Source organism: Dromiciops gliroides, chromosome 3 (genome assembly GCF_019393635.1).
Source record: "Dromiciops gliroides isolate mDroGli1 chromosome 3, mDroGli1.pri, whole genome shotgun sequence".
Classification (NCBI taxonomy): Eukaryota; Metazoa; Chordata; class Mammalia; order Microbiotheria; family Microbiotheriidae; genus Dromiciops; species Dromiciops gliroides.
The window spans coordinates 656,404,434-656,475,434 of NC_057863.1; the positions used below are offsets into that span (position 1 = coordinate 656,404,434).

At 43.4% G+C, this 71,001-nt stretch overlaps 3 protein-coding genes across 7 annotated transcripts; all 3 read left to right on the forward strand.

Annotated features, from left to right (window-relative positions):
• Positions 1-6,464: 6,464 nt before the first annotated feature.
• LOC122748338 (collagen alpha-1(I) chain-like) lies at positions 6,465-10,307 on the forward strand. The gene is made up of 5 exons (XM_043993995.1): positions 6,465-6,486; positions 7,165-8,065; positions 8,837-8,943; positions 9,554-9,703; positions 10,216-10,307. Exons 1-5 carry the CDS (start codon positions 6,465-6,467, stop codon positions 10,305-10,307), a joined length of 1,272 nt encoding a protein of 423 aa, XP_043849930.1.
• A 2,560-nt stretch (positions 10,308-12,867) lies between these two features.
• Positions 12,868-22,044, forward strand: LOC122748339 (zinc finger protein 202-like). Its single transcript, XM_043993996.1, has 6 exons — positions 12,868-13,792; positions 14,578-14,666; positions 14,973-15,041; positions 16,146-16,272; positions 16,909-17,004; positions 21,915-22,044. The coding sequence occupies exons 1-6, from the start codon at positions 12,868-12,870 to the stop codon at positions 21,977-21,979; spliced, it is 1,371 nt and encodes a 456-aa protein (XP_043849931.1). The 3' UTR covers positions 21,980-22,044.
• Positions 22,045-36,977: 14,933 nt separating this feature from the next.
• LOC122750819 (zinc finger protein 883-like) lies at positions 36,978-50,440 on the forward strand. 5 transcript variants are annotated; one of them, XM_043997639.1, is made up of 7 exons: positions 37,076-37,194; positions 37,604-37,716; positions 40,748-40,921; positions 46,050-46,176; positions 47,051-47,146; positions 48,546-48,720; positions 49,150-50,440. In XM_043997639.1, exons 3-7 carry the CDS (start codon positions 40,907-40,909, stop codon positions 50,381-50,383), a joined length of 1,647 nt encoding a protein of 548 aa, XP_043853574.1. In that variant the 5' UTR covers positions 37,076-37,194; positions 37,604-37,716; positions 40,748-40,906; the 3' UTR covers positions 50,384-50,440. The 5 variants fall into 5 exon arrangements, with proteins under 5 accessions (XP_043853575.1, XP_043853573.1, XP_043853576.1 ...); XM_043997640.1 differs by lacking the exons at positions 37,076-37,194; positions 37,604-37,716 and adding an exon at positions 36,978-37,072; XM_043997638.1 differs by lacking the exon at positions 37,604-37,716 and having other exon boundaries at positions 37,015-37,106.
• Positions 50,441-71,001: the final 20,561 nt, after the last annotated feature.

Genomic DNA, 71,001 nt, shown 5'->3' on the forward strand with positions numbered 1-71,001 from the left:
CTTTCTCTCCAGTCTGCTGTAAGGATGAATATGAAAGGACTCCCCAGTGATGTGTTACTGTTTTTGTTTACAACTTGAGGATGATATATTTATTCATGGAGGTGACTCAAGTCAAGTCTAAGTGTAGGGTAGATATGAGAAGGATATATAAAATTTAAATTTATTTTTAGGGGGCAGCTACATGGTGCAGTGGCTGAAGCAATGGCCCTGGATTCAGCAGGACCTGAGTTCAAATGCGGTCTCAGACATTTGACACTTACTAGCTGTGTGACCCTGGGCAAGTCACTTAACCCTCATTGCCCCACACACAAAAAAAAAGAATAAATTTATTTTTAGATGGAGAGACTAGCTCAGAAAGCAAGGAGTCACCTGTCAAGTGTGACATTTCTATGGAGACATTTTCTCAGGAGAATCTTATATAGGGCCAGCCACTGATCTACAGCATGAGAAAAACCTGGGAATGTGTTGCCAGTTTGGGCAGACAGCAGAACAAAGAAAAAGAACATTCTCAGCAAGTGAAAGGAAAACTCCCAATAAACTGAGAGGCCATGGGAGTAATAAAAATGGCAAAACCTTGAGTCTAGGCCTGGTCCTTTTCCATAGCAGAGGGGATCTACAGGAAAGAGTTTCCATAAATGGGACAGAGCGAACATTAGTCTTTTATCACACCAAAATGATGAATGGACATCTATGCAAAGAAAATATTTTCTAAGTATAATGTTTGTAGGAAATTCTTCAGTTCTAGATTGGACCTCATTAAATATGACAGAATGTATTCTGAAGAGGATTCAAATGAACATAATGACTATAGGAAAACCTTCAAGCATCACTCTCCCATGAATTCCCATCTGGTAATAGATATTGGAGAGAAATCCCAGGAAAGGAACCAGTGTCTGGAGGTTTTCCCCAAACTCTACTGTTCATTTGAGGATTCTTACTGGCAAGAAAGTTTGTGGCCATAATGTGTGTGGGAAGGTTTTCAATGACCATCTATTCTTCCCTTCTCATGATAGGATTCACATCAGGGAAAACTCTTCTGCATGTCTTGACTGTGGGAAAGGCTTCAAAGAAAGCACAGAATTTACAGAGCATCAGAAAGTTCATACCGGAAAGAGACCCTGTGGATAGCACAGAGATGGAAAGGAATATCTGAGGGTAATTCTTCCTCCTGTGGTAAAATAATGGAATGTGGCAGACTGATTGGGATGAGCCACACCTGGCCTGGCCTGAGTGCCATGTGCTGCTGATGTCAGCAGGAGAAACCACTCTCCGATGGAGTTTGAAGGACCTCCCCTTTTGGGGGAGGGAGAGTAAACACTCGCTGAGGGGAGCGCACTTATTTTCCGGTTGTGTGAGTTGCGGGGAGTGGACGGGAGAGAGATTTTTTCTTGGAAGTTTGTCCTGTGGGCCCTGGCTGCATGGCTGTTTCCCATTGAAGCTACAGACCCCAGGTGGTGAGTTAACAAACGAGCCCTGCTCTTTTGAAATGAGCTGAACTGGAAGCAAGTTTGGAGATTGTATAGACTTAGGTTAGATTTAGGGGGATTATCCATTTTTCTTTTTCCCTATTCCCTTGTCTTTGATTCTATTAATTTCACCTTTGCTGTGTATTTTATTCCCACTAATAAAATCTGATTCATTTGTGGAAAAGAGGCTGTGAGGCTCCTTTCTTATTGGCCTGGGAGAAATATGTAAAGGCAGTTCTGAGGGGAGGGAGCTTTGAACCTAGAGGTCCCTCATCATTTTGGGGATCCCAATATTTCAGCGAGTCACCCAATTAACTCTCCCCATATTAAATTTTGCCCTAACACTCCACACATGAGAAAACAAGTGGGAAGAAATGTTTTGAATGCCTTGAATGATGGAAGGATTTCTGCAACAAAAGAGATCTAACTGAATATCAGACTATCCATACTGGGAAGAAACCTTATCAGTGTAATGAATGTGAGAAAGCTTTCCACAGGAAGCACCTCATTACTGGACACAAGAAGAGTCATACTGGAGAGAAACCTTTTAATTGTAGTGAATGTGGGAGGGCCTTAGTAAGAAGTCTTACCCAGCATGTGAAAATTGATCCAGGAGAGCATCCTTATGAATGTCCTGAATTTGGGAAGGTCTTCTACCATAAAACAAGTCTTTGCCAGCCTGTGAGAGAGTTCAATACTGGAGGAGAAACTTTTTTTGGGAGGGGAGGGTGAGGCAATGAAGGTTAAGTGACTTGCCCAGGGTCACACAGCTATTAAATGTCAAGTGTCTGAGGTTAAATTTGAACTCAGGTCCTCCTGAATCCTGAGCTGATGTTTTATCTACTGCACCACCTAGCTGTCCCTGGAGAGAAACCTTTTAATTGTAATGAATGTGGAAAGGTGTTTTGGAAGAAATCAGGTCTTACTGAACATAAAAAAATTCATGCTGGAGAGAGACTTTATGAATGTCATGAATGTTGGAAAACCTTCAGAATGAAGTCAGTTTTATCTCGCCATGTGAAAATTCACACTGGAGAGAAACCTTTTAAATGCAGTGAATGTGGGAAGTCCTTTTATTCAGGGATAAACTTCCTGGGTATCAGAGAATTCATACTGGAGAATTATCAGTGTGAGAAGTCCTTCTGTGTGAAATTCTCTCTGACTCAACATCAGAGAGAGAACACATTCTGTGTAGAAAACTTCAGAATGACTTCTTACAACCGGCCAGATTGAGGACTAGACACTTTGTCGGATCCACATAACCTCTAAAACATCTCCAAAATAGCAGTTAGGAGGAGAAAAAGCTGTTTGCACTGTTTCTGTGAGGTAGGATACCAAGAACCCTTGGGTGAACATTGGTGTGTTATGCATCTGTCCCCTAGAGTATCTCAGGACAATCATTTTAGTCTTGTTTATTTTCTTCTTCATCAGCTGAAGGTCAATATTGGTCTCTTTGTAGGAAAGAGTTCAAGCTACCACATGGTATTATAAGTGTAAGGGATTATATTAGATTTCCACTGAAGGTGGACAATAAATCACCTTCCCAATCTAGGGAAAAATATGATTGTTTAAGGACAACTGTGACTACACCGTGGTGTTCTTCATTTAAAATAAAGGCTTTTCTCATATAATATCAGGAGCTTGCACAGGTGTTGAAATCCTTTTATGCACATGTGAGAAGACATTTGAATCTAGCTTGAAATTAGTATCAGGAACAGAGTGGTGACAAAATGAGAATTGGTAGATCCCCTTAAGATAGAAAACAGTCTCCCTAAAACCTGGAATTTGGGTTTTTCTGTCCTATGTGTCGTGAATATGAGAAAGCCTTCCATCAACTTATACAATTTACTGGACCTGAGAGAGTCCACAGTTTTTGACTAGTCATGGTGGGCCACATGTTGACTTAGAAAACCACAAATTAACATTACCTCTGTTTTATTGTATTTTTATTTGTTTTGTTAATTATTTTCCCAATTCATTTAGTCCTTGCTTTGAGACAGCCAGTGACAGGAAACCTAATGGCCTTCCACCACTGCCCCTCCATTTCACTTTTGGCTAACCATTAGAAAGGGCTTTAGCAAAAATTTATCAGTCTGGGGGGCAGCTAGGTGGCCCAATGGATAAAGCACTGGCCCTGGATTCAGGAGAACCTGAGTTCAAATCTGACCTCAGACCCTTGTATGGAACAAACTGCCTCAGTTTACCCAAATAACTCGAGGAGACCACCGAGTCAAGCAGAGACAGATTTATTACATCCTCATGAGGACGGGCAAAACCCAATTACACATTGAAGTCTTGCAAAGATATGCCCAATCCTCTAGGTTTTTATAGTAATCTTGAAAAGGACTGTCCCCACGTACACCTAGAGTGGATGAGCTCACAATCTAACATCCAATCCTGTCTCACCCAGGGTGCATGTTCAGCTCGTGATCAATGTATGGAGACATGCATACGTGTTCCAGGAACAAGGGGGAAAAGGGGAGGGGGAACAAGGTCAAACCAAAGGAAGAGGAAACAGGGGAGTGACAGTCAGATGTTTCAGATCTCACAGTTCCCAATGACTCCCCTCTCCAGGCCCCTGTCTCTAAAGATATTCAACCTGAATAACAGGAAGAGTCACTCAGGTGCTTCAGCATTGTTAAGGATGACAGGGTTAAAATTTATCTTCGGTTATGTTGGGAAGTCAAAGAAATAGAATAAAGAATAAAAGAATAACACATTGTTGGGACCCTAGGGTCAAGGGGACTCCGCTCTGAGAAAAAGAGACAATGTCACTTAACATCTGGTCTCAACTCAATGGCTGCATCCTGTGCCGAGCCCCGTCCTTTCTTCTTGAGTCCCGAGTATTGAATTGGTGGGCTAACTCCCTGACCCACTGACTGGGGTTCTGACACATGATGGATTGCAGACAAAACTAATATGTAGCTGACAAGTGGGGAGACTGAGCAGAAGTAAAAATACTGTTAATTGGCAATAAAACTTAAAGGAGACAGTGAGAATTTGACAAGCAATAAACTTATAAACAAACTATACTGGGGCAGGGCTGGGTACCTTCCAAACCCCATCCTCAGAGTTTAATCTGACTCAAATCCATAATCATATCATACACCCTTGACACTTACTAGCTATGTGACCCTGGGCAAGTCACTTAACCTCCATTGCCCTGCAAAAAAAAAAAAAATTCATCAGTCTGAAATTTGAAACTTCAAGTTTTCACCCATTGCTTATTTTCCACTATTCTACTTTGCCAAGCAGAAAGAACTTAATTCTTGTCTTTACAGCTCTGGTAGTAGCTGAAGACAAAGATTTTTCTCAACTGACCACCATTCCCCTTATCTTGAATCCATTCATTTTGTTTATGCAAAAGTTCTTCTTTCTTCTGTAATCAAAAGTAGCCATTCTGTTGTCTTAATTGACTCTATCCTGCATTTGGTTACTAACTCACTCCCTAATTATGACTACACAGGTTGATAATCCACTGATTTTTTTTAATGAGAAGTCTTTAATGATCAGGTCACATCCCCAGTTGGAATTCATTTGGAGGTTTGATGCATAAGATTTTTGTCTAAAGCTCATTTACTTTTTTTTTTTTTCCAGTTTTCCCAGCAGTTCTGACCTCTTTTCCATGGTAATTTGTGTTTGGGGGTTTCTTAAACACTGAATTATTAAGTTCGCCTAATAAGCCTATGTAGTCAGTGCATCTGGTCTTTTCCATTTAAAACCAATACCAGATGTCAGTGATGATTGCCGATTTGTAGTGTAGTTTATGGTCTAGAAGGAGTATCGGACCTTTGTTGTTGTACAATTGTTTCCATCCCGTCTGACTCTTTTGACCCCATTTGGGATTTTCTTGCTGAAGATACTGGTGGTTTGCCATTTCCTTCCCCAGCCCATTCTACAGATCAGGTAATGGGGCAAACAGAGTTAAGGGACCTGCCTAGGATGGGACAGCTAGGAAGTGTCCGAGACTGAACTTGGGCCTGATTGCAGGCCCAGAGCTCTACCCACTGCCCTACTTAGCTGCCCATTATCCCTGAATTCCTGCCCTTTTTTGCATGCCAGGACCAGAATGTCACCTCCTTCTCCCTGGAGGGGCCTTTGCATGCTACAGTACAGTCTTTCATACAGATGGAGCAGGTGAGGGAAATATTGGGGGTCTGTTTTACCAATGATTGAGAAAGCGCCTCATATTCTCCTGGTGATGAAGGCAGGGAGATGTGGGCTAGAAGATCAAAAAGTGGGATGGCCCCAGGGATCTGTGCTTGTCCTTGAGCCCAGGGACATTTTGGGGTCAAGGCAGATGGAGGGCACCAGATTTACAGGTATCCCCAAGCTTGGAGGGAAAACTAACACATCGGATAAGAGTCAGGGTGCCAAAGGATCCAGACACCTGAGAACATTGGGCTCTATCTAATAAGGTAAAAGTCCACAGGGAATGGGGGCAGCTAGGGGGTACAGTGGATAAAGCACCAGCCCTGGATTCAGGAGGACCTGAGTTCAAATCCGGTCTTAGACACTTGGCACTTACTAGCTGTGTGACCCTGGGCAAGTCACTTAACCCTCATGGCTCCACCAAAAAGAAAAAAGGCCACATGGAAAATATGAAGCCTTGCACTTAGGTCCAGAAAATCAACTTCGCAAGAAAGTGATGGAGAGGCCTTGGTTAGACAGCAAAGGTCCTGGAAAAAGATTTGTGGATTTCAGTGGACCACATGCTCAGCTCAGTGTAGGATGTGGCAGTCCCCAAAGCTAACACTCCCACTTCTGCCCTATGCTTTCCAAACTCCTAGGCATCATTGCCAGCAGAGTCCCTCCCCTGCCCCCACTTCCATCTTAGCCCTGTGTCTGGCATATATTCAGTGCTTAATAAATACTAGTTGACAGAATGACGAACCAACAATCCATGGTGCTTCAGAGTTGTGAGAGAGGGAAACTCCCTGGTTATTCCAAAGTACTTGTGCAAGACCTTCACTGCTGACTGTGCTCTGTCCGGAAACGATGGGCTACAAAGGGCTGACCTGTGGGAGGCTATCTTAATGTGGACCTGCGCTGAGAACCCGGCAGCTTTCCTGTTTACAAGACAGCCCCAAAGAACGGAGGGAGGCCTGTTAGTACCATTAAGTCCCCAAATCACCTGTTCCCTGCAGGAGAGTGGGCTGGATTTTGTAATGGAGGCACAGAGACATGCTGGGTCTCACTGGATCCTGACAACAACCTTACAAGTGTAGGTGCTATGATGACGTCCATTTTGCAGAGGAGCAAACTGAGGCTGACAAGTGGACAAGTGACTTGTTCAGGATCTCACAACTAAGGCTCTGGGGTAGCATTTGAATCGAAGATTTCCTGACTCCAGTGGCAGCAACAGTCTCTACCCCTGGGCCAAGAGGTAGCCAGGAAGATACATTCAGAAACCAAGGGGACAGTAAAACCAAAAAATAATCTCCATTTTTTTTTCTTTGTGTGTGAGGCATTTGGGGTTAAGTGACTTGCCCAGGGTCACACAGCTAGTAAATGTCAAGTGTCTGAAGCTGGATTTGAACGCAGGTCCTGCTCTATCCACTGCGCCACCTAGCTGCCCCAAAAGTCTCCATTTTAAAAAGAGATCTTGGCTACATTGGAAGGAGCCATTTCAGTCAGGTGGTGCTGAGGGCTGTTCCCCAGCCTCTGCCTCCCCTCTTCACCCTGGGGTCCCCCGCAGACCTGACACGTGGCTGCCTTGCGTCCTGCACGGTTACAGGGAGGCCTCGGCGGGTTCAAGTCAGCGATGGAGACAATGAAAGGAGTTACAGGGTGGAGGAGGCTGGGCATTCGGGGCACCAGACTGCGCGCAGCTGCCTGCAGGGGCCGAGGGTGGATGGGGCCGGGCCGGAAGGTCCTCCTGGGAGGAGGGAGGCCAAGGGATGCTGGCCAGAGGCAGGAAGGCCAGGTAGGGGACCAGGTGGCAGCTGTGGGCGGGGGCAGCGCCAAGAGGTGCGGGGCCCGGTGGGACGGGGTGGGAGCCCCTGGGGGTTGGTTCGGGGCCCAGGATGGACAGGTATGTTAAGGGCATTCCCGTGTGCACTGAACTCTACAATCAGAGCGCAAGGCTTGGCGCGAAGAGGAAGGCGTGGGGCCCGAGGTCCTCCCCCTGGATGGGTGGGGCCAACAGGAGGGTCTGGGCCTGGGATGGCTGCCCGGGTTCAGGGCCGGACTCCAGACTTAGGTCAACCAGCCCGGCCTCCACACCTGGAAGGCGGTCCGGTGTCCAAGGAGCCTCCCTCTGGCTTTGGCGGAAAGGGCCAATCCGGAAACCCGAGGGCGGGGTCCTTGGGACCCCCTAGAGCCCGCCCCGAACGTGCCTGGCCCACTGGGTCCCCTGCTTCCTCTTCCCCTTCCCAGGCAGCTCTGCCTTTGCATGCTCGGCCCGGACTCCTCCTCCTGGAAGCCCTCTGGGCGGGCCCTTGGAGCGGATCGCTAGCTGAATGCTTTATAGGAAGCCGGGGCTGGGCGAGGTGGGTCTGGCTGGGGCTGAGCCGGGACCCCACCTCGAGCCCGGGCTTCAGATCCCACTCGCCCCTGCTGTCCTTTCCTGCTGCTTCCGCCTCTGGTCTGACCTCGTGGTGAGTCTCCCCCAGAGCAGCCAGAAACACCCCTCCCTAGGCTGGATGTTGGCCGCGATCCGTCTTCCTCCCGGCGCCCCAACCTCAGCTTCCCAGTTTGGTCCCGGAGCAGGGACATCCTGGGCTCAGCAGGATCTTGCTTCGCTGTCCCAGCTTCCTCTCTGGCACAGGGACGCATCCTCTCACTGGTGCGCCCTCATCCGTTCTGGGTCCTTCCAAGTCCTGGGCAAGCTGCCCATCAGACCCCAGGCATCTTGGTCCCTGTGTCCGGCTCCAGCCGCACTTCTGGACCCAGGCGTCCTGCTCCCCGCTCCTCCCCCACTTAAGAGTTGAGGTTTTGGGCTCCAAATCCTACGTCCTGTGCGAGACCCAGGTACCGTTCTTCTTGTTCAGGTTTTCCCAGAGAGTCTCAGAGGGGGAGCATCTTTGGCTTGGTACACCCCCAACTAGGACCCTGCTTCCTGGCCCCAGCTTCCCCTTTAGGGACGCCTTCCCTTATCTGAGCTGGGTCCTTTGGAGTCCTTAACAAGCTCCCCAGCAGACCCCAGGCATCTTGACGCCCTGCCTCTGAGTCCCCGCCTTACTCAGGTGTCTTCTCCCCGCCCCACACACACTCCTACTCCAAAGATATCAAGGTTTCCTTCCTTCTCAAATTTCGGATCTTCTGTAGGACCCAGATGTCCTCCCTCCCAGGCTCCAGCCTCTGCTTTGGCTCCCTGGTACCACAGATCCTGCCTCTCATTCCTTGACCCTGAGGTCTTGTCCTCACAGGAACCCAAGCATCCTGCCTCCCACCCCAGAGCTCCAGCATCCCCAGCTTCCCTGTAAGGACACAGAACTCGTGACTCCACGATCCCAGCTGGACCACAGGGAATCAGGTGGCCTCAGCTTCAAGTAAGGGATCCTGCCACCCCAACTCCCAAAGGGACCCAGTCTCTTTTGCCCTACCCCAGGCCCCACAGTTCTGTTACAGTTCCCAACTTCCCAATGTGTTCTGCCTCCCAGACTCTCCCCCTTATCCAGGTCTGAGTTTCTCTCCCAGCCTTCTCTCCTAATCCTTGGTTCTTCCCAGCCATCATTTCTGCCCCAGGCCCAGTAGTCTGAACTTCCCCCCACACACACCCCTCCATTTGTGTCTCTTCACCTCAGACTTCCCTTTGTCTTCCAAGGATCCTCTCCATCTCCATGTATCCACCCATGGCTCCTTAGCCTCATTCCCCCTCAGTTTAAGCATTCAAATGCCTGGAGAGGGGAAAGGAATGGAAGGCGGTGGAGAGATGTCTGATTCAGAAGGGCTCAATGAAAGCCTGGCTGATCTGAGACGCCAAGAACTTTCCTGTTTCTTGAGTCTCCAAAGGGAAAATGACTGGGGGAATGTTGCCAAGCATTGTTCCTGCAAGTTTTCAAGACTGATCCTACTGGCCTCCTCTTTTTGGTTGACTACCTTGAGGGCAGGCTCTTACCTTTTTGGGACTTGGTCCTCTGTAGGACCTAGTGGGGATGGCTACAAAAATAAGACATTTGCCCTCTGTTTTGCAGCTCAAGCTGCAGAAGATTCAGGCCTGACCCAAGAGGAAAACAGGAAGGCAGCAGCAATGGCTCTCAGCACCCCGAAGACCCCAGCCCAGTTTAAGTGTAGTCAGGTCACAGACTGGACGAGCATCAGCAGACAGGAACATTTCCAAAGACATAGTACAGCAAAAAAAAGAACCAAATGTGAAACCTGCAGTCTCTGTTACATATAAATCTTGATGGTTTCACAATGCTCTGAGCCCACAATCCCCCTCCCCCAAACATACATATTTCCTTTCCCTTGTGGGAACTACCGACAATAAAAAACCAACCAACCGACCAAAAACTTAACACATTAGTCTTGTCTGGATGTCCTCAGACAAGTGCCGAAGGCCTTCCCAGCTGTTTTCTTTTACAATGTTGCAGAAGTCATCATAAGAGGTTCTGCTTACTTCATTCTACATCTGTTCAGACAAGTCCTCTCAGGTCTCTCTGAATCCCTCCCATTTCCCATGGCACTGTTTCCAATTCTCTGCTCCACCCAAAAGGGCTACGGAGAATATGTTGGTACATCTAAGACCTTTGCCTCTGTCTTTGATCTCTTTGAGTCGGCAAGCTTTTGTTCCACTCCTCTGAAGGTGAACATGAAACAGTGCCCAAAGAATTCTCTCCATCCTGGTGGTCCCTGCTCTCATACCATGCCCTAAAGCCCTTTCTGGCCCAAGAGTGAGGGAATCAACACCCCAGATTTGAAATGGCAATTCTGCACTGTCCCTATTCTAAACGTATTCAGTAATTTTTCTTCCTTCAGGTCACTGGCTCACAGTCTCCCTCTCCAACTCAATGGTTGCTATCCCTTCAGGAGAATTTAATCTGTATCCTGATGTTCCCTCAAATACCCTAACTTCCCAGTTCCTCAGTCAGGTCCCTTCTTCACTCTACCTCAGCTAAGCACAGGAATCACCATTTCTGGAGAAATTTCTCTTTATTTAGAGGCATAACCATCATTTGGGGTCCCACAGTGCCTGTGGGTCAATGATAGGCAGCCAAATTGACAGCACTGAAATTTTTAAGCATGCAGAGGAAGACTGCTCCAGCTGACAGCAACTTTAGCTGTCCCAGATTTGGTTTTTATGACTTCGGGCTTGTCAAGAGTACACGGCAAATTAGTGACATTCTGTGGCATCTTGGTATAGATAAGAAACTTCTTTCACAGGACAGGGAGAGTCAGGGAAAGGGGAAAGGAAAAAGAGGGATTGATGGGGAATGTTTACTATGCAGCTAGCAAGATTTTGTTATCTGAATGAACAGTCATTTCCTTTTCAAGGACAGGAGAGGAGGGTAAGCAATCAAGTAGTTTTCCAACTGTGAAAGACCTTTTAGATAATCTGATCCATCCAATACAATCCAATAAACATTTGGGACCAACTGTACCAAGCACTGTGCTGTTAATAAAAAGAATTAATAAAATTAATTAGCAAAAAGAAAGTCTGCCCTTAAGGAGCTTATAGGTGGAGAGACAACACAAAAGGAGGCAGGAAAGCCAGGCTTAGGTGGGGGAATGGGACACCAGGGGGTGCTGAACCAATAGCATCTGCAGAGTGGAATGAGCTGAGACTCCAAGTTCTTCCTTCTGTCAAGGAAGGCAGTGGGAGGCATTTGGAGCTGTTCCCTCCCACCCTCCAGTTCAAGGGGAGAAGAGGTTAGGGAGGTGGCATCAATTAAAGTTAGAGTTAATTGCATGGTGGTGAGTTAGAAGTGATGAATTTAATTTAGGAGGGACATTATAAGCGGAGGCAAAATGCTGGGTTAAGGGAACTGCATAGACCAGACTACAACTATAGCTTATGAAAGGACACCTAGTGGTTGTCATAACAGTGACAATTTTACTATGTCCTTGCATAGTTTGTTCTAGTTTATTCCTCCTTCAATAATCATTGGGCCCTTTTCATTATTGGACCCCCAGATTGTTGGGGGTTGTGTTCTTAAGTGAAAGTACATGAAGATGTTGAGAAATGATTATGGTTCATATTTGCCCCCATACCATGCCCTACCTTCCATGGTTTAAAAACTCTCAAATTCCTTTGTCTACCCCACCTTTTACCATTGGATGTCTCCCTGTGCCTTTCTACTCCTAAACCTATTCTTCATTCACTCTAGTCCCTCTACTCACTCCTGATTGGTTATATGCCACCCCAATATTGACACATTGGTGAATCGTTGTTGTTCAGTCCAGTACAACTCTTTGTGACCCCACTTGAGGTGAGATGAAATGATATTTCCTTAGAGTGGATCTAGACCCTTCCGCTAGACAATGTACTTCCTTCTCCCTCCCTAAACTTTCTATGCTACTCACCACTGTAGTCCTTCCCAACCTTCTCTTCCCTCTTCATTCCATCACCATCACAGATGAGGACCTTGACTCATATTAGACCAAACAAAAATAGTCCATTTGCCCTGAGTTCTCACCTTCTTTCTCCTTATCTCCCACTCACTCCAGTGGCAGCCATCCCCTTGCAAAGACCCATCTCTGTGTGCCTTTGATCCCATCTACTCCTGTTTTTACTAGGTTGCACCCCTCATTCTCTCTCTCTCTCTCTCTCCTGAAATCCCTCTTGATTGATTGTTAACTCTCATTTCCTTTTTTTTCTTTCACTTAACTCCTGTATTTTTATTTCACATATTCTGTGAAGCTCTGGTCTTTTTATCCATAATGCTTAGATCCGTTTTCCTACCTCTTTGATTATATTAAGTTTTTCTGGCAAAGTCATTATTGGTTATAAACCTGTATCTTTTTCCAAGCTCTCTGCTCCTTCATGGTGATGGCTATTATCATGTGTGATTCTTCTTCTTGCTTTACAGCAATACCTCGGCATTTGTCAGCTTCAAAACTCATCGAATTCAGTACTCATTGCATTTCAACAAGAAAAAAATGCTTCCACACTTGATGCTTGCTCAGCACTAGTTGCACTTGCTAAAACCCGTACGAGTCAAGATGCTGCTGCACATCTTGTCTCTCTGGACAAGACAAAGACCAGTACATTAGTCTGGAAGAAGTTTGCACTCAGTGCAGAACACCACATATTTTGCCTTGCACCTTCTTGTGCTTTTTTTCAACTCAAGCTTATTTTTTGTTGTTGTTCTTATAAATTATCATGAGTTCAAAGAAGGTTAGAGATACAACTCAGCAGAAAAGAAAATTAGTGAGAACCACGATAGAACAGAAAAAAGAGATAATAGCAAAGTATGAGCATGGTAGCCGTGTGTCTGATCTCGCCGCTGAGTACAAAATGCCTAGAACAACGATCTCTACGATAGTGAAAAACAAGGAAGCTATTAAAGGAGCTAGTGTTGCTAAAGGTGTGAAGGCAGTGACTAAGCAAAGGTCACAGACATTGGAAGAAGTGGAGAAATTGTTGTCCGTTGGGATTCATGAAAAGCAGTTAGTGGGTGATAGTATTTCTGACGCAATAATTTGTGAGAAAGCAAAACGATTGCAGGCCAATCTGTTAAAGGACAAACCTGGGACAAGTGGTGAGAGCAGTGAAGTGTTTGAAGCCAGTCATGGATGGTTTGATCAATTTAAAAAGAGAACTGGCATTCGTAGGGTGGTGAGACATGGAGAGGCAGCCAGTGCCAACAAAGAAGCTGCCAAAACCTTTGGTAGTGAATTTAGGAACTGTGTAGAGGCTGAGGGCTTTATTCCCCAGAAAATCTTCAATTATGACAAGAAAATGCCTAACAAAACCTGCATCACCCAGGAGCTCAGCACTGAGGAGCAGCAGGAATTTCAAAGGGAGCAGCAACAGACAGTGGGTGAGGAACTTTCTTCAGGTGAGGAGGAGGGAAGGGAGGAAGCCTCGACTGTACTGCTAAAAGAAATGTGTGGTAAATGGGTTGAATTACAAAACTTTGTTGAAAAGTATCATCCTGACAGAGCTCTAACAAGCCGAAATGTGGACTTGTTTAATGATCAAACAATGTCTTACTTCAGAAACATTTTGAAACATGGGCAGAAGCAAGTTTCCCTTGATGTGAAACTCCCTAAATCTGAGTCTCCAGCAGGGTTCCGTGGTGTTAAGAGACAGAAAAGAGAAAGAATTGCAGTGCAAGTGCCTGATTTTTATTGGAAGGGGACTCCCCTTCCAAGTAATAACCTCCCTCCTCCTCTACGTCACCACCATCCCATTAGGCCATCAGTTCCTCTCAGTACAGGTAAAGTGAAATTAAATTGCATTTTATTTTATCTCATTATTGGTTTTTTTAAATTTATGTCTGTCTAGTTTTAAGGTTTTATATAAAAAACCCATCGATTTATAAATTGCCAAGTAAAATGTGGAATTTCTGGGGTTCGGAAATGGATTATTTCAATTTACACTACTCCTTATGGGAAAAATTTGTTTGGTACTTGTCATTTTTACCACTCGTCATGCCTTCTGGAACCAATTAATGATGAATACTGAGGTACCACCGTGATTTTCTCTTTCTGGCTTCTAGCAGTATTTTTTCTTTGAACTGGAATCTTAGATTTTGGCAGTAATGTTCTTGGGAATTTTCATTTGGGGATTTCTTTCATGAAGTCACTGGTGGATTCTATTTTCATTTTATTCTCTTGTTCTATTGTATCTGGACAGTTTCATTTCATGATTGTGTAAAATGTAATGTTTAGACGCTTTTGGGGGGAGTCATCATCGCTTTCAGGTGGTCCGTTGATTATTTTTCATATATCTCACCTTGACCTGTTTTCCAGGTTAGTTGATTAAAGATTCCTTACTTTTTCTTCATTTTCCAGCCTTTGGCCTTTAATATTTCTTGTCTCATGGAATCATTAACTTCTTTTTGGTTCATTCAGATTTTCATGGATTCAGTTGCTTCGGCGAGGTTTTGTATTTCTTGTGACAAGCTATAAAATCTGTTTCCAATTCTTGCTCACATCTCTCTCATTTCTTTTCCCTCCTGACTGTGCTTCTGCTTTTATGGACTTTGACACTGTGCCTCAGCAACAGCCTCACCCGAGAACTTCCCTCAGGTCCCGGGACATCCTCACCTTGGAACATCCCTCTGCCATACTTGCCCAGTTCTCCCACTGGTAATTTCCTAAATTCCCCCAAAGTGTCCAAGTGGGAAAAGGAGGAGAGAGTGGCTAGGACAGGTGAGATGGCCTGGGAGAGAATTAAGGAGATGAGGGATTGACTGGAGGTTACAATGAGGATGAAAAGTAAGGTTTCATGCGGGAAGGCAGAGGAAGAGAAGGAAGCAGAGAAGGAAATTTCTGAGTTGTTTAACATGGAGGGGCTGCATTTGTGGGGGATGGTAACATTAAGAATTTACTCTGTAACCTTTTTTATTGAAGTTCATGAGTTTCTCACCTGATTTCTCTACTGATTCCCACCAGTGTTCTAAGTCAACCTCAACATCAACAGCCAATAGAGAGAAGACACTGAAACATTCATCTGGAACAGGGGTGGGTCTCTTTTCTAAAGAAGTTCTTTTATAGGTAGTCCAATTTCCTTTTCTTGAGATTATATTTTATCTATTGTCAGGTCTCTATTAGTTGTTGGGTTAAATTGGGTGATTTCTTTGTGTTGGGCAATTCCTTGGGAGGAAGCTCCCTCCCTGAAGGTGGGCACCTTCTCTGAACCTTATAGCTTTAGGGAGTTTCCTGGCTTTCAAACCTTGTTCTCTTATCACCCCCACCAAGTGGTCTTTCCAATTCTGAAGACATATCTGGGCACTGGAAAGAGCATATCAGTCTATCCCTGGTGGCTCCACTCACCATCCCTGTAACTTTCTAAACCAAAAGGCCCCTCACTTGTCACACTCCCCTCCCTGTATTAGAATGTAAGCTCCCTAGGGGCAGGAATTGTTTTCAATTGTGTGCTTGTTCTAAGGAAGCTAAGGAATGCAGTGGATAGAGTGATGAACCTGGTGTCAGGAATACTGAGTTAAAATCCAATCTCAGACTCGGTCTAGCTGCCTGATCCTACATGAATCACTTTGCCTCTGTCTGCCTCAGTTTCCTTCTTTGCAAAATTAGGATAATAATATAACCTCTCTCAGGATTATAGTTAGAATAAAATAAGATAATATTTGTAGAGGGTTTTACAAAACTTAAAAGTACTGTATGGTATAAATGGTATTGTAATTATCGTTACTGTCATTCTATTCACTTAACTCAGCATATACTGTCTAATGAGTGATTTTTTTATACTTTTCTAACTGATATAAAAGATCTTTGAAAACATCAAAACTCAATATAAATTCAGCCTTGCTGTAAAGGCAGAGGCTACATTGTAGGATTCAGTAATTATGGACTGACAGTGTCCAATGTGACTTTGGGAGTAAGAGGAAGTCCCCTCATGGGTATTGTCTTAAACAACAGGATTCAGTTATTCTAAAATTGAGCTCTTAGAAAGAAACTGGCAAGAATTCTGTTTGATACCCAATGGAAATAACATCCAAGCCATCAAAGGAAGGGCCTGCCATATTGTTTCTCACTGGAAATTCATCATTGGAACACCATGTTACTTTAAGGTCCCCTGGGTAAGTACAAATGGCTTTGTTGTAGGAATCAGTGACATTCAAGGATGTGGCTGTGGACTTCACCCCAGAGGAGTGGGTATACCTGGACCCTTCTGACAAGGAGCTGTACAGGGATGTGATGCTGGAGAATTATGGGCACCTGGTCTATCTGGGTAAGACCAACTTCCCTGGGGGAGTCAGATTCTCCCTGTTGCATGAACTTCCCTTAGGAAATACCCTGGGAGTTGAGCAGTTATTGTTGGGCAAGCAGAGATCTCAGACTGCTAGTCTTTTCACATCTAAGAGACAGAGAATAATTGTGTTATCAGTTCCTGCATGAAAGATCTTTCAACAATTCTACCACCAGGCCCTGTGCTAGGGGATGTAGACTCAATGACAAAACAAGACCATCCCTGCCTTCACAGAGCTTACATTTTATGGGAGCTTTTTGCTTTACTAACCTGAAAATTGACCCCTAAATGGGTTGACCCTGGACCTTCTCCACTCTGTTCCCATAGGTCTAAGATTGGCCCCAAAAGTTCAAGTGCTGATACCAAAGATCTGACATGTATCCACATATACATACTGCAATGGGTCCGAACTAGTGGGTGGATTTTTTTTTTTAATGAATCCAAATCCAGTCTAGGACAAAATCTCCCATAATTGCTAAGAATAGAATAGAAAGCATCCTTGAGGGTTCATTTGTCCTGTGGTCTGTGGATGTGCTTAGCTCCCACTTCTTCCCAAAAAGAGAGGAGCTAAGATTGAGCAGACTCTTTCCCCATTTCTTTGCACTTTCCTATGATCAGGACTCACTGTTTGCAAGCCAGATGTGATCTGTCACTTGGAGAGAGGAGACCCTGCTTGGAAGCCAGTGATTAAAGTGCCAAGGACCAGCTCTCCAGGTGAGTGAGTGACCATCCATCCAGCTGTTAGGTGGCCTAATCAACCTATTGTGTTGGTCTTAGTGTCAAGAAATCTGCACAATCAATCCTGGCACTTAAAAGCTGTGGGACCGGGGCAGCTAGGTGGCACAGTGGATAAAGCACTGGCCCTGGATTCAGGAGGACCTGAGTTCAAATCTGGCCTCAGATACTTGACACTTACTAGCTGTGTGACCCTGGGCAAGTCACTTAACCCCCATTGCCCCACAAACAAAAACAACAACAACAAAAAAGAACCAATAAAAGCTGTGGGACCCTGCCCTCAACACTGAACTTCTCTTCAACTCCATCAATCAGTTAATAAACATTTATTCAGTATCTACTCTATGCCAGGTACGTTGCTAAATACCTCAGTTTCTTCATGGGTCAAATGAAAAGAGCATCTGTCTTACTGGGAAGCCCTGAGATCAAATGACAGCACATTTGTAAAGTGCTTTGTTAATTTTAAGGTGCTATCTATAGTTTGTTATGACAATGATGACACTTCTTTCTAGACATTGTGTAATGGCAACGGGAGCGTCAGGTTTTGTTGTTCAGTCGTATCTGACTCTTCATGACTCTATTTGGGGTTTGCTTGGCAGATACTGGAGTGCTTTGCCGTTTCCTTCTCCAGCTCATTTTACAGGGGAAGAACCTGAGACAGAGTTAAGTGACATGCCCAGGGTCATACAGCTAGTAAGCTGGATTTGAACTAAGGTCTTCATGACTCCTAGCCCAACATTCTATGTACTGTGCCACCTAGCTGCCTGTCATCTGGGGTTAACTCTTTTTTATATGTAGTACAAGTGCTGTCTTCCATGCTTCCCAGGCCTGGGCAATGACCTGAGCCTCTTGGATCCAAGCTCCTTCCAGAAAATTCCATCATCACCAGGAGAACATTGTACACAGTGTCAGCAACACTGTGTTATGATCAACTATGATTGACTTAGCTCTTCTCAGCAGTGCAATGATCCAAAACAATTCCAAAAGATTCCTGATGGAAAATGCTTTCCACATCCAGAGAAAGAACTGATGGAGTCTGAATGCAGATCAAAACATACTATTTTCACTTTCTTTTTTCTTTTTCATGTTTTTTCCCCCTTTTGTTCTGTTTCTTTCCCCAAATGACTAATATGGAAATGTTTTACATGCTTGCACATATATAACTTATATCAAATTGGTTACCATAGTTAGGGAGGGGAGGGAGAAAATTTGGAACTCAAAATTTTATATTAAAAAATGAATGTTAAAAATTGCCTTTACATGTAATTGAAAAAAATACTATTAAAAAAACACAGAAAATTCCATCAACACCTCAACAAATTGATATGCAGACACTTCTCCATTTATGTGTCCCCACAATTTCTGATATTGACCAGTTTATTGTATATGAGATTCTGCTTTAATTCAGGTGTTTGTGGGTTTTTAAAAATTTTTCCCATCTATATAAATTTCAATTAAGAAACTTTATACAATATCAACATTGAAGGCTCATTCTAAAACAGAACTTATCTTTTACATCACTCAGCTTGAAACATTTTTGAGAAACAAGATCCCACTGTCCTTATTGTTTGCTGACTAAAAAGGTATTTAATACAGAAGGAAAAACAGCACCTTAAAGCTATTCCTTGGGAGAATCTTGCTGCATATATAAAATTCTTGCATGTTTCTTTGAAAGAAACAGCAGAGATAACATTGTATCTCATCTAGCCTTTTTGAATATTATTTTTAATTTCAATTCCAAATTCTCTCCCTCCCTCCATCTTCAATTTCACTCAGCCATTGAGAAGGCAAGAATTACAATATTCATCATACATATGAATTCATGCCAAACATTTTTCCATGTTAACTGTGTTCTGGGGGAAAAAAAAACAAGAAAAAGAAAGAGAAAAAATATATAGTTCAGTTCTTTACCCAGAGGTGGGCAGCATTTTTCTTTCTTTCTTTTACATATGATTTTTTATCGCTATCTTTTATTTTTACCTACATTTTCTTTTTTTTTAATTTTATTATTGGTTCCAAATTCTGTCCTTTTCTAGACCATTTCCCTCACCCATTGAGAAGGCAAGAACCATGATATCCATTACACATATGAAGTCATTCAAGACATTTCTGCATTAGTTGTTTTCCACGGGGAAAAAAAGCTAGAAAAATACAGAAAAAAAATATATGTTTCCATCTGACCTCTATGTTCATTAGTTCTTTCTTTGGAGATGGATGGTACTTTGCATCTTAAGTCCTTTGGAATTGTTGTGGATCAAAGTAGCTAAGTCTTTCTTTCACAGTTGATGAGCTTTATAACACTGCTGTATAAATTCTACAATATTACTGTGTAAATTGTTCTCCTGGTTCTGCTCACTTTATTTTGCATCAATTCTTACAAATCCTCCTATGTTTTTCTGAAACTATTCCCTTGGTAATTTTTAAACATTTTTTAAAACAGTATTTTGGTTTTTTTCCAGTTATACATAAAGATAGTTTTCAACATTCATTTTTATAAGATTTTGAGTTCCAACTTTTTCTCCCTCCCTCCCTCACCTCCACCCTGGTCATTTCTTATAGGACAATTGTATTTTATCACAATCATGTGCCAAAACTTGTTTAGCCATTCCTCAACCAGTGGATGATATCCCTCAATTTCCAAATCTTTGCCACCACAAAAAGATGGACTATATTTTTGTAGATATAGGTCCTTTTCTTTTTTCTTTGATCTCTTTGATGTGTGTGTGTGTGTGTGTGTGTGTGTGTGTGTGTATTTGCCTAATAGTGGTATTGCTTGCTCAAAGGATATAGAGAGTTTTACATCCCTTTAGGCATATTTCCAAATTGTTCTCCAAAATGGTTAGACTGGTTTACAGTTCCAACAGTAGTGCATTAATGTCCATATTTTCCCACATCCCCCTCCAGCATTTGTTTTCCACTTATTCTTTTTTATTATGGTATTTAAATTCTACTTTTTAAAAACTTATGCTTTGAAGGTCCTTTATTGAATGTAATTTTTATTGCATTATGATCAAGAAAAGATGAATTTCATATTTCTTCTTTTCTATATTTGTAAGATTTTTGTGCCCTAACACTTGGTCAATTTTTGTAAAAACTATGCTCAGTTGAAAAATATGTGTATTCCTTTCTATTTCATATTTTCCAGAGGTTTATCATATCTAATTTGTCTAAAATTATATTACTCTACTTAACATCTTTCTTATTTATTTTATAGTTAAATTTATCTATGTCTTAGAGGAAATTGAGGTCCTCTACTAGTGTAGGTTTTTTTGTTTTGTTGTTATTGTTGTTGTTATTGTTGGGTTTTTGGAGTAATCAGGATTAAGTAACTTGCCCAGGGTCTCACAGCTAGTAAGTGTCTGAAGCCAAATTTGAACTCAGGTCTTTCTGACACCAGAACGAGTGCTCAATCCACTGCACCACTAGCTGCTTAATAGCAGAGTTTTACATTCTATTTCCTCTTGTAACTCTTTTCCTTCAGGAATTTGGATGCTACCAATACTTGTTAACACAATGTAGTTTACCTGATTTTCTTTAAGTTAGGTCTGTTTTTGCTCTTTCTTCATCTGAGATTATGATTGCTACTTCTGATTTCTTTTTTCTTAACTTCACTGGAAACATAATAGATTCTGCTCCTGTCCTTTATTTTAACTTTGTATGTATCTTTCTGTTTCAAGTGTGTTTCTTATGAACAACATATTGTTGGATTAGGATTTCTAATCCTTTTTTCTATCCTTTTCTGTTTTATGGGTGAATTCATCCCATTCACATTCAGTTATGTTTGCAAACTGTTTATTTCCCTCCATCCTATTGTTTTATACTTATCCTTCTCTTTTTCACCCTGTCCCCTCCTCAACAATCTGTTTTACTTCTGACCACCACCTTAATCTTTTCTCCCTCTTATTTGCCACAGCCTTTTTCTCGCTCCCTCTCTTCCTATCCTGTTGTATAAGATAAATTTCTATAGCCAACCATTTGTGTCTGTTTATTTTTCACTCTTTCCTTCCTTCCTTCCAAATTTCAGCCAGTGGCTAGTGAAGTAGATTCAGGAACACTTGAGTTCTAAATCCATCCTCAGACTCTTACTAGCTTTCCTAGTTGTTTTTCAGTGTGTTTCTATTATATTCATCATATTCATTTGTTCTCATAACATGGTAATATTCTATTACGTTCTGCTACGAAAATGTGTTTAATCATTTTCCCATTAAGGGGATGTCAACTTTGTTTACGATATTTTGCCATCACAAAATGTGCTGCTATAAACCTTTTTTTTTCTTAATATGGACATATTCTTCTCAATGGATTCCTTCATGGTAAAAGCCAAGTAGTGGACTCTCTGAGTCAAATAGCATGGGCATTTTAATCCTTTTATTTACATAATTCCAAGTTGCTTTCCAAAACAGTTGTACTGATTCACAGCTCTATCCACAATGCTCTAGTATGCCAGTCTTCCCACAGTCCCTCAATTATTGACTGTTGTCATCTTTGTCATCTTTTCCAATTTGATGCCTATGAAGTGATACCTTAGAGTTGTTTGGATTTGAATTTCTCTTATTAGTGATTTGGAATGTTCTTTTATATGACTGTTAATAGTTTGTAATTCTTCTTTTAAGAACTATTTGATCATATCCTTTGAACAAGTGAATACTGGAAAATTTTTATCTTCTGTATATATTTTAGGTTTTGTATGTTTAACAGTAATGAATATTTTGTACCTATGAGTAAGACTTCAAATTTTTTTCCTATGGAATTTTATCTTCAAGTCACCATTTTCTATAATAGAAATGAAGGGACCCAGACCTGAGTTTGTTTCTGTTACTAATTAGTTATCACTAAATTTCTTTAGCCACATTTGGAAAATATAAAATCTGTCTTTCCCTTCTCTCCAGATTGTTGTGAGGATGAATGTGAAAGAGCTTCCCAAAGACGTAATTCTGGTATGATTTACATTTGATGATGTAACATTTCTTCATTGAGGAGATTCAGACCAGATATCAGAATACAATAGGTGGATATGGGGGTGGGGATATAAACATTTTTATTTACTTACAGATGGTGAGACTAGGTCAGAAACCATGGGGTCACGGGGAAAGGGGAGCATTTCTCTGGAGACATTTTCTCAGAAAAATTTCGAGAGGGCTAGTGTGTTGACCTCCAGCTGTAGAGAAGCCTGGAAACATGGTTCCAGCTTGAGCAGGCATCAGAGCTCTAAGGAGGCACAGTCTTGGTAAGTGAAATGTCATATAAAATGAAATTCCATAAACACGAAGAGACAATGAGTGTAGCAGGCATGGTAAAAAGTCTGAACCCAGATTGCGTCCTTCTTCCCCAGCAGAGCAAGTCTATAGGAAAGAGTCTCCATAGATGTGACAGGAAGAAATTCAGTCTGTTATCAGACCAAAATCACTATAATGGGAATCTATCAAACAATAATATTTTCTAACTATAATGAAGGGGTTAAATTCTTTGGTTCTTACTTTGACCTTAATAAATATCATAGAATATGTCTTGGAGAGCCATCAAATTAAGACAGACAGTTCTCACTTTATGTAAATTCACATGACACAAATTCAACTTTGTTAAAAATTCTAAAAGACATCCGCATTCCAAAAAGAAATTACAAAAATTCCTTTATGCAAAACAGATGCTGTCCATTAAGATACCAGGTGATGCGGGCAGCACAAATGGTGGTGGGAAAGCTGAGAAGCATCTCTAAGTCAGTTCCCATGTGTCTGTAGACAGTGAGTGATACTGTGCCTCTCCCTGTGTTCAATAGTGATCCTTATATTTTCACCATGGCTGGCGACAAACGTGCTCTCAGGGGGAAAAGTGAACCATCCCGTAAGCGTAAGTCAATAGACTTGGAAATGAAAATGGAAATAATTAGAAAATATGAAGGAGGACAAAAATTGTCATCGATTGCACGGGAACTTAGCCTTGCTGTGTCGACTGTGAATACCATAGTGAAGGATGCTGTCCGGATAAAGGAGCATGCAGAAGGCAGTGCTTGCATGAAGTTGACTTATCTGTCGAAACACAGAGAAGGTGCTATTCTAGAGATGGAAAAACTGTTAACTGTGTGGATAGAAGCCCAAGGTCAGAAGAAGATTCCTTTAAGCTTAATGGCAATTCAAGACAAGGCTCGAAGCCTCTTTGAAGATTTAAAGGTAAAGTACCCTGAAGGAACACAGGTATTTACCGCAAGCAGTGGCTGGTTTGCACGATTTAAAAATCGCGCGGGATTTCATAATATGCAGGTGTCAGGAGAGGCTGCTAGTGCAGCAATTGAAGCAGCAAAGAAGTTCCCGGAGTTCCTGCAAAAAATAATAGATGAAGGTCCCTACTTGCCAGAGCAAATCTTTAATGTAGACAAAACTGGCCTATTTTATCAAAGAATGCCATCTCGAACCTACATCCCAATGGGGGAAAAAACTATGCTGGGGCATAAAGCTTCAAAAAACAGAGTTACTCTTCTGCTTGGAGGGAATGCATCTGGGACTTGCAAATTAAAACCTGTTGTTGTACATCACTCAGAAAATCCCAGAGCACTGAAAGGAATAAGCAAGGCAACATTACCTGTGCATTATTTTGCCAACCCAAAGGCATGGGTAACCCTTAACATCTTTGAACAATGGTTTATGCACTGCTTCATTCCTGAAATGCAGAAGTTTTGTAATGATAATGGCATGCCTTTCAAAATTCTACTGATTTTGGATAGGGCTCCAGGTTACCCTCTCCATCTGGATGATTTTAATGAAAATGTAAAAGTGGTCTACCTACCCCCTAATACTACCTCATTATTACAACCCATGAATCAGGGAGTGATTAAGGAATTCAAGGCCTATTATTTAAGTACTACATTTGCCCAGGCAATTGCAGCTTTGGATGAAGATAAAGACTTGACATTGAGAGATTTCTGGAAGTCCTATAATATTTACCATGCAATCCAGAATATTGCTAAGGCTTGGGAAGATGTAACAGAAACATGTATGAAGAAAGTTTGGAAAAAAGTGTGCCCACAGTTCATTCCCGATTTTAGTGGATTTGACAAAGATGAAACATTAAAAGAAGTGAGTCATAAGATTGTAAAACTAAAACAAGAATTGGAGCTAAAAGTAGATGAAAATGATTTGGAGGGGTTGATTGAGTCTCATGAAGAACTGTCCAATGAGGATCTGCTAGAGCTGCTATCTGCAAAGATTGAAGAAGAGGAGGAGGAGGAGGAGGAGGAGGAGGGGGAAGAAGAAGATGAAAGGGAGACTTCAGAACCCGAGGTCAAACCAAAAAGGTTCACAAGGAAACAGTTGGCAGAGGCATTTCATCATTTGAGTGAATTTTTTTCTTCTATTAAAAAGATGGATCCAAATACTTCAAGATTTTTTAAAGTTCAAAGACTAATTGAGGATAATATTGCTTGCTATCATCAGATATACGAGGAAAAAAGGAGAGCCACCATCTAAATAGATCTCAATAGCTTCATAAAAAATGTTATGCAGCCAAACAGTGGTGAAGTGGGTAGAAGGAGCAAAATACTGCACACCTATGTTTAACTTTACTGCACAGTACTGTGTGTACTTTATCATTAACTTTACCTTTCATTTCATAATGTTGCTTATTATGATACACAGTTTTCATGAGTCTGCATTTTAGTACATTTTGTGACTTGCATAAAGGTATTATTTTGTATATGCCTTTGTTATATAGGCCAGGTGAAGTGGATGGGTAAAACAAATTCTCATTATGTAAAAATCACTATGTAGAGGTCTGCATAACAGTTCACTTGTGTAAAGTGAGAACTGTCTGTATACTGAATAAAGAAAAGCCCTCAAGTCTAATCTGAGTTCCTATCTCATAATAGATCCTGGAGAGAAATCCCACAAAGGTGATAAGTGTCAGAAAGTTTTCCCCCTGAGTATAAAACTTATTGGATATCAGAGAATTCTTATTATAGAGAAGGTTATGAACATGATGATTATACCAAGGCATACAATTACCATCAATCCCTTTCTTCTCATCACAGGATTGATATAAGGGAGAACTCTTGTAAGTATCTTGAATATGGGAAGGGCTTCAAAGGAAGCAAAGAATTTGCAAAGCACCAGAAAATTCATACTGAGAAACCTTTTGAATGTCATGTAGATGGAAAGGAGTTTTCAAGGGAAGCTCTTTCTCCACATGTGAGAGCTCATTCAGGAGAGAAACCTCATGAACATCATGATTGTGGGAAGGCTGTCCGCCAGAAGGCAGCACTCATTGAAAATCAGAGAATCCAAACCGGGAAGAAACCTTATCAATGTAATGAATGTGGGAAGGCTTTCCACAGGAAGAATCTCCTGACTGAACATCAGATAATCCATACTGGAGAGAAACCCTATGAATGTCCTGAATGTGCTGAGGGCTTCTACCAAAAGATACGTCTCACTCAACATATGAAAATTCATAATAGAGGCCTTTTCATTGTGATGAATGTGGGAAGACCTTTAAGTATAAGCCAAATCTTTGGTTTTGTTTTTTGTTTTTTTGCGGGGCAATGGGGGTTAAATGACTTGCCCAAGGTCACACAGCTAGTAAGTGTCAAGTGTCTGAGGCTGGATTTGAACTCAGGTCCTCCCAAATCCAGGGCCGGTGCTCTATCCACTGCACCATCTAGCCGCCCATATAAGTCAAATCTAATCCAGCATGTGAGAATTCATACTGGAGAGAAAAACCTTATAAATGTTCTGACTGTGGGAAGGTATTCCACAAAAAGAAACATCTCACCCAGCATTCTGGAGATAAACTTGTAACGAATTGTAATGAATGCGAGAAGACCTTCAGAGAGAGGGGAAACGACTCCACATCAAAGATTTCATACAAGAAAGAAAGCTTAGGAATGACTTCCGGTTCATGTAACCAACAAGATTGAGGACAAGACACTTAATCTCATCATCATGCTTTCTCAAACCCTTCAAAAACAGCAGTTATATGAAAGAAAACTCATTTCTGTTGTTTCCATAGTCTAGGATGCCAACAATTCTAATAGGATGAAACATTATGAGTATCATGAATTTAAGAAAGCTATCCTCCAGAGTGAAGAACTTATATTCTACATTAACAAATAGGTGCTGGAGAGAAACCTTATGAACCTAATGGTTGACAGTAGGCCCTCTGCCAGAGCATTCCAGATTAATTCAGCAAGTATTTATTGAATGTGCACTGTATGGAAGTTACTGTACCTACTGATGGGCACTGTTGTCAAGTTTACATTCCCCTTGGGAAAATACCATTCTCTATACAAGCTGGTTCACAAACCCTGGCAGTTCAAATCATCAGTGATGCCCTTCCATCAGTGAACGTGGCTTAACAAAACCAGAGAATTCACACTAGACAGAAAAGTCAGGAATGTGAGAAGGCCTTATGCCCATTCACAGAACTTCATGAGTATCAGAGAATTCACACTGTAGAATATGCCAGTAACAGCATCAGCCAGCCTCCAACTCTTAGTCAACCTTTGCTTTCCATTTTAGAATATATTATAGACACAGACTCTATTGATGCAATGAGTAAAGGAAGACATGGAGCTGGAACAGAAATGTTTTCTCTGCATCATCAAACTCATACTGGGGAAATCTCTATAACCAAATATGCTATAATGCAGTAAGTATTTTGAAAGCAGTCAAAAGAATTGTCTAAGCCGTGTGACAAGATCATTTTCTGTCCTATTACAACAAGGAGCTTTTACAACATTACCAGCACCACATGCAGAAATAAATACATTCATATAATCCTATCATCAGGATAGAATACTGGCCCTGGAGTCAGGAGAACCTAAGTTCAAATCTGGTCTCAGACACTTAACACTTACTAGCTGTGTGACCCTGGGCAAGTCACTTAACCCCAATTGCCTCACTAAAAAAAATAATAATCCTATCATCACTTTTGAATTTAAATACTTTATTCATACTTTTAATTTTGCAAATATATCACTCCCAAGGTATGCTCTCCTTATAAAAAAAAAGAGGGCCTTAATTGTGTCTGACAATATATTACTGATTCTGGAGCAATAGGGGTGGTATTATATCGTATGTTCTCAGAAATCAATTTGGAAATACACATTTAATATTGTTTTCTATTATCTCAGTGCAGCCATTGTGCATATTTTTCTGTATGTTTATTTTTCTTTGTATAAGTTGAAGGACTGCATTGGTCCTTTATTTTTTTTTAAAGGCTCTAGATACTTTTTTTTGGGGGGGGGGGGTGAGGCGATTGGGGTTAAGTGACTTGCCCAGGGTCACACAGCTAGTAAGTATTAAGTGTCTGAGACCAGATTTGAACTCAGGTACTCCTGAATCCAGGGACGGTGTTCTATCCACTGTGCCACCTAGCTGCCCTGAAAGTTATGATTTTTTTAAAAGTCTAGATATATTACAAGAATTATTGAGGAAGATTGCCCTGATGTACTAGAATGAGAGGGAAAAATAAAAATAGAAAAAATCCATTGATCACCATCTGAAAGAGATCCCAAAATGAAAACTTGTAGAAGTATTATAGCCAAGTTTTGAAGCTCCCACATTAAGGAGAAAATACTACAAGCAATAAGAAGTAAACCACTCAAATACTATGGAGCTACAGTCAGGATAACACAGCTTCTACATTAAAAGACTGAAGAGCAAAGGAACTAGGAATGAGGAATAAAAAGGACATTTAATGAACTAAAAGACTTTCAGGTATTCCTGACAAAAAGACCACAACTCAATGGAAAATTTGACATATAGGATTAAGGAGAAACAAAGTAAACATTAAAAAGCAGTTATAAGGAACTCATTAGGTCAAACTAATTATTTCTTATATGGGAAAATGTTATCTGTACTCTTAAGATTGTTATAATTATTTGGGTAGTTTGAAAGATTGTACACAGATAAAAGGCTTGGAGTAGAATATGATGGGGGTGATTCTAAAAAGTAAAATTGGTTAGGGAGAGGTGAAATAGAGTAATTATACAATAGGCAAGAATGGAAGAACTGTTACAGTGGAAGCAGGTTAGGGTGGATTCTGGTAGTACTGGAATCTTTGGAACTGGGTTAAAGAGGGAATAACATACATTGAGAAGGATATAAAAGTCTTCTAAATTTATAAAGAAATAGGAGGGTGAGGGCAGCTAGGTGGCCCAGTGGATAGAGCCCCAGCCCCAGATTCAGGAGGACAGTTCAAATCCAGCATCAGACACTTGACACTTACTATCTGTGTGACCCTGGGCAAGTCACTTAACCCCAATTGCCCCCCCCACACACACACAAAATAGGAGGGTGAGGAGATAGAATGAGGGATGGGCTTTTTGAAGAGCGTGTAGATCAAGAAGTAGGAAGGTTGGGAGAGGATAAGGGAGGGACTCTTAGAGGGGTAGATAGATTAAGGAACAGGAGGGTAAGGTAGTGGTTAGAAGTAAATTAGACACACACACAAAGAAGTAAATTAGACATATGAGGAGGAAAAGAGTAAATAGGGTGAGAAGGATAAATCATGAAGAAAAATAGTATCAAGGATATACACAACTTGTAATTATAACTCAGTGTGAACTCACCCATACCATGAAAATAGAATGGATTAAAAATAAGAATCCGTGTTTATAAGAAATACAATTTTTAAAAATAGAGATATACAAAGTTAAAGAGCTGGAGTAGAATTTATTATGCTTCTGCTAATATAAAAAAACAGCAGGAGTAACAATTGTGATCTCAAAGTTAAAGCTAAAAGATTTAATTAAAAGAGATAAAGGGAAACTACACTATGTCTGCAATATTATTTAATATTGTTTTAGAAATGCTAACAATAACAATAAAAAGAAAACGCTAGATGTTCAACTATATCATAAGGAAGTAATTATCAAAACTATCTGGTACTGGCTAAGAAATAGAAAGGCAGATGGAAAAGAGTAGGCATACAATACATAGTAGTAAATGATTATCAGAACCTTTTGTTATGTAAAAATGTAAAATTTTTACATGTAAACATTTTAGTTTTTAGGATAAGAATTCATTATTTGGTAAAAATTGTTGAGAAAGCTGGAAAGCAATGTGGTAGAAATTGGGTATAGACCAATATCTTAAACCATTTATGAAGACAAGGTGAAAATGGATACATGACCCTGTTAAGATTAAAATTCTAGCTAGTCTGTCTAAAATATCTAATGAGTGGTCGCCAGTAAATTATAAGCTTTAGCAAGAGTTAGGCTTTTAAGCATTTATTAAGGAGAATAAGAATTTGGTAAAGAGAGAGAGAAAGGCCTACATTCATCTATCTATTAAAGGGAGAGCACATTTCTAGCTCCGCTCTCCACCAGAGTCCAAAAGAAAAGACCCAGTCAGAGCGCCAGGTTCCTCCCTTCTTCCTCCTACAAGCAGACGTCACTTCCTGATGCCAAAGAAAAGACTCCTGGTCTTGCCCTCAAAGACCTTCACTTCATCGTGGAGCTTTTCTACAGTAAGTCTCCAGCAGGTGGCGTCATTCCAATCATTACAACCCATATATAAAGGGAGATATCAGAAGAAAATTAAAAGAAAATGGAACATAATAGCTCTCAGATTTGTAAGTAGAATAATTTATGAATAAATAAGAGATAGAGAACATTGTGAGGTGTAAAATGAATAAGTTCAATTGTATTAAAAAGCTTTTGTGGAGCAGCTAAGTGGCACAGTGGACAGAGCACCAGCCCTGGATTCAGGAGGACCTGAGTTCAAATCCGGCATCAGACACTAGCTATGTGACCCTGAGGAAGTCACTTAACCCTCATTGCCCTGCCCAGAAAAAATGTACAAATAAAACCAATGTAGCCAAGATTAGACGAAAAGCAGAAAATGGGGAGGGGGAAATTTTATAGACAGTGTCTCAGATAAGGGTCTCATTTCTCAGATATATAAAGAACTTTGTCAAATTTATAAGGGTACAAGTTGTTCCCCAACTAATAAATGGCCAAAGGATATGAATAGACATTTGAAGTGAAATCAAAACTATAAATCATTATGGATTGGAGAAATGCAAATGAAAGCAACTTTGTGATATCTTATACCTATCAGATTGACTAAAATGATAGATGCTTTTCAATTGGGGAATGGCTAAACAAGTTGTTTATAATTGTGATCAAATACTACTGTACTATAACAAATGATGAGCTGGTTGATTTTAGTTTTAATTTAATTGGGTTTTTTTTGGTGAGGCAATTGGGGTTAAGTGACTTGCCCAGGGTCACACAGCTAGTAATTGTTAAGTGTCTGAGGCCAGATTTGAATTCAGGTCCTCCTGAATCCAGGGCTGGTGCTCTGTCCACTGCGCCACCTAGCTGCCCTGCTGGTTGACTTTAGAAAAAACATGGAAAAATTTGCATAAAATAATGAAAAGTGAAATGAGCAATAGCAAGAGAACATTTCACATAGTAACAGAAGTATTGTCCTAGAAAAAATTTTGAATGACTAATTCAACGATGATGCTATCCACCTCCAGAGAAAAAAGTGATAGAAATATGTATAGTGTGTGTGTGTGTGTGTGTGTGTGTGTGTGTGTGTGTGTGTGTTCTAGCCTTCTCTAGGTTAGGCTGGGGAGGGAGGGAGTAAAAAAATTAAAAGTTCACAGTAGAGAACAAGAAAAAAAAACAGAAGGAAGCACAGAAAAGCAGGGTTATCTTTGAAAACAATGTGTAGTATTTATTACATAGGTTTTTCTTTAAAAGTAAACAATCTGAAATGGACATTCGTGGTTTTCTACTGAATCATCTGTCTATGTTGTGCTGTGTACATGGAAACGTTCTTTTTTTTTTTTGGTCTTTTTGTATTTAAGTTCAAAATGAATAAATTTTTTTTAATTAAAAAAGATAATTTGAAAGCTATGTTTTGCTAAGTGGTACCACAGACAATGAATTAATATCAATACTGAATATATATGTACCAAATGGCATAGCATTCAAATTCTTAAAGGGAAAGTTAAGTGAGTTATAGGACAAAATAGACAATAAAACTATATTGGGGGAGACCTCGATTTACTCCTCTTAACCTAAATAAATATAACCATAATATAAATAAGAAATTAGGGAGGTGAATACAATTTTAGAAAAAAATTCAGATATGATGGGCCTCTGGAGAATTATGGGAATAGAAAGGAGTATGTATGTCTCCCAACTGAGCATGGTACCTTTACAAAAAAAATTGACTATGTTTTAAGGCATACAAATTCACAAAAAAATGCAGAAAAGCAGCAATATTAAATGTATCTTTTTCTGATATTAATGTAATTTTAAGGTGTATTCAATATGTATCCTTGGAAGCATACATTAAAATTAACTGGTAAGTAGATAAACTCAAAAAAGCAATGGTTCAAAAACCAATCCACTTGAACAATCAATAATTTCATTAAAAATAATGACAACAATAAAAGAACATACCACAATTTGTGGGATGCAGTCAAAGCAGTATTTTGGGGAAATTTTAAGCCTCTAAATGCTTACATCAATAAGAGAAAGAGCACACCAATGAATTGAGCATGCAAATAAAAAATAGAAAAATAACAAATTAAAATCTTCGAATTTAACACCAAAATAGAAATTCTGAAAATCAAAGAAGAGGTTAACAAAATTGAAAGGTTAAAAAAAAGAAAACATAAATAAAAGTAGGATCTGGTTTTCTGAAGGGAAAAAAAAACAATAAAATAAAGCATTCACTGATTCAAATTTTTAAAAAGAAGAAAACCAATTGCCAGTATTAAAAATTAAAAAGATGGATTTACACCCAATGGAGAGGAAATAAATTAGGAAATATTTTGCCCAACTGTATGCCAATAAAACTGGAAATCTTAATGAAATGAATCAATATTTATAAGACTATAAATTGCTCAGATTAATTATAGAGAAAACAGAATACTTAAATTACCTACCTTTGAAAAAGAAAATGAAAAAGCCAAAGATAATTTCTCCAAAAAAAAGAAACCCAAGGGTAGATGCATTTACATGCAAATTCTATGAAGCTTTTAAAGAACAATTAATTCCAATACTATAAAACTGTTTGAAAAAATAGGCAAAGGAGCCCTAACGAATTCCTTCTGTGACAGTGCTGATACCTAAACCAAGAAGATGAAAAAAAGAGAAAGAAAACTATAGACAAAATTACCTAATGAATATTCATTCAAAAGAAAATTTTTAAATGCTCCCAAGGTGATTACAACCACATATCGCAAAGGTCATAAACTATGAATGAGGAATATGGGGCTGTTTCACTATCAAGATACATATAAGCATAATTGACCACATCAATAACAAAACAATAAAAACCATGATTCTTTCAATAGATGCAGAAAAAGCTTTTGAAGAAATGCAACACTCGTTTTTTATTTTAAAACACTAGAAATCATAGGAATAAAAGAAGCTTTAAACAAAAAGTCACATCTGTCTAAAACTAAAAATGAGCATTATCTGTAATGGCAATAAACTAGAAGTCTTACAAGTAAGATAAGGGGTAGAGAGCAAGGACGTCCGTTATCACCATTACTTTTCAATATTATACTATAAATGTTAGATGTAGCAATAAGAAATTAAATAAGCATGCACAAAGAGGAAACAAAACCATCATTTTTTTTTTCAGATAATATGATGGTTTACTTAAAGAACCCTAGAGTCAACTAACAATCTAATCAAAATAATTAACAAATTCAGCAAAGTTGCAGGATATAAACTAAAGCTGCACAAATCATAATTTCTGTATATTACCAACAAAACCACAGCAGGAAGAGATAGAAAAATTCCATTTAAAATAATTATAGACATAAAATACTTGGGAGTCTATTCACACACAAGAACTTTATGAACATAATCACAAAACCCTCTTATAGAAATAAAGACATCTAAATAATTATAAAAATATTAATTGCTCATGAGTGGGCTGAGGTAAAATAATAAACATGACAATACTGCCTAAATCAATTAATTTATTCAGTGCCATAACAATTAAATTACCGAAGAAATTACTTTGTAGTTAGAACAAATGATAACGGAGGAATAAAATATCAAGAAAATGAAAGAAATCAATGGGGAAAATGGGGAAGGAGCTAACAATATCAGATCTCAACTATACTACAAAGTTATAATCACTGAAAGAATGTGATACTGTGTAAATAATAGAAAAGTTGATCAGTGGAATAAATTAGGTATGTGGTATATGGAAGCAAAAGAGCCCACTCTCTATGCCTCATCCTTCTAACTTGATAATAATACCCCAGAAGGTTGTGAACACATCTGTTTCTCCCATGATCTTGTCAGGGACCTATGGTAATTCTCTATGGGCATATTGCTAAAAGATGTAAACGGGAAAACACAGAGAAGGGTAGGACTATTCAGATCAGTGGGGAAGAGGGAAGTCAGTGGCCAGAAACTGTCCTAGCTTCAGGTTGCAGAGAGGCTAATTTAGGCTCAATCTCAAGAGAGATGTCCTAAAAATGAAAGCTATCCCAATGTGGTAAGAGTTGCCTTGAGCTGTGGTGCGCCTCCCCTCTAGGGAAAGCTTCCAGCAGAATCAGCATGGTCAGTTCTCAGGGATTTCAAGAGCTTGGGGTTGAAGAAGTACATTCCAGGCTGGGAGGACACCATGCAAGTAAAAGCACCGAGTTGGAGACGGAGCATCATGTGTGCAGCCAGAAGGCCAGTCCAGCTGGACTGTTAAGGGCATGGAGGAGAGCAACAGGTACAACCTGGAGAAACTGGAAGGGATCAAATTGCAAAGGCATTTAAATGCTAAAAATTAAAGCTTACATTTTATAGGGAAGGTAATAGGGAGCCACTGGAGTTTACTGAGTAAGGGGAGGAAATTCACCCTGTGGGAGAAAAAAAATGGCACCGGAATGTAGTGTGGATTGGAACATGGGCCGTACTGTGGCTGAGACCTGGGAGTTGAACTGTTATTTTTGGGGAAATAGATCTGAGAGTGCTAACCCTTCTGTGTCTAAAAGACAGGGTACTTGTGTTATTTGTTTCTGCATGAGAAACCTTTCAGGAACTCTGCCACCAGTCCCTGTGCCAGGGAGTGGAGACCCAAAGACATAACCAGACCATCTCTTCCTTTAGAGTTTCCATTTTGCTTTACAAAACTGAAAATAGGCACTTAATTGTGTCAGCCCTGAGGTTGTACCTCCCCCAGTCTCTCTTCTTAGAGGCCTAAGATTGGCCCCCAAATTTCAAGTGCTGACCCCACAGATCTGAGACATTGCCACCCTCTCCTACTGCAATGGGTCTGATCCAGTGGATGGATTTTTTTAGTGAGTCCATAGCCATTCTCGGACCATGTCCATCCTCGAGGGCTCCTTTGTCCCGTGGTCTATGGACATGACTTAGCTTTCCCACTTCTCCCTAAGAAGAGAGGAGCTAAGCTTGAAAGCTCAGCTCAGCTGTTCCCCTGTCTCTTTGCTCTTTCCTATGAGCAGGACTCCCTTTTCCAAGCCAAATGTGATCTGTCACTTGGAGAGAGGGGACCCTCCTCAGAAGCCAGTGATTAAAGTCCCAAGGACCAGCTTTCCAGGTGAGTGAGTGGCCATCCAGCATCTAAGTGGTCTGCTCAGCCTATTGTGCTGACCTGAGAGTCGGGACAACTTGGGTTTGAATTCTGACACTAGCTCTGAGACCCTGGCCAAGTCACTGACTCAGTTTCTTCATCTGTCAAATGGTGAATAGTCCCTTAATCTAAGGGTGGCCATGAGGATCAAATGAGATAATATTTCTGAAGAGCTTTTTCAAGCGCTAAAGCACCACCTAAAAAGAGCTACCACTACCATCCTCATCCTCTTCAGGCAGGTGAGATGTTGCACATAGTAGCTCAGCCCTTCAGCTGCCACACCTCCCAACACCCCAGTTCCCTCCAGCCTTAATGGCTGCAGACTAGGCCAAGGACCAGTTGGGCCCCTGGGCCTAGAACACCTAACAATAGTCATTCTCTGGAGGCAGGGGAGGAGATCGGAGTGTAGGAGGGAGCACCCCCGCCCTGCTCCACCGTCATCCCTTCTCCAGTCCAGTTTTCCTGCCCTCCCTACCTGCTGAGAATCACCCTGTAATGAAAGTTTTCCGCTGGGCTCTCCTCAGTCTGTCTCCCCCGCGACCTCAGCAGCACCTGACCCTGTCAAACCTCACCTCAGTGGATGGAGATCCCAGCATGGGATCCTGGGACCCGTGAGCAGAGGAGGGCAGCTGACTGGTAGCAAGGATCGCTTCTGCATCCCAGACAACAGCACTGACAAACACACTTGACTAAGAACTGGCTGGTCCGCACCTACTCTCCATTCCATTCTCCATTCTCTCTCTCCTTTCTCCTACCCTCTGTTTCTTGACCTCCCTGGCTGTCTCTCTTCCCAAATCAAATCCATGAACACTTACTGTTTGCTAAGCACTAAGAAAACAAGAAGAGGGAAAGCCTCACCCTGCCCTCAAGGGGCTCACAGTCTAATGGGGGAGGCCACAAGCAAAACCCTAAATACAAACAAGACCGAGACAGGAGGAAAGGGAGACAATTTCAGACTCTGGCAAGAAAGGGGCCCAGGAAAGGTCGGATTTTACCTGAGACTGAAGGAAGCCAGAAGGCCCAGCCTGAGGGGAGGAGGGAGAGTGCTCCAGGCTGGGGGGGGGGGGAGGGAGCAGCTAGTGAAAAGATGAAGGAGGGGGATGGGGAGTCTTTGTTACTCCTGGTCTTGCACATTCTGGAACCTCAGGCTTATCCCAGAGTGAGGATGGATCGGAAGAGAGCTATCTATAACCCAGACTTGGGCTTCTTAACCTGGTGTCCTTTATCTTGATTTTTCAAAAACATGCTGATACCTGTATTTCATTATAACTGGTTTTCTTTGCAATCCTTTTCGGCTTTTAAAAACCACCATTCAAGGGGGCCGCTAGGTGGCGCAGTAGCTAGAGCACCAGCCCTGGAGTCAGGAGGACCTGAGTTCAAATCCGGCCTCAGACACTTAACACTTACTAGCTGTGTGACCCTGGGCAAGTCACTTAACCCCAATCGCCTCACCAAAAAAAAAAAAAAAACATAAATAAAATGCAAATAAAACCACCATTCAGGAAGAGGTTCACAGGCTTCACCAGCCTGACCGCCGAGGGGCACAAGTCACACAAAGGGTTGCTTCTGGCGCAGTATTGGGGAGGATTCTTTATGCCCCTACATGTCCTATTGTCAGATTGGGGGCCGGGGGCGGGGGGAGGGGGTCAGTCTCGTGCATCGTTGACCCCGCCAGCACCACTGGCTTCTTCTCCAAGGACCTTTTATACCTAAGTTGATCTTGGCTTCCCAGACTGTTTGCACTTCTGCCTCTGCTACTGAATGCGGAGGAGTTGTGGGTGTATCTAGCCTGGGATCCGGCTCTAAGTCCGGAGGGGAGGAAGGATGCGGTGTGATCAGCCCCATTGTTCTAGTCCGGGCCGTCCAGTCCAAAGTCACTGTCCCAAGCCTGGCCTTAGCACTCTGTGCCTAGCCCCGTGCTGGGGTCAGAGAAAGGAAAATACAACCTCACGGTGCCCACTATAGCCGGGCTAAGGAATTAACTTAGGGGCATAATTAACCCAGGGATAATTAACATAGTGTGATGCTTAAAATTTTAAACAACCCAATAGGAAGGACCCCTATGCCCTCTCCCTCCTCACCTCCGCCTCCCCTGTGCTGACTAACCTCGTCCAAGTTTGTACTTATTTACTTTACATTCGGCCTGTGCGTGTTTTATACATACTGGCTCTGTCCTCTACCTCAATGGTCACTCCTTTTGAACAGGGATCGAGGGCTGGAACCGAGTTCGGATTCTGCCCTAGACACTAGCTAGCTGTATAATTTCGGGCAAAACTTGGCCTGCCTCGGGTTCTCGTGAAAGTCTCTAGCCTACATCTCCCAGAAGTCGCTGTGAGTCCAGCCTCTTCTTCCGGTAGCTGGGGAGGTGCGGTGGGCGAAGCTGGGGAGTCGGGGCAGGTGACAAAGACCAAGTTCCGATCCATCGGCCGGAAGAGGAAGCAGGCAATCAGCCCTCTGGGAAATGTAGTGCGGAGTCTCTTGGACCAGTGAGTACGCATGCCCAGCAACGCCTGGGCCTGGGTGAGTTGCTAAGCCTGGTGGGCAGGTGTTGATTCTTTTCCGTCACCCCCACCCCACGGTGCCGCGAAACTGAGGCCACTCCGGGCAGGTGCGATCCCGCGCGCGGTTCCGATGCACCTCCTTCCCCTGGCTCCAGCCCCGCCGAGTCCTAATTCCTTGGTACACCCCCTCCCCACCATTCCTGCCTCTCCCCTTGATGCCCCCGCCTAGGGCTAGTCTGATCAGTGCGGGTCATCAGCCCTGCTCCCCTCCGCCCCGGCGGCCCTGAAGCCCAGAGGCCAGCCACTGTCTGGACGGGCCGAGGGGGGCGGGTCCTTCTGCCGGGGAGACCCTCTCCCATCCCCTTCCCCAACTTGGACCCTGCCCCTTCCTAGCACCGCCCAGGGTTCATCTCAGCATTCCTGCAGCGCCCCAATAGTGCTTCACACGTGTTGTCCTGGTGGGGGGGGGGATCATCCTGAAACTGACTCCCAGCCTCCTCCCTTCTCACCACAAAGCTACTAAGTATCTGAGGAAGGATTTGCACTCGGGTCTTCTGGACTTCAAGCCCAGCTCAAAACCACAAAACAAAACAGCCCAGGGTGGCATGCATTGATCGCACAAGCATGAAGTAAGTGCTTGTCACCTACCTAGCTGAGTTGCTTTTGCAGAGAATGCAAAGATAAAAACCAAACAGACCCTGCCCTTGAGAAGCTGCCAATGTACCGGGGTGAATCAGCTGGGAAGACAGACAAGCACATGACAGCTACTCTAATTTGGGGGGGGGGGGGATGCAGAGGACACTGACAATGGAGAGATCACTGGCAAGTTCATCCTTGAAAGGATGGGCAGCCATAAGTAGGGATGTGCAGTGAGCCTGGGAAGGTCAGCTAGAGTGAAGTAGTAAAGGACCCCAAGTACTAGTGGAGGACTGAGCAGCTGGGAGCCAGGAAAGGTTTCTTGAGTAGGCGGCTCAGGCCAGTATGCCTGTGCTTTGGGAATAGCATCTTGGAAGCTGTGTGGGGGCTGGGGTGCAAAAGATAGAAGCTGGAGGTAGGGAAGCTGTTTCAATAATCCAGGGGACAAGTGATAAGGGCATGAATGGCTGGTGTCGCTGCCTGTGGCCTGGAGTCAGACCCAAATCCAAATCTATCCTCAGACACTTCCTGGCTGTGTGATCCTGGGTAAGCCCCTGTGATCGCTGTCTACCTCAGTTTCTTCAGCTGTAAAATAAGAACAATAACTTTACCTACCTTAAAGAGTTGTTGTGAGGAACAAATGACATCATATTTGTATAGCACATAGTAGGTGCTATAGAAATGCTAGCTACCACTGTTATTCCTAATTTCATGTGTGATTTTCATGTGAGTCGAGAGGAAGTAGGTGATGCAAGAAAGGCTACACAGCTTAATGGGCTGGGGCTGGGGGCTGAGGGAAGGGAGAGGATTGAGGGTGACTGAAGGGGTGGTTGTGGTTCCCCCCACAGAAATAGAAATGTTAGGAAGAAGAGAGTTGGAGTTCTGTTTTCGACATTTGAAGTTTACTTTCAGATTTATGGATAGATTATTAGTTATATATGAAGGCATATCTATAGTCAATTCTATATACATATTACAGAGGTAGTTTACCAGGACATGTGGTTGGAAGTGCCATTGGCCAGATGGTGTTGTAAGAATGGAATTCTGGAGAGAGACTGAGGTTGGGTCTGGAAATCTGGGAGTCTCCTGCAGAGAGATGATGGGTGAACCTGAGGGAGCTGAGGAGGTCAGGAAGAAAGGTATGGGGTCACTTATTTAGACCTGGGTGGCATTCCAGAGGCCTCTGAGGCACAGAGGTTAAGTGACTTGCCCACGTAAGCAGCTGAGACTGGATTTGAACCTGGGTCTCTCTTACCCCAAGTCCAAAGAGAGAAGGGAGGCCAGACAGTGGACATGGATGAGAATCCAGCAGAGGAGACTGAGAAATGACTAGACAGGAAACAAAAGAACTCAAAGAGAAGAGAGGATCCGGGAGGAGGAGCTAATCAAGAGTCTATTGGTTTTAGCCATTGAGAGATCTTTGGTAACTTTGGAATGAATAGTTTCAGTTGAGTGATGAGGTTGGAAACTGGACTGCTATTAAAGCTTAACACCACACCAGACTTTGGGAACAGCCTGTATATCTTAGAAACGAGACCTTTATCAGAGAAGCTTGCTTCAAAGATTCCACCCCATCGCTGCCTCCCATTTTACTGCTTTGCTTCATTGGTTTTGTTTGTGCAAAAACCTTTTAGTTTTATGTAAAGTTGTCCACTTTATAATCTGTGATCCTCTCCCTTGTTTAATCATGAATTTACTACCTCTGTAATATGCATATATACTTGACTATAGATATGCCTTCATATATAATATAATTAATAATCTATCCATAAATCTGAAAGATAATTTCCTTGTCCCTCTAATTTTTAATGATGTGACCTTTTATGTCCAAATTTTGTACCCATTTAAAGTTAATCTTAGGGCAGCTAGGTGGCTCAGTAGATAAAGCACCAGCCCTGGATTCAGGAGGACCTGAGTTCAAATCCGGCCTCAGACACTTGATACTTATTAGCTGTGTGACCCTGGGCAAGTCACTTAACCCTTATTGCCCTGCAAAAAACAAACAAACAGAAAATAAAGTTAATCTTGATATGTGGTATAAGGTGTTGGTCTAAATCTAATTTCTGCCAGACTTCTGTTCATTTTTCACTGTAGTTTTTTTTTTTTTTTCCAAATAGTGAGTTCTTCTCCCAGTACCTCAGGTCTTTGGGACTGTTGAGAATGATGCTAATGTGTTTTGTTTGCTTGTGAATGTGTATAACTAATCTTCTCCACATCCTCTCTCTCTCTCTCTCTCTCTGAGTACCAAATCATTTTGATGATCACTAACATTTCACCTGCAAAAAAGCAAAAAAATTGTTTCCTCCTTGCCTCTGCTTATTCTCTCAATTTCTTTTTCTTCTCCTATTCCTATAACCACAATTTCTAGCACTGTATCAATCCAATCCAATAAACAATTATAAAGTACCTACTATGTGCCAGGCACCATGCTAAGCCCTGGGGATACCATTAATAAAAAGAAAGTCAGTCTTTACCCTCAAGGAGCTTAGTATCTAATGCCTCCCACACCCAGAAAAATACACAAAAGGAGGCAGGAAGGGAAGGGGGGAGGAGTGGGGTTGAAACTTGGCAGGTCAGCAGGTGCAGAGTGGAGTGAGCCAGAAAGTCCAGTTTCCACATCAAATAGCGGTGGTGATAATGGACATCCTTCCTTTGCCCCTGATCTTATTGGAAAGGACTCTAGTTTATCCCTATGAGATGTAATGCTGGGTCTTGGTTTTTGATAGATACTATTTACATGATGATGGCAATAATGACCAATGTTTATTTGGTTTTTTAATATTTATTAGTTATTTAGTCGCAGACTTTAAGGTTTGTAAAGCACTTTACATCTGTTAACTCATTTGCTAATTAAATTCCTTCTTAAGGAGAGGTCTGTTAATACCACGTTTTCTAGTGTTTTTAACGGGACTGGGTGTTGCATTTTGTTGGAAAGGTCAGCGATTTTGTTTCGCAGGTTTCTTTGTATTGACTCACCTTTGTACACTGGTAATAGGGACTTTTCTTCCATCTCTCTGTGTCTAGCTTCAACATGACCTTGTGCAGAACTGATTGAGGGCTGCCTGCTGCAGTGCGTTGAGCCCAGTGTCTCTGTGAATTCAAGACATTAAAAATGAAGAAGTGACTTGATTGGTTCCTCCTTTTCCCTTCAGCTCCTGTGTTTGGTGGCCAGGGCCTCTGCCGATGAGTAACCATGTGGTAAGTCAAGCCAGCATCCACATGAGGGGAATGAACAGGAGAGAGTCCGCACCCAAGGGGGGAGGCTGCCATCCTCCAAATCTGGGAGCAGGGTGGGGAAGGGGCTGGGACAGCCCCCAAGATGGCTTCTTCACTGCTCCCTTGGTACAGTGAACGTCCCACCTCTGACAAGGTGTCAGGGATGCTGCCTCCTTGGGGGAGGCGGAGGAGCAGTCGATGGGCCAGGATGGTGATTGATGGCCAGCATGGTTATTAATCTAGATATCTCTCATATACACGTGAATGGAGGTGGTTTGTAACAGGCAATCCCAGATCATTTGCTTTCCCGGGAGGAAGGATGGCGCAGGCGGAGAACACTAACAACAGTAAATAGCTAAGGTTTAGGTGCCTGGCGCTATGCTAAGTACTTTCCAAATATGATCTCATTTGATCCTCACAACAACCCTGAGAGGCAGGTGTTATCGTTGTCCTCACTCTACAGAAGAGGAACCTGAGGCAGGCAGAGGCTCAGTGACTTGCCCAGGGTCACGCAGTGTCTGAGGCTGGATTTGAAACAGCTTGCTGAGAAGTGCAGGGTCCTGGAGACCCCAGTACAGCTGGTGCCCCAGAAGGGCCGGCTTCCTCCTGACCCCTGTGACTGGGTGGGGAGGTTCGGCATCCAGCCCTGGTGCTTCCCCCGAGCTGTGCAGGTGAGTGAGCGGCTCCTGTTGGGTTCAGACCTATCTCTGTGCTGTGCCTTCTGATCCAAAGTTGGAGGGCCGGGATGCAGAGGCAGAGCTGGATGGGACCTCACACATCACCGGGACCAAGTCAGAGTTTTATCCAAGAGGAGAAGGAGGCCCTCAGTGGGCGAGTCACTGTTAAAAAGTAGGAGTATCGATTTATAGCCAGGAAGCACCTCAGGCATCTCCTCCACCCCACCGCACCCCTGTTTTACAGAGGAAGAAACCGAGGCCAGAGACACCCCATAACTTGTCTAAGGCCACACGGGTTGTAAGTGGGAGTGCCAGGATTTGAACCCAGCTCTTCTCACTTGCTGGACACACCCTCAGTCTTGGTCAGAGAATTCAGGTCCACTGCGTGCCTAGGACAGGGCAGGATGTTTTGCCTCTTTTGTCCGTGGTGCCTCTGGTGCTCAGCACAGTGCCTGCCACATAGCAGGCGAGGAATATATGCTTGCTGACTGGCTGGCCGGCTCTTCTCCTGGGGTCTTGGGACGTTCCCCTGTCCTGGTTCTCCTCCTCCTCCCCCTCAGCCTCTCCTGCTGGATCGCCATCCCTGGCCTGGCTGTCCCCTGCCCTCTGCCCTGGGCCCTCTTCTCCCCGCCATGGGCGGTCTTATCCGCTCCCTGGCTTCTGTCACCATCTCTCCCCCTCCTCCCTCCTGACCTCTAGTCTGGCATCTCCAGTTTCTAACTGGCTGGAGGTCCTGTAGACTCGTCTTATCTAAAACAGAATCCGTTCTCTTTCCCCTTTGTTGTCAATAGCACCACTGCACCCCGCCCAGCCCCCCCCCTCCAGCCGCCGCCCTCCCACCACTGTCCTCCCAGGCCCTGGATTCCCAAGCAAGGTGCAATTCTCAACTCTTCACAATGTCTTCCATCTGTCCCCCCTCCCCCATCCAGTCTAGACCCTCATCTCCTCACACCTGCTGCTCCAGGACCCTGCCTCCCCTCAGCTGCCAAACTGATCTTCCCCAAGCTCAGGTCTGGCCGTGTCAGCCACCCCTCACCCTCTAAACTCCTGTGGCTCTCAATCACCTCCAGGATCGGTCTGGTTTGTGACGCCCTTCCCTACCTGGACCCCTCTCCCTTCCCATCCATCTTACTGTCCCCCCACCACACATTCTGAGATCCTTCATGGTGTCCCCTGCCCTAGACCCTCCACCTCCAACTCCAGGCATTTTCCCTGGCTGTTCCCCCTCATCCCCCCCCCCCATCTCCTGGCTTTCTTTAAGCTGAAATCCCATTTTTTCCAAGAAGCCTTTCTCCATCCCCCTTAATTCTAGTGTCTCATCTCCTATATATCTTGTCTGGGTCTTGTACATCCATACGTGGCTGTTGGTGTCTTCCCCATTAGACTGTGAGTTCCTTGAGGGCAGGGACCATCAGTTGTTTTTCTTTATATCAAAAGTGCTCAGTGCAGAACCCGCACATAGTAGGTATTTCACGAATGCTTGCTGACTGAAGAAAGCGAGCGAGATCTTTTAAGGAAATGGCTGATTGTCACTCCCTGCTTGCAGATTTTCTGAGCCCCAGCCTCTGTACACAGCCTTCGAGCAAGCTGGACTTATTAAGTGCCGACTGTATGCCGAGCACTTCCAGTACCATCCTTGTCTTTGCCGTGCCCTGCAGGGCTGAACTCAGTGCTGAGCCTATGAGGGGAGAGAAGGGCATGTGTGCCGTAGACAGCTGGAGAGGGGAGCCTGGAGGGAGCGTGGAGTGGGGAAGCAAATCTGCAGAGATGGTAGCTGAGTGCAGACTCCTGGAGGGAGGAGAGGGAATGGACCGAGTCTTGGGTACTGCCATGATGAGTGTGTGTGTGTGTGTGTGTGTGTGTGTGTGTGTGTGTGTGTGACATGAATGACAGTCCAGCTAAGGAGACCGAGAAGGAGAACTGGGAGACTCCTAGAGGGAGGAGGGTGTCCAGGAGGAGAGAGAGGTCCACAGCATCAGAGGCCACAGAGAGGTCAAGGATGAGGATCAAGGAGAGGCCCTTGGATCTGGCCAGGAGGAGATCACCAGTAACTCTGGAAGGCATGGCTTCAGGTGAGTGACGGGAAGTCGGACTGCAGAGGCCTCTGAAGAGAGTGAGTCAAGGAGGTGCAGAGAGAGCTGCGAAGATGGCAGCTCCCCCAAGCAAAGGTTCTGTTAGGCTCCCAGAGACAACCCTGGTTTTAAGTGTATACTTATTTATGGCAGCTGAGAGGGGAGAAGGTTGGAAGATGGCGGGGCCACCTCACAGAGCAAAAGCCCTTCAAATAAAGACTGACCAGATGAATGAATAATGAACAAAGATTCACTGATGATGGAGCCGAGCATCCCAGGGCATCCCAGGAGGCTGAAGGGGAAAGGATAAAAGCCAACAGAAGGAGCCAGCCTAGCTCTGTGGAGGTTTTTGTGACAAATGAGACTCCACAGAAAGTGCACAGTGCCCCACGTCCTGGCTGGGGGACCCTGGGCAAGGAGCAGTCTGCTCAGCTGCTGTTCTGTTCTCTAGAGATGACAGCCCTGTCAGCCTCATTGTGAGGACCCTAGTGACAGCCCTCTGGGAGCCCTAGAGCCCAGTGCAAGTGGGGGTGTGGTAGCCAGGCTGGCTTGGGCAGGTCCTCTCAGTGGGCTCTGCCGGAGTCTGGCCAGAATGTCTGTGCATGTGCTGACCTGCGGGCAGAGGGCCGAGGATCTGCTTGGGGCTGCTGTAGTCGACTTGCTTCAGTTTCTGAGAAATGGGGCTGTCGTGGGGAAATTAGGAGAGCTTGGGCTTTGGTTAGTCATGCAGAGTGATGACCTTAACCATTCTAGTTGGGGTGAAGCCTTGTCTCACATATGTGTGGCCTGAGATTCAGGGGTCTGAAGGCAGGGTCTGGTGGGGCAAAGAGCCAGAGCCACAGGACCAATAAGTTGGGAGTCAGGGCCATGCCACCCAGCCTCAGTTTTGTCATCAGTAAAATGGGGGTGATAAATTCTTGTACCACCTGGCCAGCAGGTTTGCTATGAGGAGAGCAGTAAAGGTCTGAGGCTGTGAGGCCCACAGGATCCCAGCTTTAGACCAGGTCTTTAGGCACTCTGAAGGCCATAGAGAGGTGAACGAGCACGTCCACAGTCACAAGGAACAGAGGCATGGCTTGATTTCACACCTTCTGACCCCCAGCCAGATGCTACTTCTAATCCGGGGATGAGGTGTGTGGCAGTGAATGTGTTTGAGTGTGTATAAGTGGTTTGTGTGTGTAAGTGTGCAAGTGTATATGTGTGTTTGTGTGTATGAGTGGCTGTGCGTATGTGTATAAGTGAATGTGTTTGAGTGTGTATGTTTTTTGTGTGTGTATAAGTATGCAAGTGTATATATGTGTATAAGTGAGTGAATGTGTTTGAGTGTGTATAAGTGAGTGCCTAAGTGTGTGTGTGCATATACATGTGTGTGAATGTGTGTGAGTGTGTATAAATGTGTGTAGGTTGTCAGTTATTGTTTTTATTGACAGTTTCCTAAAGAAAAAAACAGATCAGACAAATTATTTTTATAATGTCTCCTACAGGAAAAACCAGATCAGAGACAAGAAAAACATAGTACCAGTTTGTCTCAAGAAGAAGCGAGCATGAATCATGCGGAGACCCTTTTCAAAGAAGGAGCTCAAAGACTCCCTCTTTCTAAGGGTCTATAAGGTTTCTTTGCTCACTGGTTACAAGGTGTTATTGATTGATTTCATTTAGCATGATACAAATCAATCCAGAAGCAAATACTGTAACAAGAATGGATGTAATGCAAAGCAGTTTTAACAATTTCAGTTCTAACAAGTATGTAGCAAATACAGAAACACTATGATAAGATTACGTGATTCCAAAAAGGAGTTTGGCAAGGATGATGCCCAGATGTCCCAAGATAGGGACTATCCTGGGGAAAGGAGTCAGCAGATAGAGACTTATCTGCTAGCTCTCTGGGTTCAGTTTGGAGCTCAGTCAGAGGGCATTTTGCTCCTATTAATCCAGGCTTTCCTAAAATACTTTTGGATAATAAGGCAGATCCATCAAATCCAGGTGGTCCATACATTCTTATTAACAAGGTGAATGTGTGAGGGTGTATATAAATGTTTGTGTGTGTATAAGTGAGTGACTCATTGTGGGAGTGAATGTGGGAGTGTGAGAGTGAATGTGTGTGAGTGTGTGTATAAGTGAGTGAATGTGAGTGTACAAGTGTGTGTGCACACACTCAAGCCTGTGTATTGTTTGTGCACCTGACTCAGAGGCTCTCCCAGACCAAGGCCTAGTAGGTGGTCAGCAGAGATTTGACCTGAACACCGAGGGCCGCCCTACCTCGTGAGCATCAGGCCCCGACATCACCGAGCGTTACCGACCCCTCCCCAGGCCTCTCCAGCCGTGGTCCCTGGGACAGCCCAGGTGCTTTGGGTTTTTCAGAGATCGGTGAGATTCAGGGATGTGGCCGTGGACTTCACGCCAGAGGAGTGGGGATGCCTGGCCCCATCTCAGAAGGAGCTGTACAGGGATGTGATGCTGGAGAACTATTGGAACCTGGCCTGTCTGGGTAAGTGAGCATGACCGCCCGCTCTGGCTTGGGAGCTGTGTCTTGGAGAGACCCTTTTTTCTGCCCTAGGAAATTGTGGGTCCTGCTGTTGGGGGTGCAGAGACCTGAGAGTGCTCATCTGGGAAGCCTTCCACCTGGCCCCAGCCTGCCTTACAGCCTCACCGGCCCTCACTTTCCCTCCTCTATGTACCCTGCCATCCCAGCAGCCTGGCCTTCTCTCTGCTGTGCACACGTGCCGCTCCATCTCCCATCTCCATGCCTTTGCACTGGCTGTCCCCCATGCCTGGCATGCCCTCCTTCCTCAGCTCTGCCTCAGGGATTCCCACTCTTCCTTCAAATGAAGCCTTTCCTGATTCCCTCCCTTCCTCCCAAGCTGCCTGGGATTGAACTCCTTTGTACATGTTTGTATGGGTTCACTTTTTATTTATTCTTAGGACATTTTCATATGTACCTGCTGTCTCCCTGTTAGGACTTTGTCCTCCTGTCTCCAGCACCTCACCCCGGGCCTGGAGCCGAGCTGTGGGTGATTCCAGCTCCCTCTTCTGGGCTGAAAAGGCCTTTCAACAATTCACAATTTCTAATCCCCCTGAGGCGTTATGCATAATGAATAATCATTCAGTTATGATTCCAGCAAAGGAAAGCTGTTCCTGCTTCCCTCCCTCTCCTCCTTCTTCCTTGGGAAGTTGGTGCTGTTATTATTCCCATTTTACAAATGGGGAAACTGAGGTAAGCAGAGGTGCAGTGACTAGCCCAGGGTCACACAGCTGGTCAGTGTCTGAGGCTAGATTTGAACCCGGGTCTTTAGACTCCAGCTCAGCACTCTGTGCCCCATTCCCAGCAGGTTCCTTAGCACTTTCTCATTTTCATTGGGCAGGACTTGCCATTTCCAAACCTGCTGTGATCTGTCAGCTGGAGCAAGGGGCAGCACCATGGATGCCCGAGGGAGACGCCCCAGGACACTATTGTCTTGGTGAGTGAATGATGCCTGGCTGCTGGGAGGCCCCCTCAGCACCAGCCCCATGTTGGGTAGGGGGCTGGCTTCAGAGCCCTGAGGCCTGGGAAGAGGGAGGAAGAGGAGGAGAGGAGGGGGGAGGAAAAGAAAAGGGATTGGAGGAAGAGAAAGAGAGGGAGGAGAAGGAGGAGAGGAGGGGGGAGGAAAAGAAAAGGGATAGGAGGAAGAGAAGGAGAGAGAGGAGAAGGAGGGGAACAGGAGGAGGGGAGGACATTCCCTAGCTGTGTGGCCCCGAATGAGTCACTTCTGTTTGCCTCAGTTTTCTTTATCTGTAATCACACTTACCCCAGGCTTGTTGGGAGGATAAAACAAGACAATATATGTAAAGTGCTTTGCAAACCGTAAAGCCCCATAGAATGCTAGCTGTTAGCTGATGGAAATCGGCTTGCTACTTACATACTTCCAGCTTTGGTGAGGTCGCTTAGGGAAGCAAGGCAACAAGATCCTTGGGATCCTTAGGATGAGACGGAGGAGATTCTGGGTCAAAATCTATTTCTTGTTAGTTGTATGACCACAGGAACTCACAAATTCCCTTAGCACCTTAGTTTCCTCATTTGGAAAATAATCACTACACTCCCACTCTGACCTCACAAAGTTGAGGGGATCAATAGCAAAGCTTTTGATAATCTCTAAGCATTAATTGGTACAGCTTATTGGCCTGTCCATTTTCTTTCTTTCTTCTTTTTTTTTTTTTTAGTGAGGCAATTGGGGTTAAGTGACTTGCCCAGGGTCACACAACTAGTAAGTGTTAAGTGTCTGAGGCCGGATTTGAACTCAGGTACTCCTGACTCCAGGGCCGGGGCTCTATCCACTGCACCACCTAGCTGCCCCGGCCTGTTCATTTTCTTAAACAAAAAACGTTGAGATGATTTATTGTATAATTGCTACACTTGGTCACAAAGAAAACAGTCAGGTTAGAAAGTCAGGAGGGTCCAGAGCCAGGAACTAAGTGAAGTGTCTTCAGGGTGGCCGGTCGTCTGTCAGGCGGGAGTCTGGTGGCCCCGTCTGTGCAGCAGAGACGAGTGTTGGATCAGGCGGTGGAGCTGACGCAGACCTCTGCAGGTTCAGGTGTGACCAAGGGCCTGGCATTTCCTCTCAGGTCTGTTGTCCACTGGAGTCAGCACAGTCAGGCCGTTTGGAAATCTGTCTCATCTTCTTCCTCTTGTATTCCAGCTGACACATTGGCCTCTCCCTCTCCTTGGTCCCTGGGGGGGAGTGAAGTTGACAAGATGTTGCTGTGACTAAGAGCCTGTGCCCACTAAATTGTAGCCGTTTCTTTTTTCATTCTAGAGAGGCTGTGTCAGGTCTAAATGAATATAGCAAGTGGGTAAAATTTTATATTTAAATATCTTTTCAGATTGGGAATTGAGGCCTGGAATCACACACTCTGCTCCAGAGTTGGACGTTTCCATGGAACTGTCATTGCAGAAAAGTCTCAGAAGGAAGGATGTCTTCATCTCCAACTTGGGAGAATCCCAGGAATGTGATGCTAGGCCAGGGAAGCAGCTGAGCAGGGAAGAGAAACAGTCTCGGTGAGTAAAAAGCACCCGATGAGGACAGCAAACCTAGAGGAAGCTTCCCTGCAGGACCAGTCTTTTCCAAACAGAAGATGTAATTGCTACTTACACACAAAGAGTTTCAGCAGATGGTAAGGAGTGTGGTTAATATTTCAGTTCCGCGCTAAAGCTTTTTACCTCTCATAGATCATACCCTGAAGGGACACACTATGAATATGGAGAATAGTGAAGAATCTTCAGAAAGAACCCAGATATTAATTACTAGAAGTCACTTGATACCCCAGAACAAGAAATCCCCCAACGTACCATATGATAAATGTCTGAAGGCTCTCCCCCAAGGCATAGAACCTATTGTACGGTAGATGATTCATGTAGGAGGACCTAATGAACCAATAAATGTGGCAAAGCTTTTACTCACTGCCCATCTCTTCCTTCCCATCACAGATCTTGTCTTGGGGAGAAGGATTATGAATGTCATGAATGTGGTAATGTCTTTCCTCGGAGGGCAGCCTTAACTCGGCACCTGAGGATTCATACTGGAGAGAAGCCTTATGAATGTCGTGAATGTGGAAAGGCCTTCCGTGTGAGTGGCATGCTTACTATACATAAGAGGATTCACACTGGAGAGAAGCCTTATAAGTGTAGTGAGTGTGGGAAAGCTTTCCGTGTGAGTGAACATCTTGCCCAACATCAGATACTTCACACTGGAGAGAAGCCTTATAAATGTCATGAATGTGAGAAGGCCTTCTACCGGAGCACAGAGCTTACTCGACATCAGAGAATTCACACTGGAGAGAAACCTTATGAATGCAATGAATGTGGAGGGACCTTCCGCTGGAGGGCAGCTCTCACTCAACATCAGACAATTCACACTGGAGAGAAACCTTATGAATGCCATGACTGTGGCAAGGCCTTCAGGCGGAGCACAGATTTTACTCGTCATCAGAGGATTCACACTGGAGAAAAGCCTTATGAATGCCTTAATTGTGGAAGGGCCTTTAGCAGGGGTACAGAGCTTACTCGACACCAGACAATTCATACTGGAGAGAAACCTTATGAATGCAATGAATGTGGGAAGACTTTCCGCTGGAGGGCAGCTCTCACTCAACATCAGACAATTCACACTGGAGAGAAACCATATGAATGTCATGAATGTGGAAAGGTCTTCCGCCTGAAGATACAGTTTTCCCGACATAAGCGAATCCATACTGGAGAGAAGCCTTATGAATGTGATGACTGTGGAAAGACCTTCCGCCGGAGGTCACAGCTTACTCAACATCAGAGAATTCACACTGGAGAAAAACCTTATAAATGTCATGAATGTGGGAAGGCCTTTTGCTGGCGAACAGAACTTACTCGACATCAGAGAATTCATACAGGAGAGAAACCTTATGAATGTCGTGAATGTGGGAAGGCCTTTCGTGAGAGTGGGACCCTTACTGTTCACCAGAGAATTCACACTGGAGAGAAACCTTACAAATGTAATGAATGTGGGAAGGCTTTCTGTGTGAGTGGAAAGCTTACCCGGCACCAGAGAATTCATACTGGAGAGAAACCTTATGAGTGTCATGAATGCCACAAGGCTTTTCCCCAAAGGGAAGAACTTATTCGACATCAGAGAATTCATACTGCAGAGAAAACATATCAATTAATCAGTCAATCAGCAAGCATTTATTAATCACTTTCTATGTTCCAGGTACTGTGCTAGGTGCCAAGGATACAAATTCCAAATAAAAGTCAGGGAATTCCAGCTCAGTCCAACAAATATTTATTTTTAGGGTTTTATTGTGTGCCAGACATTCTGCTAGTTGCTAGGAACACAGACTCGACAATTTAACCCCTCCTTCCCTTAAGGAGCTTGGGAAGCAATGTCAACCTCTGACAAACTAAGAAAATTCTAGATAGAAACCCGAGGAATGTGGGAAGGCATTTTGCCCAAGCACAGTAACTCCCCAGAGACGCTTGCCAGATCTCATGGCCTTTTCTCCATCCTCACCCTTCTTGACCTCTCTCCTGCATTTCCCACTGTCCATCACCTTTTCCTCTTGGTGACTCCCTCCTTTCTAGGTTTTTGTGACCCTGCTTTTCCTTCTAGCTGTCTTCATTGTTCTTTCTCAGTCTCCTTTGCTGGTTCCTCAGTCTGGGTCATTCGCACCAACTGGCTGCCCCTCAAGGCTTTGTCCTGGATCCTCTTCTCCTTTCTCTTGATGGTCTCTTCAGCTCCTGTGGGTTCTGTTATCATCTCTACACAGTTGATTCCCACATTTATATATCCAGCTCTGGGCTCTTTCCTGAGCAGCAGTCCCCCATCCCCACTGCCTATGGGATGTCTCAAACCAGATATCCTGTAGGCACCTGAAACGCAGCATGTCCAAAGCTGAACTCATTTCCACCCACCCCCTTTCCCCAACTCCTCTCTTTGCTGAACTTCTTTATTACTGTCCAGGACCACACTACCCTCCCAGACACTGAGGCTTGTATCTTGGGTCATCTTCAGCTCCTTACTCACCCCACATATCCAGATTACTACCAAGACTTGCCCTTTCTACCTTCCCAACATCTCTCCCCTGTGGCCCCGGCTCTGGTTCAAGCCCTCATCACCTCACACCTAGACTATTGCAGTAGCTGCTGGTGGGTCTGCCTTGGGTCCCAAGTCTCTCTCCACTCTAGCCTATCCTCCAAACAGCTGCTGGAATGATTTTCCTAGAGTGTAGGACTCACTATGCCTGCCCCCTACTCAGTGGCTCCCTGTCGCTTCCTGTGCAAATATAAGATCTGCTTGGCTTTTGAAGCCCTTCACAACTTGTCTCCTTCTACTTTTCCTTACTTCTTATACTTTACTTCTGGGTTGTTGTTTCCCCCCCCCCCCCCCCCGGGGCAATGAGGATTAAGTGACTTGCCCAGGGTCACACAGCTAGTAAGTGTCAAGTGTCTGAGGCCGGATTTGAACTCAGGTCCTGCTGACTCCAGGGCCGGTGCTCTATCCACTGCGCCACCTAGCTGCCCCTATACTTCTTACTGCATTCACTATAATCCAGCACCACTGGCCTGCTTCTGATGTCCCTAGTCTGAGCCTTTGCAATGGCTTTGTGCATGCTGGGAAGGCTCTCCCTCCTCACCTGCCCCTCTCAGTTTCCCAGGCTTCTTTCGAGACTCCACATTCACTGTCTTCTTATTTATTTATTTTATTTTTATTTTTAATTTTAATTTTTTACTGTCTTCTTTATTAGAGTGTGAACCTCCTGAGGGTAGGGACTGTTTGCCCTTATGTACATCCCCAGCATATAACACAGTGTTTGGCTTAACAAATGTTTGGTGATCTTAGATAATCCATATTTTTGTTTTGTTTTGTTTTGTTTTTGTTTTGTTTTTGCAGGGCAATGAGGGTTAAGTGACTTGCCCAGGGTCACACAGCTAGTAAGTGTTAAGTGTCTGAGGCCGGATTTGAACTCAGGTACTCCTGAATCCAGGGCCGGTGCTTTATCCACTGCGCCACTGAGCTGCCCGAATATAACATATTAAAGTATTGACCGCGTGTCTCCCTGACTTCCTACTAGTCATGGTCTTTCAGGCCTAAACAATGACATACCCAGTATATTGAGCCCAGAGGTTGAGGAGAAGACGCGTGGAGAGTAAAAGAGTTCAAGCCCCTTGTGGCCTAGTCTTTTTATCCTCTTTTTGGGAGAGACTGGGGACCATTGGTGAGCATCATTCAACTCCATTGATTGACATGACTTGGGGGGTGGTCTAGACATCAATTTCCAACCATCTAGGTGTTTCTTCCCCTGGCTAATTAGAAGAATCAATCTGCATTCCTTTTGTTAAGGTGCGGGAGCAGGTTTCTGGTGTGAGGGGGAGAAAGTAGCAAAAATTAATGTCTAGGGGGCAGCTAGGGTGCAGTGGATAAAGCACTAGCCCTGGATTCAGGAGGACCTGAGTTCATATCAGGCCTCAGACACTTGACACTTACTAGCTGTATGACCTTGGACGAGTTACTTAACCCTCATTGCCCAACCAAAAAATTTTAAAAAACAAAACCTAATGTCTGAATTTCTCCTAGAAATCCATTATTAATACGTATTTTCTCACAGTGGGTGGCCTCCCCTTTTGAAGGAAGTTCCTTAAAGGGTGGACAGGGGTTCCTTAAAGGGTCTGCTGTTGTAGTTTTGTCTCCAGTACTTGACACATTTTTGGCTCATGGTAAGCACTTAAAGAATGCCTTTTTAAAAATTCATTCATTCATTGGTTCATTTATGTCATTCATTCACTTATTCATATGGGTTACCAGGAAGCTACCACCTCCTAGTACCCACTGTCTCTGGAAGGGCCACCAAAATTGCTAGGAAGACTCCACCTAAGAGGCATCAGGGGCCTGGGGAAGACCTGGGTTCAGGTGCTATCTCACAAACCACCCCCACCCTAAGAACTCTAAACTGGGGGAGGAATCCTCCCCCACAGCCCCCCATTGGGGATATTGGCTCTTCTTGCCTCTGTATCTGTGTTTAGGGAGAAGCAGTCAAGGAGAGAGCGGAAGCCTTCACTTTCACCCCACCTGGCCCCTTCCTCTCCCACTGGTCTAATCATAGTTTTGCTTTTTTTTTTCTTTTTTCCTCTTCATGCAGTGAATTTCAGGTCAAATTGAAGAATTTAAGTGGGCCCAGCCACCTCAGCCTTCCATTTCCAGCTGTCATACATTTGCACAATCTCTGCCCTTTTGACTCTTTCTAGTCTCAATTATACCTTCTCTGATTTCTTCCCCTGCCTCCACCACCCCTTATCTTTCCCATCAAACAAACATTTATTTCTAATCCTCTTACTAATTTTATTTTTTTGTTTGGAGCTTCACAAACCCAATAAAAGGAAGATTTTCCCAGCCTGTTCACTGTGGGTGAACCATGGGACCTTCCATCTCTCAATGCAGCAGCAAGGAGAGCCTATTGCAGCCTGGCCAGGTTTTTTTGTTTTTTTGTTTTTGTGAAGAAATTGGGGTTAAGTGACTTGCCCAGGGTCACACAGCTAGTAAGTGTTAAGTGTCTGAGTCTGGATTTGAATTCAGGTCCTCCTGACTCCAGGACTGGTGCTATATCCATTACGCCACCTAGCTGCCCCCTGGCCAGTTTTAAAGAGACAGCTGATGGGAAGAGGCTCCCCCTGCCCACATAGTAGGAGAAAGAGCCAGGAGGGAAGCAGGCAAGTGCAGAGCAAGGCCATAACCAGCATCCCAGGGAATGTGTTTCACGGTCTGAGATCCTGATTTGTTAACACCCTCTCCTTCAGCTCTCTCTGTATTCACTGCCTTGCACACATAGAAATATTACCAGTGATAGTTTATCTCTCCCATCGGGCACCCTGTCTTGTGCATAGGGTGCAGTGAATAAGTGAGGAGGAAGATGGGGTGGGGGTTGAGCCCCTGGGGGCCCACAGCCCCTGCCAGCATTTGTTTTTACTTCCTAGTTCAGCTCCCAGGCCTCTGTCCTTCTCAAGGGCAGAGGAGTGTACCAAGGTGGGTAATGACCTTGAGGGTCTCGAGAGTCAGGGCCCACCAGACCAGGGGGAGTGTCCCATGTGTCCTCAGAAGAATCACCTTTCTGTCTTGTGCACAGTCCGTAATCCAAGAACTGGGGCTTATGGACTTGGACCTAGCAAGGGTTCTAGAAATCAGCATCGACATTTTCTAGAAGAGGGTTAAGTGACATTAACAAGGTAAATCAGAGAACCTCATCTGATTCATCCCCTTTATGCTACAGATGAAGAAACTGAGGCCCATGTAGGGGAAGGGACCTGCCGAAGGTCATGGAGGTCACACAGCAACAGAGCCAGGTCCGTGAGTCCAAAGGTAGCTCCCTCTCCAGGATAATACGTGATCTCCCCCATGAGAGGAGATGAGGTCATGAGAAATAGTCATGGGGGGGGGCAGCTAGGTGGCGCAGTGGATAAAGCGCCGGCCCTGGATTCAGGAGGACCTGAGTTCCATTTTTTAAGACAGCTATTCAGAGCCTACTTAGTAGATCACACAGTGTCATCTATCTTTTACAGAAAAAGCAACTGAGGTTCAGAAATTGAGAGGGAAACAATGTGCCCAGGGTCACACCAATAGTAAGTTGGAAGGACCTGGGACATCAACAGCTACTCAAATATCTTAACAAACAAATGAACGTCAGGCCAAGAGGCCAGAGCATTGCACCACTTCTAATGAAATTTAGTAGACATACCTGGCCAGTCATACAGTAATGTTAAACACACATACATGTGTGTATGTAGACATACATACACATATGTATATACATATCTATCTATCTATCTTTAAGGTTTAAAGACAATATTTGTGAAGTGCTTTCAAAATGCTATCATGGGGGGGTGGCTAGGTGGCACAGTGGATAAAGCACCGGCCCTGGATTCAGGAGTTCCTGAGTTCAAATCCGGCCTCAGGCACTTGACACTTACTAGCTGTGTGACCTTGGGCAAGTCACTTAACCCCCACTGCCCCACCAAAAAAAAAAAAAAAAAGCTATCATGGGCAGCTAGGTGGCACAGTGGATAAAGCAATGGCCCTGGATTCAGGAGGACCTAAGTTCAAATCCGACCTCAGACATTTGACACTTGCTAGCTGTGTGACCCTGGGCAAGTCACTTAACCCTCATTTTTCTGCCTCCCCCCCAAGTTTTAAAAAATAGAGTTTTAAAAAGAAAAGAGGGGCACTTAGGTGGTACAGTGGATAAAGTACCAGCCCTGGATTCAGGAGGACTTGAGTTCAAATCCAGCCTCAGACACTTAACACTCAGTAGCTGTGTGATCCTGGGCAAGTCACTTAACCCTCACTGCCTTGCAAAAAACCCCAAAATGCCAAAAAAAAAAAAAAAAAAGAAAAGAAAAGAAAAGAAGGTTCTTTAAAGTTAAGTGACTATGTATGCTATTGATGTTTTTTTTTTCACTTTGCATTATTTTGGGGTTTTTTTTTGGGGGGGGGTTAGTGAGGCAATTGGGGTTAAGTGACTTGCCTAGGGTCACACAGCTAGTAAGTATTAAGTGTCTGAGGCCGGATTTGAACTCAGGTACTCCTGACTCCAGGGCCGGTGCTCTATCCACTGAGCCACCTAGCTGCCCCACTTTGCATTATTTTGAAAAGAACTTTCCATACTTGTGAGTGTTAACTGCATCGTAATATTCCTTAACATCATATTATGATTTAACTATTCCCCTATTGTTAGCTATATTTTGATTGCTTTTTAAAAAGTTTTTTTTTTTTTTTGCAATTACTGAGTATCTCAGGGTGGGGGAGAGATAGAGATACACACACACAGACAGAGAGAGAAGAACAAGGGAAGGAGAAAGAAAGGGAGCGTTCTCTCTTTCTTGCCATTGTTGTTTTTGGTGCTATTTTCAGGGTGTCTCACCAGTGACCAATGTAATGAATACAAATGTCAGCTCATTTCTGGCATTTCTCTTGCACACACCTAAATGCTCATACTCCAGAAGGTTCCTCCACCCAGACTGAACATGTAATTGGTTTGAATCATGGTTGCCAACTTGACAGCTATGGGGTGGTTCCTCTGAGTTGTTTTGAGTTGTTGAGAAAATAAACAATTTTTGTTCCCATGGGTAGCACACATGGTTCTTTCCATATGCAGAGCAGACACCATAACTGCTGAGGGGAAGAGAAGAGGGCTTTCTGGCCCCGCTGAAACCCAGAGAGTTTCCCGAGCCACGGACTCACGAGGGAGGAAGAAGAGGGAGGATGGTCATCCTGAGTGGGCAGCGCTTCTGGCTCGTTGATGATCCTCTTTGACGCTGCTCCCTTTCCAGCAGCAATTGCTGCACTGAGTTGTTATTTCCAGAGTTGGAGAGAGGAGCGCAGCTGAGAAGACGGCTGTGGAGGAGACAGAAGCCTGACCGGGGCCTTCCTCCAGACCTAGCAAGGAATTCTGAGCCACTCACCAGGCAGGGCTGCGGAGTCTAAGACAGGAGTTCCGGAGCTGAAGGGGCTAAACAGATGCTCAAGGCATCTCAAGGTGTCCCAGGTGCTGCACCAAGTGCCAGGTTTACAAGGACAAAAGTGACGCGCCTGCCCAGTAGTTTGCATTCCAATGGAGGAGACAACATGAATACACACAAAGTACAAACAGCAGTGGGAAATGACTATAGTGTGGATGGGGGTTGGGGGGGGTGGAGAAGGCAGTTAGCAGCTGGGGAGATTAGGAGAAGTTTCATGTAGAAAGCGGCATTGGAACTCAGTCTGGAAGGAAAGGAAAAGGGAAGGCGTCTGCATTCCAGGCATAGCAGACAGCCAGTGCAAAGGAGAGAGGGATTTTGGGACAGCCAGATCACAGACTGCAAGGAGAGGGGGTATAAGTAATGTATACAAAGACTGGAAGCTTCGGGAGGGCTAAAGCTGTGGAAAGTTTTAAATGACAGAGGTTGGATGGTTTATTCTAGAGTCAATAGGGGGCCACTGGAGTTTGTTGCCCAGGGTGTTAGAATCAGATCTACACTTGGCAACCAAGTCCTTCAGCACTGAGTGAATTTGCCTGGAAGTGGCCAGAGAGCTCAGCTTAGTTCCACAATGCTCCAGTGGTGGGGAGAGGGTCTGGCCAGAGTAGACTGCTGGTGGAGGTTCTGGTTATCCCTATTATGCTTAGATTCATCTGCATCAGTTCATTTAAACTTTCCACTATTTCTGATTTCCTCATTTCTTACTACACAATGTCTGAAGTGATTTATTTTTTTTTGCTGGGCAATGAGGGTTAAGTGACTTGCCCAGGGTCACCCAGCTAGTAAGTGTCAAGTGTCTGAGGCTGGATTTGAACTCAGGTCCTCCTGAATCCAGGGCTGGTGCTTTATCTACTTCACCATCTCACTGCCCCTCTGAAGTGAAATTTAAGAAAAAGGTAAACTGAAGTATGTTTCTTTCAGCAAAATGATATTTTATTATCAGGCCCAGTAACCCGAGAATAAGTTGGGTCAATGGCTGGAAGCGTAGCTGAGGTGAGGGAAACAATAGTATTGGTTGGAAGTTGGAAACATGGAGCTAAGGACAACCCTCTCCTCTCCTTCCTGTGACTAAGAAATGTCCATTGTCTGATTCTACTTGAAACCAAAGGTAAGAGCCCAGACTTCTTTGGACAGCAAACCAGACATCTTTGAAGGGTAGCTTGCCTGGTGGTGTAAACAACACCCTCGTGGCAAACTGCTTCTCCAAGATAAGCAGAATTCCTTGAAGCAAGAGTAGAGCAGTGATTAGCAAGAGAACTGATTTCTAAACTTAACTAACCATTACAGGGCAGCTGAATTCTGAACAAAGTTCAGAGACAAAGAACCCTGACTTAGGCAGTTACAGGGCAAAATCAATTCACTGTAAATAGGATCAATAAGAAAATTATATAGGATCAATCTTAATCTTCTCCACTCCCTCCTTTGATCAGTTAGTGACATTAAAATCTCTCATAGATCAGTTATCTAGAAGCTAATCCCATAAGATCTCTGACATAATAATTATTAATAGTACATAGACATCAGTTTGTTTTTTTCTGGTACAACTTTATGACAGGCTTTAACATAGCAACTAATGCAAAGTTTAAAAAGCATTATAAGGGGGCAGCTAGGTGGCGCAGTGGATAGAGCACCGGCCCTGGAGTCAGGAGGACCTGAGTTCAAATCCAGCCTCAGACAGTTAATATGTACTAGCGGTGTGACCCTGGGCAAGTCACTTAACCCCAATTGCCTCACTTAAAAAAAACAAAAACAAAAAACAACATTATAAGGCAGAAGGCACTAAGTGCCCATTCACCAAGGGTAGGTAACAGACTATTTCCTGTAGCCAAATGAACCAATAGAAGAGATTCCTGCAAGGGGGTCACCTGAGACAGTTGTGTCTCTGGATCTTATGTAGACCTGTCACAGTTTTCTCTGGCTGCTGACTATAAGATTAACAAGATAGATTAATCACAGCCCAAACCACACTAAAATCATTGCAAACTCCTGGCCAAGTTCAGAGGGAAGATTTACATATCTCGAAGTAAAGAAAACTCACAAAACTCAGATATCATGGAGCAAAAAGCCAAAGCAATACAACACTGATCAACAATATGAACTGATAGCAAGTCTCCTCATATCCACTACCCACTCCCAATGTGTGTTTAATCAGCACATTTCATCTTGAATCTCAGATGGCCTTTCTTATCCTTCTCCGTATATTTCTCCCTTTCAATTTTAGCACATAGAGTTAAACAAAACCAATGGCCTACCAAAGACTTTGACCCCAGTTTGCATAGTTAATTTTCAACTTAGGTGACTTTGACATCAATTTACCTATCACGATTAAATATTGTTGAATTATTGCTAATTAGACAAAATTATGTTGTTCCCCAGGAGATGGAAGTACTAAAAATCCATTAAGATATTCTTACCAATTATAAAATCCTTTAAACAGCTTACAAAAACCTGATCTATAATAATTAAATCCAATCATATTGTTTGCAGAAATGACACAAAACATTTTTCCAAATTAAATATCACTTGCATCCAAGTTGCTTCCTTAAATAAGCTCCTCTGGTTTGTGGGCAAGATGTAAGACAGTTCTCAAAAAATTTAAATATGCAATCTGTTATAAAAATGGGTAGAAGTCTTATATAATTACAGTAAAATTTCTAATTCCACAACACACTCCAATTCAAAAGGTTATTTCTAAATTGACCAGCACTTAACTGTAATTTGTAAAACTCCCAAATATCTAATAAAATATTCTAATCAAACTTATTTGGGGTTGTTCTCTGATTCACACAAACTTTTCTCCTTTTCATGAACCCTGAAAGTTAACATTGAAAATGTAAGCTCCAGCCTATTTTTTCCCCATTTTGAAACTTCATTGATACCACCTTCAACCTAGCTTCTTTCTGATCAGCAAAATGACTTTTCTCTCCTAAATGTAAAACAGGAAATCTGTCATTCTTGAATGGGGTATACTCTTAATTCTCTTTTTAAAAATTCTAAAGCAAGTTAAGCCGAAATTCACTAGAATATTTCAGCATTTATAAAACCATCCAAACTACAGTTTGGAGATTCATTATAGAGAACTTAGAATTAAGTCATACATTTAGTCTCAAATTAGTTTAAAGTGCCAGAAAACAAAGGCTCCTCACCTGTGTTTCTCTGGTCTGTCTCCCCAATGGACAAGCACACAGCATAGTCAATACATGCTTATGGAATGGCTAAACCTTAGTAATTGAGGACAAGGGGATCGATCTGTAGTTGACTGTGAAAAATCAATTGAGATAACTCACTTCCTTCAGACCAGCCTTCTAAAAATAATATCACCTCACCTACTAATATACTTCCTCTATCTGGAGGAACTAAAAGATTCTTTTACTGATTCAAATTTTGAGTTGTTACTGAGTGTTGCTGTCCTCAAATTATCCCGATGTCCCTACAGATCATCTTGCCTCACTTCCCAAGGTGCCTTGAACACACAAAGTCACAAATATATATGTAAATAAGATTTTTTTTTTTGCAATTAATTCTGTTTCAATCAAGTTTCCTTCAACAGATCGCTAGCTAGAGCCTAGCAAATCTTGCCAGACTAGAGAAGCAAGGTTTCCCCTGGCAGAAGGGACAGATGAGAACAATTTGTTCCAACAGCCCTGAAGGTAACTGAAGTAGACTCTATAGAGGCTTAGAGCTTGGTCAGACATCAAAGATACTGGCATTCCAGGCCATTGCCAGAGTCCTTAATAGAACACTCTCTATTAGTGAAAAATATTCTATTTGGGCCCAAAAAGAATTGGGGGGGGGTAGTTCTGATAAGAGTCCATGGGAAGGGGAGGAGGTGTGTTCTCATACCTGAAGTCGATTACTTCCACCAAAACTGTTGTGAGTGAAATTTAACAAAAAGATAAACTGAGGCACATTTCTCAGAGCAAGATAACATTTTTCTATCAGAGCTGGTAACCTGAGAATAAGATGGATCAATGTCTGCCCTACTTTCAGCTGCTCTCCTATAATAATCATGTCTGACACTGATACACAGATTTAACGTTTGCAAAGGCTGCTGCTGCTGCTGGCCAACATTTATGTAGTACTTTGAGGTTTGCAAAGTGCTTTACAAATACCTCCTTTGGTTCTCACAACAGCTGTGAGAAGGAGGTACTATTATCATCCCCATTGTATATATTATCCACATCTTCAACTCATAGAGTTGAAGAAACTGAGGCCCAGAGAGGTCAAGGGAGGTTAAGCCCATAGTCACAAAGCCAGTCGGTGTCAGAGGCTAATTTGACCCCAGAGTCTTTGTAACTTCAACTCCATAGGCACCTATGCCAAGGTGCCTCCTCCCTCAAGAGGCAGAACAAATCTGTTCAACAGGATCTGACTGACAAGATCTTCCCCAGGCACCATCAGGAAGTTCTGGAAAGGATCTAGATCATTCAGGCCTGCTGTCCAGGGAGACAGAGACCCTGAAGTTAAAGAAGAGTGGCAATGGGTCCTCCATTGTTCTTAAGCCCCCTTGTCAGAGGGAGACAGCTGTAAGTCCATTTTCTTGTTCCACTCCTGGCACTGTGTGGATACCCATGGGCTGGGTGATTGCCTGTGCCCCACACACAGAGCCCCAGCTGATACCCTAACATCCAACTTTCCCTTTCTCCTGAGGTCAGAGCTTATCATCCTTATCACTCCCAAAGACACCAGGCATCGGTTGACTTAACAGTGGCCTGAGCCATTTGGTGAAGAGAAGAGATGATGATGAGACAAAGGACAGAAATAGGATTCAAAAGAGCTTTCTGGGACATGGAGATGAGGCTGAGGCAGAGAGGGGAATAGTAAGAGTTGGGCCTAGGGGGCAGCTAGGTGGTACAGTAGATAAAGCACCAGACCTGGATTCAGGAGGACCTGAGTTCAAATCTGACCTCAGACACTTAATAACACTTACTAGTTGTGTGATCCTGGGCAAGTCACTTAAACCTCATTGCCCAGGAAAAAAAAAAAAAAGAGTTGGGCCTAGACTAAGAGTTCCCCCTCTTTGGTTAAAACCACCTTTAGTATCAGCTTTGATGATCTCTGTTAACAAAAATAGTCTGTCCCTATCCTATATGCATTAATTTTGTCTATAAATAAAATTATCTGTTTTATATTTAAGATCTATTCTATCCCTGGTTTGGTTAAGAATTCTCCCCTTGTCAGGGGGCAGCTAGGTGGCACAGTGGATAGAACACCGGCCCTGGAGTCAGGAGGACCTGAGTTCAAATCTGGCTTCAGACACTTGACACTTACTAGCTGTGTGACCCTGAGCAAGTCACTTAACCCCCATTGCCTCACAAAAAAATAAACAAAAAAAGAATTCTCCCCTTGTCGTGGTCATGAAATATACATCCAGATACTTTTAATATTTTAAAATGATACAATAATTATAAAATGATATATTTAAGGTCCATTTGCACCTTACTGTCATGTAGGATGGAACACAGTGGTCTTTTTTCTTTCTTCCAGATTCCAGTGGTTTCTGTTGCACGTTGAGTTTTTTGATGTTTAAAATCTAAATGTGTGGTCACTTTAAATTAGAAGCTATAATAGTTGCTCTTTGTAATAGGCTAAAATTCTCGCTAGACTGTCTAAAAATCTAATGAGTGGTCACCATCAATTAGAAGCTTTAGCAAGAGTTTAGACTTTTAAGACTTTATTAAAGAGCAATCAGAGGTCGGTGAGAAGAGAGAGAGAGGTAATAGAGCTAACAATTTCTAAGAGAACCCATCATCCAACCTCTCTAAACTGAGGTCAGGAACCCGAAAGACCCAACGCTTCCTTCTTGCTCCCAGAAGCTTCCTGCAAAACCAGAAACAGGGCCATCCACACACAGCCCCAAGCTAATTGGCTGCTAGCTTTCATCAACAGTACCCACGAGTAAACATCACTTCCAGATGCCAAGGCCACATGGCTTGTCCTCAGGCCAGAGCTCACAAAATGTTCCTCCCAGCAGGGGCCATCATTCCAAGTCTCACAAAGCTTTAGCGCTAATCTTTAGGCATTAAGCATTTATTAAAGCATACCAGGTATTAGTAAAAAGAGAACCCGTGGAGTTAGGAGATCTGTCTACTCTGCCTGCCCCTGCCACCATAAGCCGGTGAGTTCCAGTGGAAGTTTCCTGCGGGGGACTGGAGGAAGAGGGGCGGTCTCCACACACAGCTCCAAGTTAATTGGCTGGTGCATTGATTGACATGACTTACAGGCAGTCTATGAATAGACATAACTTCCAGATTCCAGGCAGCTTCCTGATGCTAGTCACGTGCTTTCTTTTTAGGGGGGCATCTCCTTGGTTCTCATATTGTCTTTCTCAGCAGTTTCCAAGCAGTTCGTGTTCTCAACTGCCTGTTTGTCAAACATTGAGCTAAGTTACATCTGACTCCTGCTTGTTTATTTTGTTCTACTTAGTTTCTTTAACTGCTTTTGATGATGACAACTTTGTAGTATACTTTCAGGTGAGGAAGTTCTAGACTCCCTTCATTCTGTAATATCACTATCTGTAAGGTGGCTAAAATTCTAGCTAAACTGTCTGAAAATCTATTGAGTTGTTGCCATAAATTAGAAGCTTTAGCAAGAGTTTAGACTTTTTTTTTTTACGGGGAAATGGGGTTAAGTGACTTGCCCAGGGTCACACAGCTAGTAAGTGTCAAGTGTCTGAGGCCGGATTTGAACTCAGGAACTCCTGAATCCAGGGCCGGTGCTTTATCCACTGCGCCACCTAGCCGCCCCAAGAGTTTAGACTTTTAAGCATTTATTAAGGAGCATAAGAATTTGGAGAGGAGAGAGAAAGAGGCCAAGATTCCTTCATCTATCTATCTCAGTGAGGAACATCTCAGCTCCATCATTTCCTTGGAACTGCAGGAAGGATAAGAAAGGAAATTATTAAGTGGAGAAAAAAATTGTTACATCAGATATCTTGATGAGCAACAATTATCCAAAGTATATAAGAATTTAAAAGAAATTTATAAGATCAGGAGCTATCCCTGGTGGATAGGGGGGTCAAACAATATGAAAAAAACAGTTTTTTGTCTCTTGTAGATCTTGTTGGATTTAGGGGTAGAAGGGATGCTTCAGATCCTCTGTTTTACTAAGTAGGACACTGAAGTATACAAAGAGAAAGGACTTATCCAAGGTCATAAAGTGAGTAAATGCCAGCTGCCCAGAAGGAAAAAAAAATGTGGCAAGCCCCTTAAGTTTAACATGAGCATTTTTGACATTTTCTACATTACTTTCATAAATCCAGACAACAATAAAAAAGTAAATCAAGTCTGCAATTTGTTGATCGCAGAGTGTAAGTGCTCACACCAAAAATTTAACAATCTGCTCAATAAGCTAAGGGTCTCTGTTATGTTCTGTGTCTACATTCAGCATATCATATAGCCCTGTGTTGGGTGGGGTGAATGTACTCACCTCAACCCTTATTTTCCATTTTTCCTTTCGTGCACTCCCCCACTCAGCCTTGGCACCCCCACCCTAGGCTCCTCTGAAGCCCCTGAATTCCACCAACCCCCCTTACCTCTGCCTCTCTAGTCCCAAGCACAGGCATCCTTAGATAGGGAACACTGAATAGCATCAGAACCTGTGCTTGGGTGCCCCAGGTCTGACTGGAGCTGGCTTCAGCTGTGTGGCTCACTTCAGTCTGTGAGATTTAAAATTGGATACTAGAGCATTAACCTCCCCTTTTTAACTTTTCCCTTCGTTATCTCCCAGACTAGTAAATGGAAGAAGCCTCTGGTCTCTAGTTAGAGCTTTTATTGTTTGGAAATTACAAGGTGATATTGATTAGAGGGATAGGAAAGTAGAAATACAAACAAATAGTCTTAAGTCTAAGCTTAGTCTATATTCTGTATAAAACTCACCAAAAGCCCAAGGCCACCTTTGGGGGGAAGAGCCCTGTTAAGCACCTGCTGTTATGGTGAGCAGGGCCAAGTCCAACCTCCGTCAGCCTCTGTGTGTGCAACGCAGCCAGCGAACAAGGAGAGCCGAAAAGAGATCTCACTTCTCTTCTCTCCTTGCCTTTTAAGCTCGCACCCAGAAGTGGAGTGCTTAGCAGCTGGACTGGCTTGCGTAGCCCATGCACGGCGTCGGTCTCCTCCCCGAAAGGGTGGTCCTTCAAAAACTGGCGTCTTTCTGTATTCACTAACCGACTGTTAAAAACTTTTTACCACAAGTCTGAGATTTATTTCCTCATCTTTAAAATGGGTCCATTGAGAGCCATCCTGATCTAGCATCTGAGTCAGAGTCAGGGAGCCCTGATGCCCATCTGGATGGCCTTGGCCAAGTCCCTTCCACTCTGGGCCTGCTCCACTTTCCTTCTCTAGAAAATGAAGATGTTGGATGAAATGTTCCCCAAGGTCCCTGCTGGCTCTGGATCCTGGATCCCTATGAATCTATGAACTGGGATCCACCGTGGCTGCATATAGTGACAGGTGGAATCGTTAGGAGTCCCTGTCACTGAAGGGGCTTCCTCTCCATCAGAGATTTGGGGGAACACCTGGCCTGCGACTCTGCTCCATACGGCGAAAGATTGTTATTGAGTGCTGGAGACCAGAAACACAAAAGCCAAAAGCAATCCTCTTTTCTTTGAGAAGTTCCCTTTCCCCCATGATGGTGAGGAGGATTCCACACGCATGCAGAAAACGAACACAAACTGATTTCAGTGGGAGAGAGCGCTGGATTGCCGCAGCAATCACGGGAGGCCTCCTGTTGGGAGCCCCAGCAGGAGTGAGGAGCGGAGCATTCCGGGCACAGGAAACAACCTGTGCAAAAGCGTAGAGGGAAGAGGTGAAGTGTGTGTGCAGGGTGCACAGCAAGAATGTGTGTGTGTGTGTGCAGGGGGAATGAGGTGAAATCAGTTTGGAAAGATAGTCAGAAGCAGACCCTGAAGGAAGGGGTTAAAGTGGCAAACAGGAGTTTGCATTTAATTAATCCTAAAGGGAACAAACAGGGAGTCACTGACACATTTTCTCCCATTTAAAAATGTCATTTATTTGTCAAATGTTTTATCTTAATAAGAAACTTTTTGTTTTATAGTTTTGAGTTCCAAATTTTATCGCTCCTTACTTCCCTCCCTTCCCCCCTCCCTGAGGTGGTAAGCAATCAGATGTGGGTTATACAAAAAAAGTCAGGTTTGAAATTCTCTCCCACATTGAAAAGGCAAGCAGTGTGACACCCATTGTAAAGTCATGCAAATCACATTTCCATATTAGCCAAGCCGCCCAGCCATCTGGAGCCAGGAAAGCTATTGACTGGTTAGGCAGTCATGGAAAGGCTCAATTGGAGAGAGGAGCTGAGGTTAAATGGCCAGGAAGCGAACTAAAGCCACTGCCAGAGGTCGGATGCTTTAGCAAGAGTATCTGCTGGATGGGGTCAAGGCCCTCAAACCCGCCTCTCATCCACCTTCCTGCTGGGAGTCTGCCCAGAACACTCATTCCCTCAGGTGGGCCCTCTGGCCAGCTTCTATTCTATGGCCTTTGATCAAGTGGGGGCCCACCCCCGCCCTTTGGCCCCGAGAAGATAATTTGGATACCACCACTCAGCTGAATCCGTATTTACTCAGTTGGTTGTGATTTAATGGGACCAGGGATTATGTTAGCGAGGTAGGCAGAATAGAATTAAGTTTGAGTTAGTTAGAAGAGCTAATGCTGTAACAATGAGAATTAGGATCAATCAATTCCATCTGAGAGGAAGGTCTTGGCTCCAGCTGATTAAGGACTACCAATCTCCTTCATAAATTGACATAAACTCAGCACTGTATCAGTTGCTTTATGTAGCAGATTGGATTTTTTTGTGGCCCACATTCCAGGCTACACTTCTGACATGTGGATTAGGGCGGCTAGGTGGTGCAGTGATTACAACGCTGGGTCTAGCTAGAGTCAAGAAGACCGGAGTTCAAATCCAGCCTCAGATACTAGCTGTGTGACCCTGGGCAAATCACTTAACCCTGTCTGCCTCAGTTTCCTCATCTGTAAAATGAGCCATTGGAGAAAATGGCAAAGCCCTCTAATATCTTTGCCAAGAAAACCCCAAATGGGATCATGAAGAGTCAGACACAACAGAAATGACTGAACTGTTAACAACGAACAGGACAACTTAGGCAGAGATCGATCTAGCAGGCAGGACTGGCATTCAAGAGAAATGATTGCAGACTTAGGAGTTGTCTTCTGGCACAGACCCCGCTTCTCTCAGGGGTTGGGGAGCCCTATAGTGAACTCAGCAAAAGTGACTGAGAAGGAGGGGTCCGACAGCAGAAGAGTGACCGGAAGAAAATAGCATCATGGAAGTTAAAGGAGCAGAGGATAAATGGTATTGAAAGACTCATGGAAGATGAAAAAAAGTTCATCCATTAAGGGCCAAGACCACTGGTCACTTACTGGTGCTTCTCCCTGTCCCCCTTTGAACCCTTCCTGGTAGCAGAAGGTAAGCAAAATGAATGGTCAAAATGAGTCTGTCATGGGGGCAGCAAGGTGGCGCAGTGGATAAATCACTGGCCCTGGATTCAGGAGGACCTGAGTTCAAATCTGGCCTTAGAGGCTTGACACTTACTAGCTGTGTCACCCTAGGCAGGTCACTTAACTCTCATTGCCCCGCCCCTCCCCCCCAAAATGAGTCTGTCAGAGACCTTTTGTACCTTGCTTCTTGGCCCAATCCCTCTACCAAGAGAACAGAACTATTTTATTGACAATTTTTTCTGTAATTACCATCGGCACTGCAATTCATCTTAGTTCAGTTGCCTTTTTTTTTTTTAGCATTGGTAATATTTTAAAATTATTATAGTCATTTTATATATTGTTCTCTTAGTTCTTCTTTCTTGACTGCTGATTATCTTGCATGATTTTGTGCAAGAAATCCCTTATTCCTTTGAACTAATTCACCAGTTGATAGGTACCCATTTTCTTGGCCAATTTTTTTTTTTGCTACAACAAAACATGATCTAAATATTTTTACTTTATATCTATGGATGTATATTAACTATGTGTCTATATATGTGATCTTAAAATATTTATTAAATACTTGGTATGTGCCAGTCACTCTGCAAAGTGGTAGGAATATAAATTCAAGAAAGCAAGACAGTCCCTACCTCCCAGGAGCTTACATTCTAATGGGAGAAGCTCAAATATGAAGGGGAACTGGAAAGAGCACAGTGAAGGTGTTATGGGCCCAGGGTACCTCAGAACTTCTCTGGGGTACATCAAAGAATCTTCTCCTTGAGAAACTAAACCAAAGGACAGACACACCTAAAGAGATAAGTGGCACCAGATTGGGACTGAGTTAGCTCCAGGACCACCACCCTTCATTCCAGTCTCCCCCACCCCTGGGTAGAAATGTTTGGGTGTGGCTGCTGCCTTTGTGTCATGAGGGGGAGAGAGATGGCTTGGAAGATCCAGAGCTGCACCTCACCCAACTTCCCCCAGCCACCACCAGTGGGGGATGATTCTCCTCCAATAAGGGAACTTTTCATAGTCATATGATCACCTCATCAGACCACCACCATTGGTCATCTATAAAAGTATCTGCCTGAACTTTGAAGTACCACCTGACACCTATCAGATTAGCTAATATGATAAAAAAGGAAAATAATAAATGTTGGAGAAGCTGTGGAAAAATTGGAACACCAATGCACTGCTGGTGGAGTTGTGAACTGATGCAACCATTCTGGAGAGCAATTTGGAATTATGCCCAAAGGGCTATAAAGCTGTGCATACCCTTTGACCCGGTGTAATGATTGGAATAACGCCACCCGCTGGAGACTTACTGTAGAAGAGTTCTGCCCATGAAGCGAAGGTCTTTGAGGGCAAGACCAGGAGTCTTTTCTTTGGCATCAGGAAGTGACGCGGGCTAGTGGGAGGAAGAAGGAAGAGACTGGCGCTCGCTCTCGTGCTCTTTCCTCTGGACTCTGGTGGAGAGCGGAGCTAGAAATGTGCTCTCCCTTCAATAGATAGGAATCTAGGCCTTTCTCTCTCTTTACCAAATTCTTATTCTCCTTAATAAATGCTTAAAAGTCTAACTCTTGCTAAAGCTTATAATTGATTGGCGACCACTCATTAGATATTTTAGACAGTTTAGCTAGAATTTTAGCCCCTTAACAGATGGCTGACCACGAAGAGGAAAGCTAAACCTCAGTCTTCTGATCTTCTGGTTGGGTAAGAAATTTCCCCTACCCTCTTCCTTTAACTGCTAAGTACTGGCAGTACTGGCTGTGTTTTCCCTTTAAATTTTTTCAAATGGACCTTTTAAACTCCCTAATTACCCTATTTTTGATTTTAGTCTGTTTAACCAGACAAATGGGAGATAAGATCATGTTAATGCTTTGTTTTTGTGGATTTTCTATTTTTCTTTTTATTTTTGTTAAAAGAGCCAGCAACTTACTCACACAAGGAAATATCTCTCCCTCTCCCAACCATGCTTTTTCAGAGAAACCTGAAGAGATTCCTGCAGCTTTTCCCAGTTCTAACACTAATTGTTGCTCTAATTTTGCATGCCTGGAGGCAATGACCCACCCTCTAGAAGCTTTTAATCCCCTAGTACCTGGAGGCAAAGTGGGGGAAGAGGAATCCAGGCCTGAGTTCAAAATCAAGTCTGATTCAAATTGCGCTGGTCCCTCCCCTCCTCTCCAGACCCCACCCTCTACTCCCCCCATGGCCAAGCCCATTGCTTCCCCTGCCTGGGAAGTCCAGAGAACTGATGCGCATGCTCAACTTTCTCTAACTACATTTGCAGCTTCAGGCTCAGCCCTTCCCCAGCCAGGCTGTGCTTCTGAGACAACCTTAGAAAACCCTTTAAATTCCAGATATACTCGTTTTGTTCATAATTTTGCTAACCTGCTTTTGTCTTTAATTAGTAATCTTATAAAGCATTTGCATAGTGAAAAGACTGACAGATAATATAGAGGGGTTAAAGAAGAAAAACTTAAGCTGAATAAGAATGACAACCATCAACATAGTTCAAGACTCTGCTTCTTTTGCCATGGAAGGGTATATATTTTACAGAAATGTAGAAGTAAGCAGCAAGGTATTGATATGAGTATTGGGGATTTTAGATATCGGAATCAAGTGTTCTGAATTTACTCAGAGTATTAATGTCAGTTCAGAGGTTACATAGGATTTCTATGCTATTACATATACATTTTGAAATGAATGGTATGGGTCTAATTTCATAGAGATTTTCATGCTTTTGAGATTGTGTCTTATACTTAGTTTTTAAAACAAGGAGAATATTTGTAAAAGCTTTTTATAGTCATGTGATCAAGTTTATATTTTACAATACTCTTATTAATATTAAGTTCACATTCATTTAGACTTCCTTAGTTTGAATTTAATTTGTCTTTTATTGTTCCATGTGTATTTTCTTCTATTCGTTTATCTAATTTTGAAAAATTGCAAGATGCTTTTGATTTCATAATACAATGTTAATTCTAGGAGTATTGTGCTCCCATATTCTGAGTTGTTTGTTTTTGTTATTTTTTTTCCTCAACTGATTATCTGATCAAACTCTTTAAAGCATTTCCCTGGCAAATTGGTTGCCATGGCAAGTGTAAATTGATTCTAGAAGTATTATTTTTGATAAGCATATTAAAAAAAAAACAAAAAAAGAGGGGAATGTTTGTAAAAGTTTTCTTTTTTCAAAAAAAGTTTTCTTTGGGATTGTGTTGTGCTTTAACTTGTATTTAAATATGTTCTGATTTTTCACAAAAGTAATTGTATACTAAGTAAAAAAAAAAGGTATTATTTGAAATTGTTGCATAATTTTATATTCTGAGTCAAAATGTATTCACATTTTTTGTGATCATTTATTATCCTCAATTTTAAAAATCCACATGAGACTTGGATTATGGGAACTTATCATTTAAGACATTAATTGCCTTTATTCTGAGTTATCAGATGCCAGTTGGCCAAGATGCCATCCAATCACAAAATGAGGAATACATGCAAGAGCAGACACTGAACTGTCACATGAGGGGAGACATGCATGAAGTCAAGGTATGGCCGAGGGAATGGCTTTTGACAAATGTTGAGGTTGGATTCTCTTGGTTTAATATTTTATTTTATTTTTCCCCACAGTATTGTACAGATGGCTGGAAGTTTTGATCCCACCCATCTCACTTCTACACCTGGCTTCTATGTTCCCTCCTATATGCCTGATGCCATGGACATCTGAATCCCATGCATCTGATTAAGTCTGACTCAGTTTCCTCCAATATATTCGGTGGCATGGACATATATTCCATCCACCTATTTTAAGTCTGGCATACTGCATGGGCAGTACATATTGCTCAAGTGTGGGAATGCT

Coding starts and splice junctions, on each gene's coding strand:
- LOC122748339 (XM_043993996.1), top strand. CDS start 12,868: ATGCCTAGAACAACGATCTCTACGATAGTGAAAAACAAGGAAGCTATT. Junction 13,793..14,577: donor ATCAGTTCCTCTCAGTACAG/GTAAAGTGAAAT, acceptor ACTGTGCCTCAG/CAACAGCCTCACCCGAGAAC. Junction 17,005..21,914: donor GCCAAGGACCAGCTCTCCAG/GTGAGTGAGTGA, acceptor CCTTCTCTCCAG/ATTGTTGTGAGGATGAATGT.
- LOC122748338 (XM_043993995.1), top strand. CDS start 6,465: ATGGGCTACAAAGGGCTGACCT. Junction 8,066..8,836: donor GCCTCTGGTCTGACCTCGTG/GTGAGTCTCCCC, acceptor TTGTCCTCACAG/GAACCCAAGCATCCTGCCTC. Junction 9,704..10,215: donor CCCAGCCCAGTTTAAGTGTA/GTCAGGTCACAG, acceptor ACTCCTCTGAAG/GTGAACATGAAACAGTGCCC.
- LOC122750819 (XM_043997640.1), top strand. Junction 46,177..47,050: donor TTGGAACCTGGCCTGTCTGG/GTAAGTGAGCAT, acceptor TTCATTGGGCAG/GACTTGCCATTTCCAAACCT. Junction 47,147..48,545: donor CCCAGGACACTATTGTCTTG/GTGAGTGAATGA, acceptor ATATCTTTTCAG/ATTGGGAATTGAGGCCTGGA.